The 71,942-nt window shown below is 45.7% G+C and overlaps 1 protein-coding gene across 1 annotated transcript; it reads left to right on the top strand.

Annotated features, from left to right (window-relative positions):
• Window positions 1-28,442: 28,442 nt before the first annotated feature.
• On the top strand, window positions 28,443-50,903 carry LOC307060861 (inactive carboxypeptidase-like protein X2). Its single transcript, XM_079715687.1, has 7 exons — window positions 28,443-28,450; window positions 29,686-29,882; window positions 30,911-31,090; window positions 37,739-38,036; window positions 43,201-43,340; window positions 45,462-45,561; window positions 50,580-50,903. The coding sequence occupies exons 2-7, from the start codon at window positions 29,748-29,750 to the stop codon at window positions 50,831-50,833; spliced, it is 1,107 nt and encodes a 368-aa protein (XP_079571813.1). The 5' UTR covers window positions 28,443-28,450; window positions 29,686-29,747; the 3' UTR covers window positions 50,834-50,903.
• Window positions 50,904-71,942: the final 21,039 nt, after the last annotated feature.

Raw genomic sequence — 71,942 nt, 5'->3', positions numbered from 1 at the left:
AGGGTTAAGCCTGAATATCAGCTGCTCTCTGGAAGTGTCTGAAGGGAGCATGAGAATTATGTTTATAGTTCAACTGGTAATCCTAGATGTTGGTATAGAATTTGACAGTATATTAATTATGATATATTATTCTTATTAAGAGCTCAGATTTATGGAGCAATTATTATATTCCAGGTGCTATGCTCAGACTCTACATGCATTACCTCATTCACTCCCTAATCACTGTGCAAAGACATAGAGTTGTTACCTTACAGTTGTCTTACAGCTGGAGCCCAGAGGTCACATGACTCTCATGCTGGTAAGTGGAAGAACTAGGAGTTTAGTTTGGGCTTCTTGACCTCAAAGCCTGAGGTTGTAACGTTAGTAAACAACAGTGCTGGATTTGAGCTAAAGTGGTTAGCACTCATTTCTCTACTCATACTCTTATTGTACATTTACTTACTAAATGTCACAACAATAGTTTCAAAATGTCTGTGTGTGTGTAAATAAAACAGTGCCTCAGGAGCTAATAAAATCTAACTTTTAAAGTACTGAAAGAAAATAATTGTCAGCCTAGACTTCCCAGAAAAAATATGATTCAAAAATGAAGGTGAAATGAAGCCTATTCAGACAGTAAAAACTGAAAAAAATTATTGCTAACATATCTGCTTTGAAAGAAATAACAAAGGGAGTTCTTCAAGCAGAAAGAAAATGATCTCAGATGGAAATATGAAAATGCAAAAATAAATGAAAAATATCAGAAAGGTTAAATAAGTAGGTTTATAATTATCAACCATACAAAACAATAGTAGTAATGTCTTAGAAAATTTATTTATAGAATTAAAAATAAATTCCAGGGCTTCCCTGGTGGCACAGTGGTTGAGAGTCCGCCTGCCGATGCAGGGGACGCGGGTTCATGCCCCGGTCTGGGAAGATCCCACATGCCGCGGAGCGGCTGGGCCCGTGAGCCATGGCCGCTGAGCCTGCGCATCCGGAGCCTGTGCTCTGCAACGGGAGAGGCCACAACGGTGAGAGGCCCTCGTACCGAAAATAAATAAATAAATAAATAAATAAAATAAATTCCAAAATCATGTAAAAGATAGAGGGACAAATGGACTTAAATTATTGTATGATTCTAGTATTTTCATGGAAGTGGTAGAACTAAAATTTGAATAAGACTAGTAGTTCAAGGGTACGTAGGTAATCTTTAGGGTAATTATGAAAAGAATAGTGTGAATGTATAACTAGTAAGTTAATAAAGAGAAAATAGAATGATAAGAATATTTGATCATAAAATAAAAATTCAAAAAGTAGAAAAAAGGAACATGAAATAGGTGGGTCAAATAGAAAACAAATAGAGTAAATATAAATCCAAATATAGTACTAATTACATTAAATTTAAATGAACTATATTATCCAATAGAAGAAGAATATTATCATACTACACCTAAGAAAAAACACAGAAAAACGAACTATATGCTATTTACAAGAGACACAGTTTAAATTTAAGCAGTCAGAAGTTAAAAGTAAAAGGATGGGAGGAAATATATCATATAAATCTTAACCAAAACAAAGCAAGTTTAGCTATCCTACTATCAGACAAAACTGACTTTAAGGCAAGAGGCATTGATAGAAATAAAAAGGGATATTTCATAATCATAAAAGAGTCAGTCTACCAACAATATATCACAGTCTCAAATTTGTATGTACTCAACAACGTAGCTTCATAATATATATAGAAAACATTGCGAGAACTAGGAGAAACAGACAAATTCACAGGCAGATTGGCATTATTTTTACATCTTTCTATAACTGATAGAATAAGCAGACAAAAAATCATTATGGATGCAGAAGATCTGAACAACACAGTTGATACATTTGTTCAAAATTATATGTGTGGAACATTGCATACAACAATCACAGAATTGCAGTTAGTTTAAGTGCACATGGAATGTTAGAGTTGACTATATGCTGAGTCATAAAGGAAACCTCAACAAGTGCCAAAGGATTGACATGATTTAAAGTATGTTCTCCGTCCACAATGGAATTAAAGTAGAAATCAGTAGTAAATAGATAACTGGAAAATCCCTAGTACCTGGAAATTTAAAATTATACTCCTAAATAGTTCATGATCAAAGAAGAAATCACAACTGGAATTCATATTTTGAACTGAATGATAATGAAGGTATGACATATCAAAATTATAGCATGTGGCTAAAGCAGTGCTGAAAGGGACTTTATAACCTTAAATGCACATATTAGAAGTGCAGAAAGACTGAATATCAGTGATCACAATAAATTGTACAAAAAGAACAGCAAATCAGACCTAAAGAATTACCAAGAAAAAGATAATGAAGATAAGAGTAGAAATTAATAAAATATTACTTTAAGCCTTAGGAAGTTGCTGATATTCAATCATTTTGATCTACAAAAATGGTAGTTTCATATGGTTCCTAATAGGAAACAAATTATAGAGAGAGCAAACAAGGCCAAAAGTTGATTCTTTGAAACGATTAATAAAATGAATAAACTCATGGCAGATCAGGGAAAGAGGAAAAAAATCAACTACCAATGCCAAAATTGGAAAAGGGAGCATTGTTAAAAATCTTACAGACACTAAAAAGACAATAAAATGATACTAAGAACATGTTTGTGCCAATAATATTGAAAATAGCAGAAATGCAATAATTCTTCAAAAGATACAAGTTACTAAAATTGACAGAAACCATATCAGAGTGGTCCAATATCTACTAAAAATGTCAATTCATTATTAAATATTGTCCCACAAAGAAAACTGCCAATTTCAGAATGTTTGAGTTCTTCCAAACATTTGAGCAAGTTATAGCACTTAAAAAAATCCAGAAAATGGAAAAAGGGAAACATTTCCCACCTATGAGTTTGACATAAATTTGATATCAAAATCTGATTAGGACATTACAAAAAGCAAATTTATGAAAAAATTTCTTTCTTGAGCATAGATACAAAAAATCCTAAACAACATATTGCCAAATTGAATCCAGCAATATATGGATCCAGCAATCCATCACCACCAAGTGGGATTTATTCCAGGAATGTAAGTATGGTTTAGCCACAGTTGTAACCAATTGCTTTAATTCACCACATAAACAGAACTAAAGAGGGAAATAATATGATCACTCTGATAGATGCATAAAAGGCATTTGAGAAAATTCTATAGCCATTTGTGTTTAAAAGAAAAAAGATCCCTTTAAACTAGCAATAAAGAGGAACTTTCTTAATCTGAAGAAACATATCTACCAAAAGCCCATGGTGGAGTATGGCCAAGCTCCTTGCAGTGAGGGGCACTGGGGCTCACACTGCAGAATCTGCTTGGAGCTCCTTCTGTGACTCCAAAGCTTGTATATACTGACTCATTTTGAGAACTAAAAGTTTTTTATAATGTGAAAAAAAAAATAGTCCAAAGAGCAGGAATTACATATTCTCCTGTTATAACATTAGAACGTATTTTGATAGAAGCTGAAAGACTCTATTCAGTATTTTTGAACATAACATGATATGGAGCTGCAGCAACCATCTTACAACCCAAAGATAAGAAGTATGATAAATGAACGGGTAAGGATGTCTTCTTAGAACTTGGAGACAATGAGTATGAAAAATGAATGTCCAGTGATGTTGACTCTGGAACAGTCAACCAGCTGCATAAGTGCTAGCAGCTGCAAACATCCAGATTCTCTTGTTATGTGAGAAAGAATGAACTCATACTTGGTTACAATAAAAACAAACTAACACATAAACAAAGGAAAAAAAACCCTACTGGAAACGTAGTGAAATACTCAATAGTGAAATACTTAAACCTTTCCTTCAATCTCAGGAATGAGACAAAGATGTCTATTACTAGCATTTCTTTCAGCATTGAACTGGAGACCCTAGGCAGTATAATAAATAAGGCAAGAAAAAAAATAAATCAAAGCCCTAACAATTGGAAATAAACAGAACTATCATTGTTCTCAGATGACATATCATGTCCTTAACAACATCCAAAGGAATCCCAAACTCTTAGAATTATTAATGAATTAGCAAAGTGGTTGGATACACAGTCAACATTCAAAAAGCATTTATATTTCTACATACCAGCAACAAAAAAGGAGAAAATAAAACTTAAAATATTATTTATAAAATAATCAACATCAACTATCTAGGAATAAATCTAACAAAAGATAAGTACAATAAGACCTAAATAAATAGAGGGATATACCATGTTTATGGATTGGAAGATTTAATATTGGAAATGTTAATTCCTTTAAAACTGACCTATAGATTCAATGCCATCTCAATTAAAATCCAAAAGGCTTTGTTTTGGAAATTGACAAGCAGATTCTAAAATTTATATAGGAATGCAAAGGGCCAAGAACAGTCAAGGAAATTGTGAAAAGCAAAAACAAAATGGGAAAATGTACACTACCAGATACAAAGACCTATTATAAAGCTACAGATATCAAGACAGAGTGGGTTTAGCATAACATAAGGAACAGTGGAACAGAATATAGCATCCCCAAACATACCCACACATGTACAGTCACATGATTTACAGCAGTGGTGTCATTGATGTGCAATAGGAAAGTAATCATATAAATGGTTATGGGTCAATTGACAGCCCATATGGAAAACAATGTATCTTGACCCTTACCTCACACTGTCAATAATCAACTTCAAGTAGATTGCAGAACTAAATGTGAAAGGTAAAGCAATAAAGCTTTTAGAAGAAAGCATAAGAAAATATCTTTATGATCTTGGAGTAAGCAAAAATCTATTGAAAAGGGCACAAATACTGAAAATTGTAAAGAAAAAAAATAGGTAATTGGACTATATAAAGTTTTAAGAAATTCTCTTCATCAAAAAATACTACAAAGTATAAGACACAAACTGGAGAAAATATTAGCAATCCATATATTTAGCAAAAAACCTTATATCTAGAATGTATAAAGAACTCTTACAAATCAATATAAGACAACTTAATTGAAAAAAAGGGGAAAACTTGAATAAGCGTTTCGTCAAAAGATGATATTCAAATGCCCAATAAACATATAAGATGTTGAACTTCATTAGTCATCCAGTAAATTAAAATAAAAAGTACAGTGAGATAATAGGACATACCCATCAGAATGGCTAAAATGAAAAAGAAAGATAATACCAAGTGTTGACAAGAATGTGGAGCAGCTGGAACTCTCATACACTTCTAGTATAAGTGTAAATAGACACAGTTATTTTGGAAAACTACTGCAGATAAACGTATGTATATCCTAGGACCCTGTGATCCAGCAATTCTATTCCTAATTACACACCAAGCAGAATTCTATGTGAATTCACCAAAAGATGCATACATAGAATTTCCATAGAACTACCACTATTCATAATAGCCTAAACTGGAAACTACTCAGGTGCTCATTAGCAATAAAATGGACAAATACTGGGTTGGCAAAAAAAGTTCATTTGGATTTTTCCCTAAGATGTTATGGAAAAACCCAAACGAACGTTTAGACCAACCCAATAAATTGACCATTCTCAGAGTGGAATACCAGAAAGCAATGAGAATGAAAAAATCATAATTATGGGCAATAATATGAATTGTCAAAGACAAAACTTAGCCTGAGACAAAATGAACAAAGGTTGTTTATTCATAAACTCGCAGCAAGAGGACCCTCTGCTGTCTCTTTCAAGAGTCAAATGTGGTAAAAAGGTGAGTCAGTTTCATAGAGTAAACAGGAAACACTTAGATAGTCTCTGATTTCCAAGCATTCTATTAAGATGGAAGTTTTGGTAGTAGAGAAGGCTTTCTAATTAGTCCTAAAGTACTTTTAACCATGGTAGGTGGACAGCAAAGGGGCCAGCTCCCTACTGCCCGGCAGAGGAAGTTCTGCCTCTATCAAATGGCCTGCAGAGCCCATGGAACCACAGTTCTGCTGTCCTGTGCCTTACTCTCCTCCAGGATATCAGCTTCCTTTTGCATCCTCCAAAGTACCACAATCTCATCTTCCTCCATCTATGAGATGCTTATATTCCAGTGGGGGGTAAAGATAATTCTAGAAGGGAGTATAACATTACAAACAGAATTAAAATATGAAAGAAATGAACATACAAGAAAAGAAATTGGCTAGATTGGAGGATTAGGACAGGCTTATCTGATAAAGTTTGAGGTCTGAATAGTTTAGAGCAGGGGTCCCCAACCCCCCGGCGACGGACCAGTACCAGTCCGTGGCCTGTTAGGAACCAGGTGGCACAGCAGGAGGTGAGCTGCGGCGATCGAGCGAAGCTTCATCTGTATTTACAGCCGCTCCCCATCACTCACATTACCGCCTGAGCTCCGCCTCCTGTCAGATCAGGGTGGCGTTAGATTCTCATAGGAACGCGAACCCTGCTGTGAACTGCGCAACTGAGGGATCTAGGTTGCACGCTCCTTATGAGAATCTAATGCCTGATGATCCGAGGTGGAGCTGAGGCAGTGATGCTAGCGCTGGGGAGCAGCTGCAAATACAAATTGTCATCAGCTGAGAGGTTTGACTGCACAGAGACCATAACAAATCAATTGTTTGCAGACTCATATCAAAACCCTATCAGTGAGCGGCATGTGAAAGCAAGCTCAGGGCTCCCACTGATTCTGCATTATGGTGAGTTGTATAATTATTTCATTATCTATTACAAGGTAATAATAATAGAAATAAAGTGCACAATAAATGTAATGCGCTTGAATCATCCCAAAACCATCCCCCTCCCCGGTCCGTGGAAAACTTGTCTCCCACGAAACCAGTCCCTGGTGCCAAAAAGGCTGGGGACCGCTGGTTTAGAGGCAGACAGAGAACAGGAGAAGAGGAGGCCAGACAAATGGAACAGTATGTGCAAAGGCCCTGAAGCAAGAGAGAGTGTAATCAGTATCAGGAATTGAAAGACAGAGCATGGAAAACAGGAGGTAAGCAAGGGTCTTATAGAACGTGATGAGGAATTTGGTCTTAATACTAACATAACTGATATTTTAAGCAGGAGGTGACATATTAGTATTTCATTAGAAAAGTAAACCTCTGACTGCATGACAGATTGGAGGGCAGTTTAAATTTCAGAAGACCAGTGGGAGGCAACTGCAATAGTCCTGGCCAGAGAGAATGGGCTGGATGGTGGGAGTGAAGATGGAGGGAGTGGAGAGATTCTAGAAGGATGTGGAAGGTACAATTGACAGAACTTGGTGATGGTTTCGCTGTAGGGGAGAGAGGGAAAGGGGACCAAGGAGGACTCTGGGATTTTGGTGCCCTGGGTGGATGGCAGTACTTTTCCTGAGGCAGGGGCTCCCGGGTTGGGGTACAGAGTGGACCAAATAAATCAGTTGGTTTGGGCGGCTTCAATTAGAGACATCGCTGAGATGGTAAGTGGAGAGGTAAGATAGGCAGAAGGATGTGATGTAGGTCTGCAGTTCAGAAGAGAAGGCTGAGCCACATAATTAATTACCCTTCAAACGTAAGTGTTGAATTTGTCCATATTTGGTTTTTTTTTAAGAAATTAGTACTTGGTTTGCATTTCCTTTTTTCTCTCTCCCCTTTTCTTTGGGGGACTTGTTTGAATTTTTCTTTCCACCCCTCTCTTATTGTTTGTGTGCTTCTTTTGACTGAGAGGCTTCCTAAATTCATCACTTCCACCCATGCGGGATTCACCCCTCACCTCTGCCACCCCTCACCTCTGCTGACTGCCTCGCTGGGTCACTGTGGGGCGTGATCAGCAGAAAAACAGATGGCAAAGGAACTGCAGATGCCAATCATTTGGAAATGATTTGAATGTTGGAAACAGTTTGCTATTTGGGGTGAGGATCATTTTCCGGTGCAAAGGGCCTGAGCTGCTGCTGAGGGGCCTTTCGAAAGGCATGCTTAGCGCATCTTAATCTGCAGGCGTGGGCTCAAGTCCGTAGCCTCCTGAGGAGGAGCATGTTGCTGGATAGATCCTGGCTTCCAGCAGGTAGTCACACAAAGCTGGTGGACAGGTGAGAGAAGGGAGAAAGTTCAGCAGAGGGCTGGCTTCCAAGCACATATAAAAGCACCTAAGAATAATTTTTGAACGAGTCAGACAATTCAGAATGAATAGAGCCAGCTGCTCTTTCTAAAGAAACTTTACTAGACAGTATTGATTTGGACTAGAAACTGAGAACCTTCTTGGGCTCTATCTGGATCCTGAGTCCAAGGAGATTTCACAGTAGGAAAACAAGGATTCCAAATGCTTCAGCTGGTGGAATGTTCTAAAAGATTAGTACAGGGCTTCCCTGGTGGCGCAGTGGTTGAGAGTCCACCTGTCGATGCTGGGGACACAGGTTCGTGCCCCGGTCTGGGAAGATCCCACATGCCACGGAGCGGCTGGGCCCGTGAGCCATGGCTGCTGAGCCTGCGCGTCCGGAGCCTGTGCTCCACAACGGGAGAGGCCACAACAGTGAGAGGCCCGCGAACAGCAAAAAAAAATAATAATAATAAAAAGATTAGTACATTGGTGCTTAGTTCCAATATTTAAGAAATTTGAAAGGAAGACGCTCAGGAAGACTTGTCTACATTGCTTAACAATTAATGTTATAAAAAACTGAGGCAGAGGGGAAAAATGTGTTTTCCACAGGAAAGTCATTTTTTTTTTTTTTTTTGCTTATCAAATTGACCTCCACTCTGGGAAGTCAAATTTTGGCTCTTTTACCCTCAGTAATTTCTGTGCAGTAGGATGTGATGAAAGGGGTCTGGCCTGGGGCCCAGATATCACTGGATTATTGCTGGCTGCAGAGTGGGGTGGGAGAATTGTCTGCATGGCTGTGACAGCCCAGGAGAAACCTCGTGTGTCTTACAGACTCAGGCTGCTGTTTTTGTGGTTGGTGGGATCTAGTTTGTTATGTTCCCAAACAGTTTTCCAAATGAAATTTCTAGGCCAACTTGCCACTTTTACTGAGATTTCTTTCCCACGTGGAACTCTACTACTGTGTGTGATGTAAATGTTCAGTATAAACAAATATGTAAGTTATTTGTGTATCGCTGTGTGCGTGACCAACATTTAGTTCTTACTGGGGGCCAGGTATTGTCCTAAGTGTTTAAAGGGTATGAGACCATTTAATGTTTACATTAATATTTTAAGCTTGGTGCTTTTATAATTCCCATTTCGTGGATGAATAAACTGAAGCCTAGATGGGTCAGTTACCTGGCCAAGGCCACAAGGAGGGTGAGCAGTGGGGGCCAGGGTGGGACCCAGTGCTGTCCACCTCTGGGACCTGCTTTCTCTATTGCCGCACCTCTGCACGGAAGAGGGAAACATTTTTAAGTGCGTAGTCCCAATGGTGTTTTATTTTTTCTTAGGAGTGACTGGGTAACCTCCTATAAGGTCATGGTGAGCAATGACAGCCATACATGGGTCACTGTTAAGAATGGATCTGGAGCCATGGTGAGTCTCTTTTCCCTCTGACCACGCCCTTGGTGTCTGGCTGTGCAGGGCTTCGCAGAGGCAGTGGACACCCGACCAGTGTTTGCACCCGGATGTTGCCTGGTTCTGTGTCAACCCAGACCAGCCATCCAGTCTGATGGATAATGACCCCCTTTCCATACCCTGAAGCTCGGAACCAAGTGGCCCACATTTAGGGCTCAAATTCAGAGCTGCTGGAATTCAGTCTCTTCCACAAGTCACAACTCAGCCCTGGAAGGTCAGCGGCCCATGGGGAATGTTGGGGCCTGCACAGCTAGTCAATTATAGTAGTTCCTGAACTTTCTTTAACGACCCTGGTCTTTCAGCTCCACGCTTCCCTCCGGGTTAGCCAGTTCCGATCTTATCACCCTCTTCCTCGGGTTCTCAAGTGCAAGTTCCAAACATGGTATCCAGTGCCTTCCAAGATCTGACTGCAGCTTCCATTTCAACCTTCTTTATCATAGTTACCGTGCCCCACACCCCCCCCCAACCCTGCACACACTCGTCTGTGTTCCAGTAACAGGGAGACGGTTGCTCTTCTCTTGAATCCCATCTCTGGGCTTCTCCAGCCATTGCTTCCTTTTCTTTACAATCCCTCCCATCCCTACACATCTAAAGAGTTTTCCTTCAAGGCCAATTCAAATGGCACCTCATCCCTGAAGCTTTGCCTGGTCCTCTCCTTCTTCTGACATCCCAGAGCTTTGTGGATGTCTCTTTGCCATGGCACTAATAGATTTCACCTATGACATCTAAATATAACACCCCTCCTCCTCCCTGCCTCCCCCACTAGACTGGGGCTTCCTGAGGGCAGGGTCCAGGCCTGATCCATTTCTCCTTCCCCCTCGATGCCCAGCTCACATTAGGTGTTGCTCGAGATCTTGTGGAATGAGTGAATTACTGACTCTTCCATGCCCTTATAATCAAGCTCTAAAAGATTCTCTTTTTTTCCCCTTGTGCATAAATAGATATTTGAAGGAAACAGTGAAAAGGAGATCCCTGTCCTCAACGAGCTGCCCGTCCCCATGGTGGCGCGCTACATCCGCATAAACCCACAGTCCTGGTTCGATAATGGGAGCATCTGCATGAGGATGGAGATCCTCGGCTGCCCGTTGCCAGGTGAGTCTTCCCGTGCTTCCTGCAGGGCAGGAGTGCTGACGGAGCACAGGTGCTTAGCCAGCAAGGTGACTAAAAATAAGCCACACGATCTTTTTCTCATGTAAAAAAATACCACATCTATTGCAGGATATTTAGAAAACATAGGTAAACCAAAAGAAAATAAATACAAATCTCCCATAACCCCACTCAGAAACACCATGAACATTGGGTGTATTAAAGTAACATGTCAGCTGTGGTTTTGCCTGCTGGGATTTTAAGATGATATATGTTGCAAGGTTGAAAATTCACTCAAAGCTACTACTCAGAAGCAAGCCAAAAAAAAAATTAGATAACATTTTTTTTTGGTAACGCGTTTAATTGCCCTTGACTGCTCCCGCTACACTGGGTAGAGGAGATGGTAGGAGTTAATTTTAGACTTGACCATGTACACAGACTCTCTGTAAAAGTAACTTCGCTTGGACGCCCGTGTCTTTGGGTAAATGCTTGCTCCTTTAGGCTGTGTTCCCTTTGCCCTGTCTTCACATCATGGTATCTGGGTGCAGCCCCAGAGTGACAGGAAGATGGGGGCTTGAATTCACACGTGGACCCTTGCTGATGTGTGCTCTGGACAGGCTGATCTTGTTTGGCTTGCTGCTCTGTTGGCCTTTCAGAACTTACGAGTTTGTGTGCATACGGAGCCTTATGTGGCAGCCTCTTCATCCTGTCCAGACATCTCCAGGGAAGGAAGCTGGCCTCCAGAACATTCCTAAGGCCCTTCACTAGGGCCTCTAGGAATCTCCACTTTCCTGTCCGCCCACAGTCAGGCCATAGGGAACAAGGAGCACAGCTTCGGGTTATCTCTCCTATCCTTTCTCTCCAGGAAAGCCTCAGCTTTCTTGTCTAGTGAGAGAGTCAGGCCTTGCTACCTCTGGATTCCCCCTGCCAGGGGGAAGGGTACCACCAGCTCTGATGTCTGAGGTGCTGCTATATCCGTCACGCTATTTCTATAGACATCCCACCCCCCACACCGTGAACTTACAGTTACTGAGTTTTTGGAGCATATTTCACGTCATTTATTGCTTTTCCCTCAATCCCGTAATATCCATGATCTTGCTTTGCCAGGTATGAATTTATAGAACACACGCTCTGTATTGGTGAGAAAGATGGGTCTACCTACCTACCTACTTACCCTCACACCAGACAGATTCTTTGTTATATATTTGTGCTTACTAGACGGCAAACTTTTTTCATGTCATTAAAACTATTAGAGACCATCTGTCTTATGGATGCTTTTATCCTAGTTTGTGGACAATATCTCATGTTTTCAAACTGCCTCTTATAGTTAGAAGTTGAGTTTTGTCCAGTGTTTTGATTCTCTACAGAATCCCACAGTGAGTATCTTTGTTTCTGTGTCATTATGCGTGTCCAAAATTATTGTGTAAATTATGGGATTGTTGCTCAAATTAGGTTACGGTGGCTGGGATTGCTGGTGGAAAGGAAGTATGTGTTTCCAAGGATGATCCAGAGAGAATGTTGAAGGCTTCCCAATTTGGGATCTGGGCCTCCTTTTGTGGCTGGTTCAGCCTGGGATGACAGTCACCTGCTGCCGCTCAGGGCCTGCTGTGCTTTCCTGAGTTCACTGCGTCTGCAGGCACAGATGTAGGCGGGGGTCTGGGAGGCCTTGTTTGTGCCAGGTCACTCAGCACAGCCTTGGTCTGCTTGCTTTAAAAAGCAGGGTCACGGTTTCTCTCTGAGGGCGGGAATTCATCTGTTGCTGGTAAAGGGCAAAGGGCAGCCTGTGAGAGGCTCATGAAATAAATATTTTCCTGTTAAGTTATTCTTGGTGTGTGTATGTTTGAAGATAGGTCCTGAGAGCAATTTAAACACAAAGACAGAATTACAGTGTGAAATCTGGATGGGTTTCAAGTATGGACTTGGAATGGTTCTATTTTCCAACCCTGAATACTTAGGGCCATTTTTCTTCTAGAAGTTACTTAGCAGTCTGCCCAGAGGGGAGCTGGCCTTTGTGCATGCCACCCGGTGGTGGTCACATCTGAGGGCCTGGGGTGGCACAGGGTCCCCATGTCGATGTGGGTAATTGAATCTTGCTCAGTTGCCTTGTTGTCGACACAATTCCTTTGTGCAAGTTAACGAGGCCAAAGGCAGGGGTGACCCAAGCAACTCAGCCACTCAAACCCAAGGTGACTTCGTGCTCTACATGCAACCGCCCAGAGTCTCTTCTTCCTGGAACTCGTGTTTATGAAAAATTCATTTACCTTTGCTTCTGCTGCTTCTCTGTTCTGTCCTCCTGGTCTTCCTGTGGACTCTCAGGGGGAAGCAGAGGACGGGGAAGATTCTTTTTAAGTCTTCATGAATAATGTGTCCAGAAATTTTTGAACTAGAAAATGAATTACCCTATACCATGGTCTAGTAATAGGATTTTTAAAGCTCATAATGAATAGAAAAGGGGGAGTGTTGTTTAATGGTTATAGTTTTGGTTTTGTAAGATGAGAATGTTGTAGAGATCTGTTGCTACAACAGTGTGAATATATGTAACACTACTCAACAGTACTCTTGAAAATGGTTAAAATGGTAAATTTTATGTTATGTGTGTTTTACCATGATTAAAATTTTTTTTTAAATTCAAACAAATCTTTTAAATGGTGTTCATCTTTTTAAAAAGTGAAAGGAAGTCCTCTTCCCCAAATTTGAATGGACTTGTCCATTTTGGACTAAGGATCTATGCATGTCGGAAACTCTGGGGAGAGCTTCTTAAGATAAATTTTTAATAATGAAGAATTCAGGTGAAGACACACGCCAGCTGACTTGCAGATCACAGCCTTGGTGGTTTTCAGGTATTTTGCTGTTGCAAACAACACTGCAATATGCTCTCCCTCGTTCAAAAAAGAGCTCCATTGTTCTGCACACGATTTCCCCACAGGGTGACAGGACTGTGCCCAGAGTCCTGAGAAATAACCCTGCAGGGCAGGGGGTGGCAATGCTTGAGCCCCTGGTGCTGGTCTGCAGCTTCTATTATGAATGTGAGACTCTGACCTCTTTGGGGAAAGTCTTCACTCCTCCCACCTCGTCTTCCTGGACACCAGGTCTGAGCAACTGTCCTCTCTCTGCACAGCGCCAAGGGGTCCAGGGTCTTGAATTCAACCCAGAGGACCTTGTGCTGAGCTGTACGAAGATCTGTGGAAAGGAGCTTGTGTCCCTCAAGCATGGAGGAGCTGCTAAAGGGCAGTGCCCCTGAATCCTTCCTTTGGGTGGGCCACGACTGGTTGAGATGCTGTGTCTCCTTTCTCTGAATACACACACCCTCCATTCATAGGCCACTGAGAAAACGTTTTAACTGTAAGACCGCCACCAATCTCGCTGAACTGTAATCATGTTCCAGCCTGCCCCACCCCCTCTCAACAATTTGTATAAATTGGGGGAAGGATGGGCTCTATTGCATGAGCATAGCTGCAAAGACCTTTTAAATCTATTTGCTTTACTACCTTCCACTTTTCTTCACCAAGTCAGGCCACACTTCCCCCAAAATTCATGTCCACGTGGAACCTCAGAATGTAACCTTTTTTTGGAAAGAGGCACTTTGTAGATGTGAGTAGTTAACGATGACATCATACTGGGTTAGGATGGGCCTTAAATCCAATGACTGGTGTCCTTAAGAAGAGAAAACAGAGACACACAGGGAGAAGGCATGTGATGACTGAGCCAGAGATTGGAATCATGAGGCTACAAGCCAAGGATGGCTGTCACCGCCAGAAACTGGGAAGGTACAAGGAAGCATCTTCTCTGAGAGCCTTGAAAGTGCATGGCCCTGCTGACGGCTTCATTTCAGACTCTGTCCTTCAGAACTGTGAGAGAAGAAATTTCTGTTTCAAGTTACCTAGTTTATGACACTTTGTCATGGCAGACCTAGGAAACCAGTACCCTAACAGATCCAAAGACGGCATAATGTTCCATAATTATCCTCAATCCTGAGGATGTGCTTTTCATTTACCACTCGCTCCACCCTACCCTCCATTCTCTGTTCTGCCATAGTGATAGGGTAATAGCATCACAGCCTAAAGTGGGCCTCTTCTCAGAGGTCACCTGGGCCCTAGAAAGTGCTATCTTTTTGTAACTAGCCCTTTCTAAATAACTTGATTGGAGTATCCATCCATCCATCCATCCGTTCATTCCTCACTCATTCATTCATGTATCAAATGCTTCGGGAGCACCCGTTCTGAGTCAGGGCCCAAGGATGCTGAGATACGATGCCACAGTTGCTGCTCCCAGAGCTCTCTCTGTCCAGTGGGGGTGGCGTGGCGGCCTCTTTCCCCCAGTGAATCCCTCTCAATTCAGGGGGCTCCAGGCTTGCTGGCTGCATCCTGTCGCCCCTGTCACAGAAGGCAGCTTGCCCTTCTGAGTTTAAATAAACGTGTGATTTCTCTTCTTGTCCAACTGTCTGACGTTGATTATCTTAGGAAACTGTATAAACAGCAACACTCTTGAAAATCGCCTTTCCTGACAGTTTCTCCTGTCAGTCAGGCCGCAGATTGGCCCTGGGGCTTCCTGGAGAAGGTGCGCCAGCCGAGAAATCAGAGGGTTTCCTGGACTCAGGCGAGCAGCGTGGTGGAGATGCTATGCTGTAGGGTTATGTGAGGTGGGGCGGCACGGAAATACGCATGGATGATGTGCTGCTCCCTCTCTGGAGCCACGTGGAGCTGTGGGTTTGATGCTTGCTCTGACAGTCATGACCTGAGGTCATAATGGGCTCGGCCTGGGGGTCCACGTCTCCCCTTGCCCCGTTTGGAGTGACCTTGTCCTAAGAACAGTCAGATGGCGCTGGACAAGTACGACTCCTTCTCATCAGGGAGCCAGCTCTTTGCAGAAGGGGTTTGGTGCCGTTTGCATATGGTACCAGGTCATCTGTGCTCAGGGCTCTGTGCTGGGGGTGTCGGGGCTTCGGGAGGTCACAAGGCCACAGTGGTGGGCATTTCCTTGGCTGAGGGGCTGGCCTCGTAGCAGGGAAAGAAAGATCTGTGGTGGCTGCGTTTCTGGTATCCTCCTTAGTCCTCAGAGAGCACTTGGAGGCCAGCAATATTTTTTTAAATGAGGTGAAAGTCACATAACATACAATGAAGCTTTTTTGTTTTTGTTTTTTTTTTTTATGTTACGCGAGCCTTTCAACTGTTGTGGCCTCTCCCGTTGCGGAGCACAGGCTCCGGACGTGCAGGCTCAGTGGCCATGGCTCACAGGCCCAGCCGCTCCGCGGCATGTGGGATCTTCCTGGACCGGGGCACGAACCCGTGTTCCCTGCATTGGCAGGCGGACTCTCAACCACTGCGCCACCAGGGAAGCCCCAATTAAGCTTTTTTAAAGCATACAGTTCAGTGCTAGTATACTCACAAGGTTGTATGATCACTGGCTCTTTCTAGTTTCAGAACTCTGTCATGGACGCAAGAACAACCTGGACCCACTGAGTAATCGCTTCCGGATCCCCCTCCACGGGGTAACCTCTAATCTGCAATGTCTCTATGGATTTGCCTGTTCTGGATAAAGCACGTCATGAGACTAGCGATTGTAGATTGCAGTGAGCCCCCTTTCCAGGAAAGACAGCCTTTCCTCTCCCAGCTGAGCACCCGCAAAGCAAGGTCCCAACCCCCAAAGCAGTAAACAGCTGAGCAGAATGGTCCGAGAATGGTGGTGTTCCCTGGGATGTCCAGTCATGGGGTTTGGTCTGCATAGTGTAGTGAGCTGGTGCCGGATTTGGGGTGAGAATGGCGAGTGTCCCCATCAGTGAGGATTTGGGAACGTTCAGGGTGTGGACTCGTTTCCTGGGCTGCCGTAACTAAGTGCCAAAAACCAGGTGGCTTAGGATAACAGAAAGTCATCGTCTCACAGTCCTAGAGGTAGAAGTTTGAGATCAAGGTGTAGCCGCGCTGGTTCCTTCTGACGCCATGAGGGAGAGTCTGCTCCTTGCCTCTCCCCCAGCTGCTGGTGGTTTGCTGTCTAAATTTTGACATTCCTCAGCTTGTTAGATGCATCACCCCCATCTCTGCCTTCACTGTCACCTGGTGTCCCCTGCGTGCTTCTCTCCATGTTCACATTTCCCCTTTGGATAGACGCAGTCATAATGGAATAGGGCCCACCCTAAGGACCTCATGTCAACTTGATTAGCTCTGTAAAAACCCTCTCTCCAAAGAAGGTCACGTTCTAAGGTCCTGGGGATTAGGACTGCAACATATCTTTTTGGAGGGGGGCCATCATTCAACGCAAAAGAGGCTTAAGGAGTAGACCCGTTGGGACGGAACAGGACTTTGAGGCACCGAATAAGAGAAGTCATGTTGGGAAGGCAGTTTTAGACTCCATGTGCCCCATCTGCAGTTTGTCTATTCCCATTACTAAGGTGTTCCAGAAGGAATCAGCTGGTTTTCAGTACGTCTGACATATGAAACCGGCCACATGAAAGGAAGCAGGAGACTGATTCTCCAAAGTTCCATCTGCAAGGATAAAAGCCTTGCAGACTAAATCCGGACTTCTGTTTCAAATGTCGGAGGTCCTACTCAAATTACCTTGGGAGGGGTCGGGGGAGAAGGAAAATTTTAGCTCACAGGAATGAAAATTCCCGGGGTAGATCTGACTCTGGCTTCAGGTAGGAATAGGTCTGCAATCTCAGGGCCTTCTTGGTGCAGTCAGGGCTCCCGTCCTCACCACCGTGCAAGCAGGAAGCTTGGCCACTAACACCCCAAACTCATCCACCATGTGAGTGATGCCAGCAGGAGACCCTCGTGGGGAGGAGCTCTGGGAGGGGTCGTCTTATCAGCCCAGCTTGGATCCTGGGACCATCTCTGAGCCAGTGGCTGTGACCAGAGGACATGTGTTTTCATTGGCTGAACCTGGGTCACACACCCATACCTGTGAGTGCTGGGTAAGGCTATTCCATTGGAAGCATCTAGAATAGATTCCCCACAGGAGACTGGGATTCTTTTGTCCACAGAAGAGAGAAGGGGACAGTGGGTTTGGCTGACTAACGGGGTGGATTTGTAGACTATGGGCCCCAGGGAGGGGCGGGCTTGGTTCTCACTCCTTACCTACAGTGTTGGAGCCCTGATAGGTTCTCAATAAAACTTTATCCAATCAGAATAAGTGGACAAGTTTAGAAGTATTTGTTCGAAAGGTGGAAGACTGAAGGTTGTGAAAATGTTCGCCTGTGGTTCTGAGTCAGTTCTGGAACTTGTACCCATATCCTCAAATTGATTAGTCTCAAGGAAGGAAGGATGTTGCCAAACATGGAGATCTTTCTACTTGAGTTCTGCGTTTTTCTTCAATCCTTTTTAAGAACCTTGAAGGCGTAACTTGCGTTTGAAGACAAAAGGGGCTTTTCAAGAAGAGTCTTGGAAAGAGGCCCCTGGGACTTGGGGGCGGGGTGTTGAATAGCTCTAAGGAATCAGCAGGTGGGTAAATTCAGTGTAAAGTAATGTGAAAATGTGCTTCACCTTGGCTTTGAAATATACAGATTTGGAAATCAAAGGGCAGATGGCTTGCTGGAGGGTGCGGTCAGCCTGCACTCCCCAAAGGAGAGAGCTTGGAACATAACTGGGGGCCTTTGCTGAACCTGAACTACTTTTGCTTTCTTTCTGGAACAGAATGCCAGTTTTCCCCCTACCCACATTATTTCTTTTTCAATGGTGATTATTTGTTTCTAATAGTGTTACTGGAAAACCTTCTGTGAATATTAAACACCGAGTCGTTTTTGGTGCGTGGGTCTATATGTGATTTTCAACGTGCCACATGTGGCCGCAGTTCTCAAGGGTGAAGCCAGTCTTTAAGGGGCCCTTGGCAGGTAGGTTCCAGGTGGTCGTCACGCCAGGTGGCTGTGGATTGCAGACAGGCAGACAGCTCACGTGATCGCAGATGTGTGTAATGTGCACCGCGGACCTCAGCCCTGCTGGCAGTGCGCTCAGTACTTTAACACGGTGCTTCTCAAACTTCTGGATTTTTTAAAATGTGTATTCGGATTCAGTAGGCGTAGGGTGCGTCTTACAAGGAGCCAGTGATGCTGGTCTGCGGCCTTGTTTGGTATGAGTGAGGACTCCCCGCTCCTGACACCAGTGGGAGCTGGTGTTCGTCTTCCCATCACCCGCCACCACCATCACCTCCAGAATTATCCCTTGAGCCACTTGGATCAAAGAGCTGCTATGGTTCCAGCTTTGCTCGCGTGGTTCCGGAGTTAGTAGGTTAACTTGTCTGAAGCCCCGTGTGCTCTCTGCCTTGGGGAGGGGTCTGAGCTGACCGGGATTTCCGGCTGCACGGAGCTGGAGCTGGAGATGGCGAGCCTGGCTGAGGCTCTGTAAGCCTCCGACTTTTTGTCAGGTCAGGAGAGGGCCCACTGAACGGTCCCTCCCCCCTCAGCCTCCTTCCAGCTCTTCCTGTTCCCTTGCCCCTCCTTTCTTCTCAGTGCTCTTTGTCTCTGTAGTTATATAAACGACATCGGCTTATAGGAATGAAAGAAAAAAGCCAATTTATCTGGAAGAGAATTAAGTCAAGAGCGGACATCTCCTCCCCAGTCCTCAGGGGTCACCACTGCTAATGCATCCTGATTATGCCTGTTAGGGTGCTTCCGCTCCAACAACAGAAACCCCAGCTCCCACTGGCTTAGCAGTTCAGGGAATTCTTTATCTCAGGTGATTGGAAGTCCCAAGGGAGGTTGATGGGGATCTAGGGTTGGTTCACTCAGTAACTATTGAGGTTCTCTCTGTCGTCTACTCTGGAGAGATTCCCACTCACTCCTCTGTGCCATTAAAGTCCTTCCCTTCAACCTGGACCAATAAGAGTGGCCAGGAGTGCTATGTTCTGATTGGCTTAGACCAGTCATGTAGGACCCCTGGAGCTTAAGGCATGAGGTCAGTTTCCTAGAAGTGGAGAAGTGGGGATTCCCAGACAACACAGGGCTTCTGTTAGGAAGGATGAAAGTGGACTGCATGCTGGGCAAGCAACTGATAGCGTCCACCACACTTCTGAAAATTTCCATGCAATTGTGATATTCATTCATTCACTTATTCCTTCCTTCATTTAGTGTGACTGTTTGCCAGGCACTAATACTAACAATAAACCAGTGAGGGAGGTACCAGTGTTCCCCTGTTTATGGGTGAAGACACTAAGGAAAAACTGCTCCAGTGACTTATCCAAGGTCACACAGCACACAAGTAGAAGGGATTGGAACCCAGGCATTCTGGCTCCAGGCCCATGCTCTCCCCACTGGGTAGTTCTGACTCTTAAGATGCTTCTTGAAAGTTCGCTCTCACCTCTGTGTGAAAGTTAGAAGCTGGAGGTTGAGCTGTGTTCCCACACAAATCAGGCACCTAACACAGCCACCGCAAGTAACAGAATAATGTGAATGAACTCAAAACCATATTTCTGTCCCTAGATCCAAATAACTATTATCACCGACGGAATGAAATGACCACCACCGATGACCTGGATTTTAAGCACCACAACTACAAGGAAATGCGTCAGGTAAGATCCAGGTTTGTCAAAGAGAAATCTCCCCTGTGCCCAGAAGCACATCGCTGTTTGTTTTTGTGCTTTTATGGTTTCTTGAAGCCACAGCAAATGCTTGTAGTTTCGAGGCTGAGAATGCCTTGGGGTTCAGGTGACCAAAGGAAACCTCCCTGGCCAGCAAGTGATTGAAGCAGAATTCGAAGCCAAGCTTTCTGATTTAATACTATACTTCTTCCACCTACACTATTGGTGGAAATGTAAATCGGTGACAGCCACTATGGAAAACAGTATGGAGGTTCCTTAAAAAACTAAAAATAGAGCTACCATATGATCCAGCGATCCCACTCCTGGGTATATATTCAGAAAAAAATGAAGGCTCTAGTTTGAAAAGATTCGTGCACCCAAATGTTCATAGCCAAGACATGGAAACAACCTAAGTGCCCATCAACAGACGATTGGCTTAAGAAGATGTGGTATATGTATATACAAAGAAATATTAGCCATAAAAAAGAATGAAATAATGCCATTTGCAGCCACATGGGTGGATCAAGAGAATATTATACTTACTGAAGTAGGTCAGAGAAAGACAAATATCATATGACATCACTTATGTGTGGAATCTAAAAAATAATACAAATGAATCTATATATAAAATGGAAACAGACTCACAGACGTAGAAAACAAACTTATGGTTACCAAAGTGGAAAGGGGGAGAGGGAGGGATAACTTAGGAGCTTGGGATTAACAGATACAAACTGCTATAAATAAAATAGATCAGCAACAAGGATGTACTGGATGGCACAGGGAATTATAGTCAATATTTTGTAGTAGCCTATAATGGAAAATAATGTTCCATATATATATATATATATATATATATATATATATATATATATATATATATATATATATATATAAAACTGAATCACTTTGCTGTACTCCTGAAACTAACACAATATTGTAAATCAACTATACTTCAACTTTAAAAAATACATCGCTGTGTGTTTGAGTGGTATCACTGATTTAAGGACAATAGTCATGTGCAGAGTCGAAGAAGAAAAAGAATCCAGAATAACACGGGTAATAGTAATAGCAGGAAGCTCTCACATACGACCTACGTCAATTTCCCTGCATTAGGCATTTACCTATGTTAACATGGTCAGTCTCTCTAACCACCCTAGAAGTGCAGGACTGTTGTTGGCCTTGTCTTACTGATGGCGAAACTGAGTCACCGAGGGAATAGGTAACACTCCCCTTGTTATTCTGATTCTCGGTATTAGAATCACTGGGGGAAATTTGGAAAAATACCTATACTTGAAACCTGCCTCTGGCCAATTAAAGCAGAATCCTGAGGAAAAGGGACTGGGGAATCTAAATTATTTAAAGCTCTCCTTGTGATTCTAATATACAGGCAGGTTTCAGAACAGCTGGTTGATACCTTATGGCTCTCAGTGCTTTTAGACTGTTAGGAGGAGAAGACGTCCCAGATGAGATTGTCCCCAGATTTAATGACAGAAACCAAGTAATCCTGAGCTATTGAAGCATCTGTCTAGTGGGTGCAGAAGGGAGAAGAGACCAAGAGTTTTTTAGGACAGGCTAAAAAAGCAGCCCTATGCTGAGTGCTTTGCCTGTATAATCCTGTGCAGTGTTACCCCCCAAGCCTTGTGCTAGAAAGCGCGGGGAAGTGTTGGCAAATGAGAAACCCTTAGACATGTAAGAATCTGTTGGAGGAGGAGGAACAGAGAAATGTACTCACAAATATGTTTAATGAACAAGCATTCACCAAAGGCCAAAGTAACATGGCTCAAAGCGAGGGCTCATAGGTGCTGAGGGAGCGGCACCAGCCACACGGTACAAGGGCAGGAGACTTTCCTGAGGTCGGAGCAATGAGGCTTTGCCACGAGGGCTCTCTGCTTCATCCCAGGGAGTCAACAAACCCAGTTAGTCACCATGTCATTTAATTTGAGACACACACAACTGCTTCCAGGCACCTATCGGCACAGACTTAGAGGTGGGATGTGCTAAAGAAATTGTCTTGTGGTCTTGCTCTGCAGAAGTCAGGATAATGTGTTTGGACTTGAGGTCTGTGAGTCATCCCTGCTGCACTCCATTTTCGGGTGTTTATGTGACTGCTCACCGTTCCATTTTATGAAGCACTCGTGTCTTAACACAGCTTTGCTCAGTGGGCATCTCGGGACATCTTTTTGCCCAGAAATTAGGCAAATAGCAACTTAGTTGGTGCAGTTAATGTCAAAAGCAATCTATCTAAATGCATTTAAAATGAGCTCACTGCACAGAGAGTGTGGCATCTTTAACTAGTTGTCCCGCATGGAGAATGGAGGTCCTTCTCATATGAGGAGAGCTAATGGATGTGCTTCATTACCCTGGGGGACTCTGGTCCCCATCACTTGGTAGATGTTAGAGCTAAGAGGAGCCCGAGAAAGCAATGCAGCCCCTGCAGGGGACACTGGGGGACCACTCCGATCTCTCAGGACCCTGCAGCACTCAACTGGAAACTGTCTGAGGTTGGGCGCTGGGGGCATCTATCAATCCTGAAGAGTGTTCAAGCCACAAGTGATTTGCCATTTGGACTCCTGGCTCCTGGGGATGGGAAAGAAGCCAGCACTTTTTAGCAATTCCCTGTATGGAGTCTGCTAGATTGTTGTAGAAATCTTTCTACTTCAGGGGGAAAAAAAAAATGTTAGTTAACCCTAGTATATTGCGAGAGACATTTACAAACAACACAGAAATGAGAAGCAGAGGCAGGAACAGGAAGAGAAAACAGAAGAGCTGTTGCCTGGAGGGAAAATCATGAGAATGTGAGCGACCAGCGTGTGTGAGAATTATTTCTGGAGCACTGACTTATCAACCACCGTTCTTGCGCAAATGCTGATATTATGATGCAGATTGAGTTAATTGTTCTGAGCTCTGAGGGCCTTCCCAGCATGAGTCACCATTCATAATTGCTCAGTCATCTCTGTGTCTACATGTACGTTACCTTTCTCCGTCATTTGGGACCACGAGGGCAGAGACTCTGTCATTTTATCTTAAATCCATAAAGTGTACTGGATAACTGTACTTTGTTTGTTTGTTTGTTTTGCTTTGTTTTTGCGGTACGCGGGCCTCTCACTGCTGCGGCCTCTCCCGTCGCGGAGCACAGGCTCCGGACGCGCAGGCTCGGCGGCCATGGCTCACGGGCCCAGCCGCTCCGCGGCATGTGGGATCCTCCCGGACCGGGGCACGAACCCGCGTCCCCTGCATCGGCAGGTGGAATCTCAACCACTGCGCCCCCAGGGAAGCCCGAGGCTTCAGTCTTGAGTCTGAGAATCGGGAGGTCTTTTCCAGGAGCAGAGCTGTGTTTGGGGAGATCCTTCTGGCAGTTGTATGGACAGTAGACTGGTGAGCTCTGTCCCTGTCCCAGGAGAGGGACCTGCCGGGTCTGAAGAAGGATAGGGGGAGGGGTTTCTGAGGGCAACTGACCAGTCCTAGGATTCCCCAATAAGTTGGAGAGAGAGAGGGTTCCGGTGTGCTTCCCAGGGCCTGCGATACCGTCCACAGCGGGAGAAAAAGAAGTGGTTTTGGGGAGAGGTTAAAAAGATCGGACTTTAGTTGGGGACTTGCTGTTGTCAGGTGCCAAATGCTCAGGAAATTCTGGCTGGTTGGCTGATACGGAGCGTGTGGCCTGAGGCAGTAGAAAGGAGTCCAGGAGAGAAGTGGGTTGGAAGGCAGCCGGCTAGTGGTTTTGATTTCCGGGGCAGCTGAGGATGGTCGTGGGCAGCAGGCGGTGGGGTCGCTGAGCTCCTGACCCTGGGGGTGGATGACGGTGGCAGGAAGCCCGGGCAGGACAGCAAGCTTGCGGATCCAGACAAGCCCAGCTCCGCCCACCACGGGATGCCTCCTGCCCTGGCTCTCTTCCTTCCCCCTCCCTCTGGAATTCCTTTTCACTTGATCAGATGCAGTGTCTGTTTCTCAGACAAATGAGTAAAGATGATGGAAGAGGACTTTTTCTCCTTTCTTTCTTTTTTTTTTTAACATTTTAATTCATTGGATAAACAATATTGTAACCATATCAAATGCAAAGTAAAAGTCTCAAGGCTAATCCTCCATGAGTCCAGTACCCTAAAGAATCAGTGGTTTTCATTTTCCCCCATTTCTATCCAGGGTTTGCATTTCTTTCTTTCTTTCTTTTTTTTTTTTTTTAATGTTGAGCCTTCTTTTAATTTATTTATTTGTATTTTTGGCTGTGTTGGGTCTTCATTTCTGTGCGAGGGCTTTCTCTAGTTGTGGCAAGTGGGGGCCACTCTTCATCGCGGTGCACGGGCCTCTCACTATCACGGCCTCTCTTGTTGCGGAGCACAGGCTCCAGACGCGCAGGCTCAGTAGTTGTGGCTCACGGGCCTAGTTGCTCCGCGGCATGCGGGATCGTCCCGGACCAGGGCTCGAATCCGTGTCCCCTGCATCAGCAGGCAGATTCTCAACCACTGCGCCACCAGGGAAGCCCCAGGGTTTGCATTTCTATGTTCACAGAATTCATATGATTTTGATCAGAGGATGGTTACAACTTTGCCCAGATTTTCTCACTTAATATTGGATCATTAGCCATGTGTCATTGCTGTCTTCATAATTGTCGTTGGATGCTGTGGAATGTTCCAGTGAGTGGATGCATCCGTTTTCTCAGCTACCTTTCTGCCCTGGAGCCTTTGGATAGCTCCCCACTTGCAGCGACTTTGTGAGAGGATGAAACCTGCTCCAGCAAGTGTCATTGTGCACGTAATTTACCTCTGATGTACCGCTCTGATCCTCTGATGTATTGCTCGAAACTGAATTACTAGGAAAGGGGGCTCTTTCTTCTGTCTCCTTCAGGAGGGAGGAAAGCAACAGAGCCAGGAGTTCAGTAGGTCCCAGGATGTGATTTATTCCCACCTCCGAGATGAGGAGATAGAGTCTTGAGGATGCTGAGCATCTTACAAAACCCACTACTCTCGAGGGCAGTGTGTCTCAACCATGTCTCCTGACTGGCCCTTTCTAGACACTTTTCTTAATTACCCATTACATTAAAAACGAAGGAATAAAATTTTGTTGGGTAGGGTTGCACTTTGGAGGGCCACAATGCATGTAATATTTAAGATTTTTAGCCCCTGGAAAACCAATTTTCACCTCCTTTGGGTGATGGCATCCTTGGAGAGGATGAATGCTTCCTCAACAAGGCAGTGAAGAAAATTCTGTCCCTTTCTCTTACTTTAGACATCAAGACTCAAACATTTACCATTAAGACTCAAACTCCGAAAACTCCTCTGACTCTTTTTGGGAATAAGCAAGGTGGCTCACCAGCCGGGTTTTTGAGGGTGCCCATGGTCCCTGGAGAAATCCTTCCCAGCATTGCAGAGGGCCACGGTGCGGAGGGAATTGTCAAGAACCTTCCTAAAGGGAGTCTTCAAATGCCCGTGTTCTCGTTCCTGTGCGTGGAAAAGATACTTGTGATACCACCACACCAAGAAGGAAAATGTGACTGGTATAAAAATACTGCAATGGTGGGTAGAAGATAAAGAGGCGACTCCAATGAGTTATGGCTAAGAATCACCCCACCCTGAGAGGCTGTATCCCTGGCTAAGTGTGCATCCAAGGGAAGATGCTCTTTGGCTTTTTCCAGTGTCAAGGTCATGATCCCACCACAGGGGGCACATTCCTCTGGCAGCTCATCAAAAGGGGAAGGAGGGGGCTTCCCTGGTGGCGCAGTGGTTGAGAGTCCGCCTGCCGATGCAGGGGACATGGGTTCGTGCCCCGGTCTGGGAAGATCCCACATGCCGCGGAGTGGCTGGGCCATGAGCCATGGCCACTGAGCCTGCGCGTCCGGAGCCCGTGCTTCGCAACAGGAGAGGCCACAACAGTGAGAGGACCTCGTACCAAAAAAAAAAGGGGAAGGAGGATAGGCATTAAATGACAACCAGACTCTGTACTGAATGCTTGTGTTGGTCACCTAGTTCAGGATGAGCCGAGTGGCTCTGTGTCTGCAGAACTGGTCCTTGATCTGAACGCAGGACAGTGGGTCACCTGCTGATCAGGATTTGCTGAGGTCCACTCTGGTAGTGGAGCGTGTGTGGTCAGCAGGGACGGGTATGAGAGGCCCAAATCAGATGGTGCTTGTGCTGTGGCCGTCTACCGGAACGATCCCGTGTACAGCAGACAAAAGAGGCGGCCTTGCTTGTTTCAGTTGCTCTGCTGCACCTTCATGGACAGATAAGAACTCAAGAGTCCAAAGCCCTGGCTCCACCTGGTTCCAGCTGGGTGACCCTGGGCAAATCCCTCAATGTCTTTCTGAGCCTCAGTCTCCATAGCTGTAGAATGGGGACAGGCCTCCTTGCTTATCTACTTCACTGGTGGTCGTCGCGATGAGATTCAGTAGAGAAATAGAACTCACTATGACCGCGGTGGTGAACGTTCCTAGTGACATTATCACCATGTCTCTTGTTAAAGCTTGGCCTGCTCCTGTGTGGCTCCGCTTCAGCCCCTCGGTGTGTATCCCTCATGGTGAGAGGTGTGAAGCTCCATTAACCTTGCTGGCATGTGGTTTCTCCAGTGATGGTGGGTTTCTCCCTCTTCCCTCTTTGAACAAGAGCCCTTTATAGTCAGCGTTCTCTTTCTCTCACCTAGATATTATAACACAAAGTGAGTTATCATAAAGTAAAGCATGTTCCCCCCTCCCAGGAGTGATGAGAGAATAGACCCTGAATGCCTGACCAGGGCTGTGGCTGTAACACCTCATAGGTGTGTCGTAAAAGCAAAGCACCAGCAGCAAAAGCTCCATTCCTTTAGAGATGCGCACCGAGGCCCAGGGATCGCCCTCCACCCAGCAGTGCAGAATGCTGTGTTACGAAAGGCAAACCAAGTGCAATGTCACTCCACTCCATCAGAAATGCTGCAATACCGATTTACCAGTTCCATAGCCTTTTGTGTGTGTGTGTGTGTGGTACGCGGGCCTCTCACTACTGTGGCCTCTCCCGTTGTGGAGCACAGCCTCCAGACGCGCAGGCTCAGCGGCCATGGCTCATGGGCCCAGCCGCTCCGCGGCATGTGGGATCTTCCCGGACCGGGGCACGAACCCGTGTCCCCTGCATCGGCAGGTGGACTCTCAGCCACTGCACCACCAGGGAAGCCCCACCAGTTCCATAGATTTTAACCTACCATAACGTTTGAGACAGAGTTGTTTGTTTACACTTTACAAGGACATTTTATGGATCACTTGGTTGACGAGGAATGTTTTGAAAGATGCTTAGAGCATGCCCAGGCCCATGCCACCCCTTCCTTCATCCCCACCAGCCCAGCTCCTGCTCATCTTGTAAAAGGATGAAGCCCTCCCTGGTGGGCGCCCGCCCACCCCCCCGGCTGGGATGTCCTCCCTTGCTGCTTCCACAGCACCCAAGCTTCCCTCCTGGTCTCTAACACCCTGTCAGAAGTTATCTCATGAATGCACCTGTCTCTACCATGGGGAAGCGTGGCTAGTCTGGTGCCTGGCAGAGACATCCTTTGAATCAGAGCTTCTTTCATTTGGGGATGGCTAAACAGTTTCCCCCAGAAAGTCAAGGCCACTTACCAGCTCACTCACAGGTACCCGTTCAGAGATGGGAGGCATGGCAGCCTCTGGCGGGGGTGTCTCTGTCCTTTGCCCCAGGGCTCCTGTGATGAGCAGACCCTCTTCCCTTCCTTTGACAGCTGTCTGACAAGCTCGACTGTCCAAGCAAAATTCAGGAAACCACCCGTATATATTTCACTTTCTCGTGGAAGCCTGCATCCCTCACCCTTTCACTGCATGGCTCCCGTCACCCTGGCCTCCGCGCACCCCTTACTTGGCACCAATGAAGTGGCGATGGCACTCCATCTGTTACCTCACTTTGAGTTCCAGGAGGGCGAAGCCGTGTGTGTTCCTTCAGCCTGCCATCATAGATTGCTCATTACAGTGTAAGAAAAAAATGATATTCAGTAATAAATATTTATTTAGGCAAGGGTATAGAGAGAAAAGGCTCAGTCTGTCTAATGAGGGCACAATAAGAAAACAGGAAACCAAAGGGAAAAGGTAATATCTCATCACCCAGGGAGGTGACACTACAGCCCAGGGAGGTGAGAAACACAAGCACGAGGTGCTGGAAGACAGGGCAGAGGGGCCACGAGGAGAACATTCCAGGCAGGGAGATAGCACTGGTGTGCAGGAGGGTGGGCGTGTGCAGGGGGCCGTGGGAGAGGGCTGTCTTCTTGAGAGGTCTGCCCTCCGTGCAGCGTGGCCATCCTTGTGTAGGGCCGTAAACCCATCTTGTTTCTCAGTTGATGAAGGTCGTGAATGAAATGTGCTCCAACATCACCAGGATTTACAACATTGGCAAGAGCCACCAGGGCCTGAAGCTGTACGCTGTGGAGATCTCCGACCACCCTGGGGAGCACGAAGTCGGTGAGGCTGCCCCTCTGTAGTGCCCCTGGCCCTTCGAGTCTGCTGCTTTCTTAAAGAGCGAGGCGATGGTCACCCTGTGAGAACATTCACGAAACAGGGCGGGAGCCGTCCATGCGCTCACTCTCACATAGATTCTGCAGATCTTGGTTCTGGGAACCCGTCATTTTATGATGTGGGCTGTCAAATTACTTAAGAAATACCCTCCTTTTCTCCAAATGGACCATATTTAATTCTGTTCCCCATCTCTGAGACCGGTCACGCTAACCAAAGAGGAAAATGTCTGGAGATGGTTAGGACAGGGTTTTTTTCCCAGAGAAAATTCTGGACTCCCTGGTCATTAAGGGCTCTAGTTAGAGGTGGTTCCCTTAATTTCCTTTTAAATTTCCATCCTATTTTCAAGCATTTCCTGTTTTCAGCCATTTCTCATTCAATCACTCCCCAAACTATGTTCTCCTACAAGTCAGCGGGCTGAGGAGTGGGAGTGGGGTCAGAGATTTTTCTTTTTGGTAAAATTGTGAGCCCTTTAGAAATCCACTGCAAGTTAAATGCAAAGATTTGTCTGATTCTCTCGACTTGAATGTTCATCGGTATTCCAGGAGTTTCTCTCAGGAGTGCCTTTCAAAGGGTAAGGGCTTTATCTGTGGGTGAAATCACATTTCCGCAAAAGCAGTAGCTTGGCCAACAAAAGAGGCAGAAGTGCTGTCAGCTCGCGCCCGTACTCACAGATCCGATGCTGGAAAAGCTGAGCTTTGAAGAGAGCAAGCTCAAAGACAGGCCCCCTTTACAAAATGGTGTCCCTGCTGACTTGCCCTGACGCTATTTTCTGCTTGCATTTATTCATCTCTGTATCTTTATAAAATTGAATACAAAGTTCTTTTAAGAAAAATAATTGCCTCCCCTAAGAGAAAAATAATTGCCTTGGCTTGTGGTTAACTTGTAACTTTTAAACTCTAAACACTGTGTTATTGTATTTGTTCTTGCCAAATAAGGCTAAACATTCCTACCCCGTGGCTGGTATCATTTGAGATTTTTCTACTCATTTTCTTATATATCTGACTCTCTGGGAATCAATAAAAATCGTACTGGTATAACTGTGGTTGATTTGAAAGAACAGAGAGGGCTAAAATTGTAAGTTTCTATTATTCAGAGATTTCTTTCCTAATACAATGTGATGAGGACTGTTTTGCTGGAAGCATCCGATATGATCCTCTATTTTTTCCCATCTTTGAGTAAAGGTGAGCCCGAGTTCCACTACATCGCCGGGGCCCATGGCAACGAGGTGCTGGGCCGGGAGCTGATGCTTCTGCTGATGCAGTTTCTGTGCCAGGAGTACTTGGCCCGGAACTCACGCATCGTCCGCCTGGTGGAGGAGACCCGGATCCACATCATCCCCTCCCTCAACCCCGACGGCTACGAGAAGGCCTACGAGGGGGTAATGGACTGTTTCTCTCGCCCAGCACAACAGCTAGCCACCCCCCTCCCCCCTGCACAATGTGCTGAGCCATGAGTTGATCTGAATTCCACATTACCAGCTTTCTTCTTAAGTGTCTTTCTGCTGAGACAAGGAAACCCGGAAGGCTTATGAAAGATGCACAGCAGTAATTGAGAATCATGGGGAGACACTAACAGACTGAAGAAAATGAACAGGAATAATAATATTGTTATATATAGAGTGGGAACAATAGGATAGAATAATAATAACACCTAGCATTGATTGAGCACTTAAGGCACGTTCTAACCTTGATTATTACCTACAGTCCTCTCATCAGTTCTCTGAGGACAGGTATTTTTATTATTCTGATATATTGCTTATATGTCATGTTCCAATTATGATATAGAATTTATATAGGTTATAGTTATATAGAGAGTTATGTATAGATTACAGTTAGTATAATGTTGTATTGTGTATTTATAATTATATATCATAGTATCTGGGAGTAAAATGGAAAACTATACTTAAAACAATGGTACCTATCAAATGCAAGTTTTACAGTGCAGAGTTTTGGTTGTATTTATTGGTGCAAATGGTTGGTTAGGGATTTGCAGTGCGAAATAGTGAGCCAGAATTGCAGGGAGAAAGCATTAATATGGTGGCGTTTGATTTTTGCACTGACAGAGTCTTAGACTCATTACTATTTGGAGTTTCATTCAACCTGTATAGAAGAGGTGAAGGAGGAGGAGGCAGGGGAGACCTCATACTTTTCTGAGCACTGCCATGTGGCAGGAATGATTCTGTGCATTCCCTCTTTAGAGTTGCTTGGCTATATTATCCATCACCCACCAAATATGAACAGATTATTAACCAAATATTCTCCTTTGGATGTCATCTTTGGGTCAGAGGGTGCATAGAGGCTTAGAGACACACCCCAAATGGAGATGGAGACGGAGGTGCCTCATGTATGTGAGAGACAGAATGGTCCAGAAGTCTGTGGGTTCCTCATATTCTGAATTTTCTCCCAGGGCTCGGAGCTGGGAGGCTGGTCCCTGGGACGCTGGACCCATGACGGAATTGACATCAACAACAACTTTCCTGACTTAAACACACTGCTCTGGGGTGCAGAGGACCGACAGAACGTCCCACGGAAAGTTCCCAATCACTATATTGCAATCCCTGAGTGGTTTCTGTCTGAAAATGCCACGGTGAGTAAAAAGACCCCATAATCTCTAGAGCAGCGGAGGCCAAAGTTAAACCCACCGGTATCTGCAGAGGATATAACATTTAAGAACAAGACAAAATCATTTTTTCCTTTCATGTTTTCTCCAAAAGTAGGGAAGTGTGCTAGATAATAACTACCTTTTAAATTGAAATTTGAGGAGATTCTTCTTAGAAGAGAAATCATTTACTTAGATGTCTTTGCAGTGCTTCCCGAAAAAACTTTGCCTGAATTGTGAGTGTTTGTACAGTCATAATAACCTTCATCTTTGGCAGTGCAATGAAATTGCAGTGAAATTTGTCCTTAGACCTCACTGATTACTTGAGATATCTTACTTTTATTTTCACAAGTCCCCATGGATTTATTACATGTGGTGCTTCTTCGGAAAGAAAAATGCAATTGGATGAGAAATGTCTCCCCCCAATTTCTTAGGTCTCGTTTTGCAAAAAGTATCTCGTGGAAGAAATAATTTTCGCAGAATTTCCCATGCCTTTTATTGCCTCCTCTGCCCACTGTAAATGCTCTTTCCCCTTAGTCTTTTGTCTTATATGTCCTTCAAAAGGTCTGCCTTGATTACTATATGAGTGTTAGGTTTGGGTACACCAACAGAAAAAAACCAAAATAACAGCGGCTTAACAAGGTAAAAGGTTTTTTTTTCTTTTTTCACATAAGAGAACCCTGGAGGCAGATGGTTCAGGGCCAGCCAAATAGAAGCCCATGATCATCAGGAACCCAAAAGTCATCTTTCTGCCTCCATATGTTAGCATGTGGACTTTGATTTTCAAGGTCATAATTCAAGATGGCAGTTCCATCTTGGTGCTCCAGCTATCATGTCTTTGAAGGGAAAGGAGAGAAAAGGTTAAAAAAAAGTCTTCCTCTCAGATAAGTCAGTTAACTTTCTAGGCATTCCTAGAATTCCTGCATAATACTTTTGTTTAAATCTTGCCAGAATTTAGTCAAAACTCGGTATCAACCCACCAAAGGGAAGGCTGGGAAATGCTATATTTTAGGCAAGCACATTGCAAGATCAAAAAGAAATTAATAATAATCATTGGCTTCTCTTCTTGAGGAATCAAGGGGAAAAAGATGGATGGGTAGAGGACAGCTCTCCAGAGCTCCAGCTCACAGCACATGTGGGTGCCACTTACTGGAGGAGGGCCAGCGTGGTTGCCTCATTTAGTGATGCACAGGATGGTGTTATCCAGGACCTCATGAAGCAACCGGTCAAATGATGGAGACAGACAGTGACAATACCATGTGGTTTAGTTGGGATGCCCAAGGGCGCCTTATGGGGGTGGAGAAGTAAAGAATTCAGGGCCTCTGGGTCTTCTGAATCCTTTCTCACATTTCCTAATTCCACCCTACATAATCCCTGTTTTTTTTCCAAGCTAACATACTAGTGACATCTGGCAAAGCTGAGGATTCAAGTGATGTTATAATTTGGAAAACCTTGGACCAAAATTGGAATATGGTTGCCAGCTTTCTTAGCCTTGAGTCTCTGAGAGATAAGTAATTATTTTAGCACAATTATAGAAAGGCCTTGGATTTCAGTCTTTGCTTTAAGTCCAGAATTTAGTTTTTTGAGCTTGTTCTTTAAAAACACAGGGAGAATTACACAAACCTGCCATCACCAATATCTTTCTCAGTTATGGACAGGTTAGATAGATAAGAAATCAGCAAAGACAGAGATGTGAATAACAATTAACAGCCTTGACATAGGGATCTGTAAGAGTTCTACAACCAACAAGTAGAGAATACATATTCTTCTGAGTAATCCCTGGAGAATTTTCAAAAATTGATGGTGTTCTTGTCTGTAAAGGAAATCTCAACAAATTTCAGAAAATAGGAGTCAGGCAGACCATGAGTCTCTCACCACCATACAATTAAACTAGCAGACAGTAATAAGGCTAATGAAAACATCACCATGTATTTAGAAAATTTAAAAAAAAAAATAAGTAATGGGTCAAAGAAAAAGTTCATACTGGCATCTAAAAAATAAATCAAAGATAATGAGAACACTAAATGTCAAAATTTGTGGAGTATAGCAAAAAAATAGTGCTTTCAGGTATTTATACCTTTGAATGATTATATTCCAAAATAAGAAAAGCTGAACATCAACTAACTTAAGAAGCTAGCAAAAGAATAACAGAAGAAACCCCCAAAATGTAGAAAGACTGTGATTAGAAAGAGCAAAAATCAATGAAATGATAGAAAAAACAAAAGAAAACAAAATAAATAATTTGTCTGCAGAAAGAAGTATCTGGTAAAATTTAACAATCATTTACAATGATTTTTCATGGCGAGGAAAATGATTTTAAATGGTATTAATTATAAAATAAAAGATTTTAAAATTAATTTTTATTGGAGTATAGTTGCTTTACAGTGTTGTGTTAGCTTCTGCTGTACAGCAAAGTGAATCAGCTATACATATACATACATCCCCTCTTTTTTGAATTTCCATTGAAATCCAAAGCAGAACATTGAAAGCGTTCCCTGTGCTATACAGTATGTTCTCATTAGTCATCTATTTTATACATAGTATCAATAGTGTATGTATGTCAATCCCAATCTCCCAATTCATCTCACCCCCCCTCCAGTTCTTATAACTATGCTATAATGCCTCATTAATTTATGGAAACATAGTGGATGTGACTACATAAAGATTCTTTTTTTTTTTTTTTTTTGCGTTACGGGGGCCTCTCACTGTTGTGGCCTCTCCCATTGCGGAGCACAGGCTCCGGACGCGCAGGCTCAGCGGCCATGGCCCACGGGCCCAGCCGCTCCGCGGCATGTGGGATCCTCCCAGACCGGGGCACGAACCCGCGTCCCCTGCATCGGCAGGCAGACTCGCAACCACTGCGCCACCAGGGAAGCCCCCCATAAAGATTCTTATGGAGGTGATTATTCCCTTTCCTGAACCACCATGCCATTTTAGCCATGTCTTCTTTATGAGTTTTTGGCACTTTTAAACTTGTAAAAGAGATATCTATGATTAGTTTTATCTCCCTTGCTAAATGGTAGGCTGCTTGAGAGCACATTATATATTTTTGAAACATTTTTTCTATCCCTAACTCCATCTAATGTACTTACCATGGAATTCAGTAGATATCTAATTTTTAAAAAATTCTTGTAGCATAAAAAAAATGAACTCAATATCTTTGTAACAATCAAAGTAAGATACATATTTGGTAGAATGTCTTTAGTTCACCTGAGTTCAATCAGGTACTAGATAGACTGGATACTAATTGAGGAGATTAATCACAAGCAATATATATCCCAATACTAAAAAACAGAGTAAATATTTGATGAGTGAGTTGACAAATATTTTTTCCCTTACACATATCCCTTTGATATTTGTGCATGTGTATCTGTCTATCTATCCATCTATCATTATTATTAAAAAAATTTTTTTATTGTGGTAAAAGTGGTAAAATAATATAAAACATCCTATTTTACCCATATTTAACTGTATAGTTCAGTGGCAGTAAGTACATTCAGATTGTTGTGCAACCCTCACCATCATCCATCCAGGAGAGAAGGAATGTGCACCTTGGCTACCAATCTTCATGGCAGTACCATAAATATTAGGGTTCTGTGTCAAATATCAAGAGCAAAAGTGTATTATTTCTCAATCCTCAAAACTGCAGGAGCAAGACAAACTGCAGGAGGGCACTGATCATAGCAACAGATGAGGCCTCACACTCAGGAAAGTGGAGGTGGTATTTATCTCTGCTGCTGCTTTCTTCTTTCCAGTCATTTTATGTGTGGGACACATTCCTCCTAAGGCTGCATTTCACGCCTGTGGGTCTAGTTACTTACTGTCACCTGGGACAAAGCATAATAAAAGATTAATAAATTAGCTACATCAAAATTAAAAAGCCCGTTTGTCAAAAGATTTTAAAAACTATAATGAGAGAAGGTTAAAAACTGAGAGATGTTATTTGAAAATTATATAATGGGAAAAGAATTAGAATTTTTGAAAAGATAATAACAAATGAAAAAAAATAGAAACAACTCAGTAGAAAAATGGGTAAAGATACAAAGAGGCAATTCATGGAGGAGGGAACATATGGTTAATAAACAAGAAAAAATGTTCAGCATTACTAGTACTAAGGAAATGCAGAGAAGAGAACACTTTACACCCATTGATTTGGCAAAATCAACAGTAGCCGAGCTCTGCAGAGGATATGGGTCAGTGGGTCTCTTATTCGTCGTGGGTGAGAGTGTAAATTAGCACAGTGACATGGGAAAATAATTTGATTATCTTGTAAAGTGGAATATGTATATACCTATGACTGCAGCTACACTTCTAGTGATTTATGCAAGATAAATTTCAGCACAGGTATACCAGAAGCCAGCACAAGTTAAAAGCAACACTATTCATTATAGCAACAAATGGAAAATTTCCTATATGCCCATCATCATGAGAACAGATACATGGAATGATGAGATCTTCATATTGAAGTGAACTCTATAGCTTTACGCAACACAGATTAGTCTTAGAAACATAAACTAAGACGAAAAAATTACCGAAGACAGTAATCAGTATGGTTACTCTGCCTTTTTTCATATTAAAAGAAGGTAAAACCAAGCAGTATATCTTTAGGCATACACATGTGGAGTTAAACAAAAGAGAATCAGAATCATATCGTTTAGGGTATAGTGGTTACCTCCGAGTGAGAAGCAGGAAGATGGAACAGAGGAAATCACATGTGTATGCAGAAATTGTCAATAAAAGCTGATTCTTCGGTTCACTGGTGTTTATTATATCAAAATAGAAGATGTCCAAGTGTGGGTCAATAATGATACTGTATCATGAGCTGAATTCTATGATTCATCCAATCCAGGGCCCCTGATGTGTTTAGGAACAAAAACAAAGCTTAATGAATCCTTCAAGTCATTTTCATTCCTTAATCAGTTTTCCATACAGCATAGTTAAACCATTTCCAGTGTTTAGTTCTTTTCCATTATCATTTTTTCCTACTGGAATTATCTTCAGAAGGATCAGTAACATGATAAATATTTGATTACCGATCAGTATTTGATCATATCAAGCTTCCCAATTTTAGCTTCTAATACTGTCAGTTCCTTTTCTTTCTTCCCTCCTTCCTTCCTTTCTTTTTTTCTCTTAACTTTTTATCATAAAAAAAGTTAAGCATACAAAATTAGAGAGGAAGCTGTAAAGGACCCCCTGCCCCATGTACTCATCTCAGCTTCAACACATCAATTCATGTTTCATTACATCTTCAGCCACTTCCTCCTCCTCCCCAAGATTATTGAAGCAAATCCCAGGTATGATATCATTTCATTTGTAAATATTTCAGGAAGTATCTTTAAAAGATCAGACTCTCTTTTAAAGCCATAAATTATTACCATTATCATATCAAAATAAATCATTTCATAATATTATAAAATATCCAATCAGTGTTCACATTTCTCCATAATCATTCTCTCTCCCTCCCTCTCTCTCTCTCTCTCTCTCTCTCCCTCTCCCAGTTTGTTTTAATTGGGATCCAACTAGAGCCCATTCATTTTGATTGGTTTATAAGCCTTTCAAGTCTCCTTTAAACTGTACATTTCTCCTGTACACTTTCTCCATTTTTTCTTGCAATTTTATTGTTGCTTATCTTGTAACAACTAGGTTATAAACAACTAGATTGTCTTCTAACGTTTCCCACTGTCTACGTGCTACTGACTGTATTCTTGTGATGTTATGTAACATATTCCTCTATGTTTCTTGTAAATCGGCAGTGAGATTCAGACCACTAGGCTAGGTAGAACAAGAAGGGGTTGGTAAACTACAGCCCGTGGGCCACGTCCCACTCAGGCCTGTTTTTGTAAATGGTGTTTTACTGGAACACAGCCACGTTCATTCATCTGCGTATTGGCCGTGGTGCTGCCCTGCTACAATGGCAGAGTTGAGTAGTTGCCACAGGGACCGCATGGCCCTCAAAGCTTAAAATATTTCCTATCTGGCCCTTAATAGAAAAAGTCTGCCGACCCCTGGACTAGAGGCTCGGTCACGTACAGGGTTGATGGTCTTGTTAGGTGTGTGTTCTGTCATCAAGAGACACGTTACGTTTGGTTCTCTCTGTAACTATTGGTGAGCATTAATCCATTGACTGAGCCATTAATTCAGGGGAGTTGCAGAATGTTGATACTCTAATTCTGTCTTTCCCTCTTGGTGCGTTAACTGGAATGTTCCTAGGAAATGAAACTTCTCTGGGTCTCTCTTTTTTTTTTTTGCGGTACGCGGGCCTCTCACTGTTGTGGCCTCTCCCATTGCGGAGCACAGGCTCTGGACGTGCAGGCTCAGTGGCCATGGCTCACGGGCCCAGCTGCTCTGCGGCATGTGGGATCTTCCTGGACCGGGGCGCGAACCCATGTCCCCTGCATCAGCAGGCAGACTCTCAACCACTGCGCCACCAAGGAAGCCCGGTTTCTCTTTTTTTTATCCATTATTTCCACAGTGGCCAGTTTTCCCAGGACAGATTTTGAAACTCTAAATTTTGCTCAGGTGATTCCATAAAATGATTGCTTTTTCAACTATGTCCCTGTTTGGAAAGCTAGGGAGAGAAAGCAGTTTCCTTCTTATTTTATTTCTCAAATGTGTTCAAATTTGGAACCTTCACAGGTGGCAGTGGAGACCAGGGCCGTCATAGCCTGGATGGAAAAGATCCCCTTTGTGCTGGGTGGCAACCTACAGGGCGGGGAGCTGGTGGTGGCCTACCCTTACGACATGGCGAGGTCCACGTGGCAGATGCAGGAGCACACTCCCACACCCGACGACCACGTGTTCCGCTGGCTGGCCTACGCCTACGCCTCCACTCACCGCCTCATGACGGATGCCAGGAGGAGGGTGTGCCACACGGAAGACTTCCAGAAAGAGGATGGGACTGTCAACGGGGCTTCCTGGCACACTGTGGCCGGAAGTAAGTATGACGGTCCTGCTGTCATCATGCGGCCCGATGACAGTGGACTGACTGCTGGACCGGGAGGGAGGACCACCTCCTGCCCAGCCGCCTTTTATCATTGTTACCAGCATGATAGCTTCTGTAGTTAACCATATACAAGGTGCCAGAACTCTCTGTAGACTCCTCTTTCATCCTCACAATAGTCTTTGAGGGGGTGTGGCTTACTCCCTGTTTTATGAATGAGGTAACTGGGGCTTGGGGACGGGGAGGGGTCCGTCCAGGCTCCCAAGGAGCAGAGCTGGGGTCTGTTTGACTCCGTGGTCTGCGCAGAGCCACTGAGCTACTTGGCTGTGACAGGGTCAGAGACGGTAAACATTCGGTCAGCCCTGGAGGAGGCGGGGCATTGATCCCACACTCGAGACTCTTTCCACATCTCCTGTTTCCTGGAGGTCTTCCAGCCACGTCAGGGCATCTGGCCAAAGTCCCGTTGTTGTGATTCGGGGAATACGAGGTGCTGCTCCCAGCATCCGCTTAGGACACAGAGGCTTCCAGCAGAGATTTCAGGAGTTCCTTTGCAGCAGCCAGATGACCCCGTGGTCCAAGTTTCAGGATAAGCCCTTTGTTTCCTGTGTCAGGGCTCCTCCTGGCCTAGGGCTCCAGAATGAGGATGGTTGAGGATGTCACATTCCCTTCGGTCCCTCTGCATTGGGATGGTAAGACCCCAAACATAATGTTCATTGCTTATTTTCTTGACTTTGTGAAGGTGGGTCAAACCGCTGATGAATTTGAAAAATATCCCATGTCAGATAGACCTGGGATCAAATTCTAGTTCATCACTTAAATGCTGTGTGACTCTGGGCAAGTTACTTTACCTCTCTGCACCCCCATATTTTCCATTAGTAAAATGGGCTTGAGGATGGTTATGATGATGATGATGATGATGATGACGACAATGATCCCTCTAGGACTGTTGTGAGGATTACATAGATGGTGGATGTGTGTGTTCTGTGTTTTGCTTGTCAGAAACGCTCAGTTATAAGTTCCCACCCTCTACCCTCTCCCCTCTTCCAGTAGCATGCTCACCATGAAACATCTTTTATGAGCATATCCTTAATCTCTATTTTACTGTACTAATTAACTTTAATATTATTTTCCTTTGCTAGAGATTCAGCCTTCACATACCTTAGAGGTATGTGACACTCTGGGGAAAAAACATTAAAAAGGAGTAGACATATTTGTTCCCATGGCCAGTTTTAAACATATGCAGAAAGCTTGCCATTTCTTTCTTAGTTACACACCAAGCGAAGGTGTTTTATTTCTCTCCATCAGGGTTTTGCTCTGTTCAAAGTAAAAAAAATAAATGCAAATCCCTATCAAGAAAATTTCCTATAGCCAAAAGCAATTTGGCTACAGGATTATATATAGCAATTTCAATTCTAGTCCTAAAAACATACAATAATCTTTATGTGAAGAGTCTGTTTAGGTTTTTTTTTTTGCGGTACGCGGGCCTCTCACTGTTGTGGCCTCTCCCGTTGCGGAGCACAGGCTCTGGACGCACAGGCCCAGCGGCCATGGCTCACAGGCCCATCCGCTCCGTGGCATGTGGGATCTTCCTGGACCGGGGCACGAACCTGCGTCCCCTGCATTGGCAGGCGGACTCCCAACCACTGCGCCATCAGGGAAGCCCCTTTTTAGGTTTTATGGCTTCTGTGACTAAATTGGGTTCGGACACTGCGGGATTTGTCAGCAGTGGGTCAATAGCAACGTTTTGAAAAGTCAGCTGCCACTTAATCACATCAGCAGCATTTGATTTGTTTCTATCAATTGTATTTTCCATTATTTCGGGGACTTTTGTGGCAGAGCCATGTGGTGGCTTAAGCCTTTTTAATCATTCTTCCTGCAGGCGGTGTCACGAAGTCTGCAGATTCATTTCTTTGTAGATTAATGAGATGGGATTTCTAATTTCCTTCCCTCCTCTCCTCCCCCTCCACTCCTTCTTTGTGTTTGGGTCTTGCTCACTCGTTAGCGGTGCACCGACAGGCCTTCGTTAGTGGAGAGTGGGTAGCTGGGAGCAGGGTCCAGTCCAGCTCAAAAGGCATATCGTTTGCAGTGTGTGCATTTCAACTCCAAAGGGATGTGAGACCTTCTTTGTGTCGGCAGCTGTCTGGCATCTTCTCCCGCACAAGGAAGGCAGATGTTGTGACAGCATCGGGCCCACAGAGCTTTAAGGGTTGCGTAGCCCCGTGTTCCACACTGAAGCCGTGACAAGCGCAGGATTCCAGGCCCAGAGAGAACACAAAGGAAGAAGCCTCAGCCGGGAAGCGCTATCTGGATCACCCCACACCTCCTGCCCACACGTTTCACTTTTGAAGCCATTTCTTACGGAGGATTCTCAGCTGCATGACTTTTGCTGAAGGGCTGGAATTCAGCGTTAACGATAGCCTGGCGCAAGTTTTCCACCAGTCTCCTGGTGTCTCATTTTGCCAATTCTTCTAGCGCTTCTAGCACTTATTGCAAAATGGCAGACCCACTCCAGAGTTTTAAATATCACATTTATTTATTTCAGTACTAACAAGGCCTGGAGGTTGGGATAACGAGAATCGTGTGTCTGTGCGGAGGGGTCCAGCCCTCCCGGGAGGGCCTGTCCATTCTGATCCATGGGCGCTGCCTGAGGTTCCACGCCTCGGGTTCCACTGAATGAGCTGACCTGGCATTTCTGACCAACCTTCTTCAGCCAGACAAGGCCCTGTGAGGGATTTTTCCATTAACTTGACACCGTCCCACTCCTTTTATCCCACTGCTGTCACTGTCCTTATTTGATCACAGATGTGATCAAAGGCCCATGGCTGGTGACCTGTGAATGGTTCGAATCTGGAATCTGGTAGAGAGAGTGGCTGTGTATTTTGTACCCTTTTGTCTGTGACTTTATCGATTAGGCAGCAGATCAATACAGAATTGCTCTTGACAACCAAAGCTCTGATTTTTAAACAGACATTTGTACAGAGGGATGTATCACTGAACGCTCCGAGGAAGGAGGGAAGAGAGGACGGGTGAGGACCGAGGCTGAAGCGCAGGAGGACTTGCTTTTTGTCCCCAGTCAACAGAGAGACCAGCCCAGCCAACTTCCTCTCTCTGTGGCCTTGACTCTCAGAAGCCAGGGCGGGCTTGTTGGTGGCGCCTTCTGCTGGGGGAGTCCTCTTGGCCTCACACATAACATAGTAGCACTGTGTTCTTGTTATTTCAAATGGTTTCCAAAAATAAAATGTTGGGAAGAGAGCCCCTGGACTTTATGCCATCTGACATTCATTTATGCATTTTGGGTACTGTCGTGGGTTGAATGGGACCCCCCAAATATACATCTACTTCCTAATCTTTGGAACCTGTGAGGGTGACCTTATTTGGAAAATGGGTCTTTGTAGGTGTCATTACGATAACGGTTTCAAGGGCTTCCCTGGTGGCGCAGTGGTTGAGAGTCTGCCTGCCGATGCAGGGGACGCGGCTTCGTGCCCCGGTCTGGGAAGATCCCACATGCCACGGAGCGGCTGGGCCCGTGAGCCATGGCCGCTGAGCCTGCGCGTCCGGAGCCTGTGCTCTGCAACGGGAGAGGCCACAACAGTGAGAGGCCTGTGTACTGCAAAAAAAAAAAAAAAAAAAAAAGATAAGGGTTTCAAGATGAGGTCATCTTGTGTTACCCAGATGGGCCCTAAAATCAGTGACAAATGTCCTTATAAGGGACCGAAGAGGAAGACACACACTGAGGAGACGGCCCTGTGAAGACAGAGGCAGAGATGGGAGTGATGCAGCCACAAGCCAAGGAGTGCCAGGGGCCACCAGGAACTGAAAGAAACAAGAAAGAGCCTTTGGAGGGGGTGTGGCCTTGCCAACACCTTGATTGTGGACTCCTGGCCTCTAGAACTATGAGAGGATAATTTTCTGTTGTTTTAGACCACCCAGTTGGTGGTCCTTTGTAACAGCAGCCCTAAGAAACTAATACAGGGACCAAGTCCTGTTGTAGCCATGTCAGGATGCACGAGACTGTCTGCTTTCCAGCTGGGTGGTGAGGACATTTGCCCTTCAGTCCCGCAGCGGTGACAAGCAAGGGCTGGGCAGACATTACACACACCTGGGTTCAAACCCTGACTGTCCAGACGCGCTATTCTGGATACATTCCTTAATGCAGTCCTTAACCATTCTCCACCTCAATTCTCTTATTTGTAAAACTGGGCTATGCTACCTACCTCTCTGCTGGATTTGTGATGAAGACTAAATGAGCTTGGATGCAGAGCGCTAAGGACGGCTTCTGGCTTATGTAAAACACTCGGTAAATGGAGGGATGGATAGTTATGCTTATGAATTAGAATAGACAGCTGCAGTTTTTATTCTACAGTTATAGAGCTGTAGCTGAGAGCAGCATAACTATTGAGCTAAATTTAATTAAACACTAAAAATCCATACTATTAGTTAATGATACCTTTCCAAAAATAAAAAAACAACAAAAAGAAAACAAAAGAGAGGGACTTCCCTGGTGGTGCAGTGGTTAAGAATCCACCTGCCAATGCAGGGGACATGGGTTTGAGCCCTGGTCCGGGAAGATCCCACATGCCGCGGAGCAACTAAGCCCGCGAGCCGCAACTACTGAAGCCTGTGTGCCTCAACTACTGAAGCCCTCACACCTGGAGCCCGTGCTCCGCAACAAGAGAAGCCACTGTGATGAGAAGCCTGTGCACCACAACAAAGAATAGCCCCTGCTCACTGCAACTAGAGAAAGCCCGCACACAGCAACAAGGACCCAACACCGCCAATAAATAAATAAATTAATTTTTAAAAAAAAGAAAAATTTTTTAAAGAAAAAAGAAATGATACCTTTATCCTAAAAATAGTATTAATCTGAGTTTAATAAAATGAAAAATTTATCTAAAAAACATTTCAGTCCTCCTTTTGTCAAAGATGTCCTACATATGCCTGTCTTCCCCGCAGACTGTTCCGGCTGCATCGTCTCTCTATCTCAACCCCCCATTCTGTCCCCCATCAGTTGTTCTAATTAATTTTTTGTGTAGAGTAGACACTTGATACCTCCTTGTTCAAATGAAGTCCTCTGAATCACATTCTTGAACGATCTTGCTGTCTCCCAGGGCCACTTTGAGCACTGTTCAGTTAAAACGTTGTCTGGTTGGCTCGGCAGGTCTCAACGATTTCAGCTACCTGCATACAAACTGCTTCGAGCTGTCCATCTACGTGGGCTGTGATAAATATCCGCATGAGAGCGAGCTGCCTGAGGAGTGGGAGAATAATCGGGAATCCTTAATCGTGTTCATGGAGCAGGTATGACGTGGGCACACGGCTGTGATGGGGTGTAGCTAGGGATCCCACGAAGCCCTTGAGATGGCCAAAAGCCTGAGATCAAATTAGCGCCTCCTACGGTGGCCATCACCCTGGGCTAGCGACTACAGTGTCAGAAGGAACTGTTGTCTGTGAGCTCTAAGTCAACGTCAGTTGCTCCCACTGGTTCATGGTGAGTGAGACTACTTCCGGGGTTCTAGGATGCTGCTCCGTGGGGAAGGGGTGTTTGTCCAGCCAGCATACTCAGGCTCCTTGTATTAGTCTGCTAGGGCTGCATAACAAAATATGCAGGCTGGGGAACTTAAGCAACAGAAATTATGGTTCTGGAGGCTAGAAGTGCAAAATTAAAGTGTCAGCAGGTTGGTTTCATCCTGCAGCCTCTCTCCTTGGCTTGCAGACAGCCACCTCCCCACTGTGTCCGCACGTGGTTTTACTCAGTGTGCATACACTCCCAGTGTCCCTGCGTGTCCAAATGTCCTCTTCTTACAAGGACACCAGTCAGATTTATAAGGCCCCCTCTTAGGGCTTCATCAGCTCTTTAAAGACGCTATCTCCAAATACAGTCACATTCTAAGATACTGGGGGTAAGGACTTCAACATATGGATTTGTGGGGGACACAGTTCAGCCCATAACAGCTCAGAGGCTGAGGAGTCACTGCTGCAGGTGTCGGTGTCACCTGGGAACAGCTGTAACAAGTGCCTGCTGAGCTTCTGCTTGTAGCTGGTGAGGAAGTCCTGCCATGTATGCTAGGACTCTCGCATGCCTTCTTTTCCTCCTGCTCTCAAGGATACGCCTGTCTTGTAGCATTGAGCAAGCCGGTTCTAGTTTGGTACTAAAACTAACCAAATAACATCCATGCCCCTACAAGGAATAGACTCACAGGAACCAGAGAAATAAAAAGAATGTGGAACTTCATATGACTACCGTGACTCACATTCATTAGGAAGTAAGATGCTGAGGCTGTATTGGGAGGTTGTGCTTCTTCCATGGGTTCTCATAGGTGAGTCAGAAGAAGCATTCAGCCAAGGGCTCGGGCTGCCAGCTTCCTGGTACCTGCACCTCCCCATGGTGGCAGAGGTTGGCACTGCGATTTAGCATCCAAGTCTGATCCATGAGGATCCTGAGAGGGTCAGTGCAGCCCACAGCCCACAGCCCACTTACCTGGCACAGAAGGGTGTGAACCTGTTCTGCCCTCCTGGGAAGCCATGAGCACACTCTCCATCCCCACTCTGGAATTTTGTAAGGGAAGGCTCTTTTTTCATTTCATATATGAACAAAGAGAGAGAAGGCCTTAGTCATTCTAACGTGATGATCCCCGTCTAGCCAAAGAGCCTCCTATGGATAAAATGCCCAGGCATAGCAATATGCATAAAGAATGTCACTGGAAATGATGATATGTCATCTTGGATCTTCGGATGGGGGAACCTGAGGCATGAGGTTCAGAGTTGGTGTGTGTCATGTGACACAGATCATCAGTGGAAGGGCCCTGCGGATGAACTGTACTTTACAGGGATGCCTTTGAGTCTTTTGTCTCCTCTTTGACTCTTTTTTTTTTTTTTTTTGCGTTACGCGCGCCTCTCACTGTTGTGGCCTCTCCCGCTGCGGAGCACAGGCTCCAGACGCGCAGGCTCAGCGGCCATGGCTCACGGGCCCAGCCGCTCCGCGGCATGTGGGATCTTCCCGGACTGTGGCATGAACCCGCGTCCCCTGCATCGGCAGGCGGACTCTCAACCACTGCGCCACCAGGGAAGCCCCTCTTTGACTCTTAAAGTCTATGTGTAGAGTCCAGGAAATTCAAAATAAATATGCCTATAAAAATTAAATTCCATTTTTAACACATGTGTCTTTTATGAACCATCTCAGATCCTAATATTTTCTAAACCTCTGGAATATTTTAACTCCAGTGGAAGACTTTCCAGTAGATGGACCCAAAAGGAATACAGAAATTTACACACCAAATCCATGCAGAGCCGGGGAGCTTTTGAGCCAGACGTAGCTTTGTGGGGGGCTCTTGGCAGCTCTGGGCTGGCGTTAGGTTTCTGGCCTTCTTCGCTGTGCCGGTTGATCGGTGAGCTCATCTCCTTCTCCTGTTTGTCGAGCAGGTTCATCGGGGCATCAAAGGCCTGGTGAGGGATTCGCATGGAAAAGGAATTCCAAATGCTGTTATCTCCGTAGAGGGCGTTAACCATGACATCCGAACAGGTAACTACAAATAATGTGTGTGAACTGTTTCTCAAGAGGAAATGTCCATTTTCTTGAAGTGTCTTACTTGAGTTAAAACCACAGGTTGAGGCCCAGAAACTTCTTCCTCTGACCTGGCTTATTATCTCTTTTCTCCAACTTTCCATGGAGCCCCTGGAAAGCAAGGTGTTCAGCCTCTGCTTTCTGGCTTCTCTCTGTCCCTTATTCAGGTGAAAACCAGAAGCTCAAAGAGGTTGAAGGACCCACTGAAGGTTCAGGAGGCGGGTGGGGCTTGGGTCCAGGTGTTGGAGCAGCTGCGTGCTGTTTCCCTGCTTGCTCCAGAGCTCCAGCGCTGGCTGGGAAGCAGCCCGCAGACACCGAACATCTGCACAAGGGCTGCCTTATTCTTTGCCGATTAGAAAATGATATGAAAACAAGCCCAGGCTTACCCTTGTGCCCCAGGACTCTCATCACCTGGGATGGCACTTGGCGTGTTCAGGGGGAAATGAGAAATGGCCAGTTTGACTTTGATGGCTGATGTTTGCAGCATGATGCGGGGACAGATGCACGTTGATCTGAACAGATCTGAACAGAATTGGTTGGATGCTTAAGTCAGATTGTCAGCGAGCGTTCTGTTGGAGATGGCATGCCCATAGGCATGTTTAAACCTACACGCAGAGGTTTTCCTACGTGGCGGGGGGGGCGACGTTGGGGAGCACTGCGTCAGATACTGCTTTGCTGTCAGCTGCAGTGAGCAGGGCACTGGGTCCTGCATTGGTTTCCAGTGGTTGCCATGACAAATGACCACAGACTGTGTGGTTTAAAGAAACAGAAATGTATTCCCTCACGATTATAGAGGCCGGGAGTCTGAAATCAAGGTGTCAGCAGGGCCATGCTCCCCCTGGAGCCCCTGAGGAGGATCCCCCTTTGGCTCTTCCAGCTCCTGGTGGCTTCAGGCATTCCTGAGGTTCCTTGGCTGCATCACTCCAGTCTCTGCCTCCGTTTCCTCCTGGCTCCTGCTCTTCTGTCTCTTATGAGGACACTTGTCATTGGATTTAGGACCCATCCACATAATCTAGGATGATCTTGAGATCCTTAATTACATCTGCAAAGACCCTTTTTCCAAAGAGGGTCAATTCGTAGGTCCTGGGTAGCAGGATGTGGGCCATTGGAGGGTGTAGGGGGCAGGGCATCATTCAACCCAGGGCAGGTCCCGCCCAGGTGTGGCAAACAGAGTCATCATCAGCAAGAGGAAGGAAACCATGATTTCCATAAAAGAGACCTCTTCAGCCTGCAGACACACTTGAACTGGGAGAAACAAGACTTGACACTAACTTGGCCTGACCTGCACCTGGGGATCTAAGAGCTTACCTTGTGCCGGGCTGGCCAGTCGCACTGGACGTTAGGTGGCGTTTCCCAGATGCACAGCGAGAGGCTGATCTGGGATTGAGCCAAGAGCTTGAGACTCTCAGTGTGGTCCCCCTTGCCTTGTCCCACGCTGTTCCCCCTGAACAAGAGAAGGGTCCCTCTCCCCGCTAGCTGGTCGCATGCATGAAGACACCCTGTCCTCCCCCAAGTGATCCCATTTGACCTGTGAGGAAGCAGAAGCTCTAGGACATTAGGATGGGGGAGGCTGGGGTTCAGACCTGGCCCAGGTGCTCTTCAATACCAGGCTACCTGCTCACGTGCCTGGCAGAGAAGGACAGTTATTCTGTAAATGGGTGAAATGCCACAAAACAGTAGACTGTGGTGTGATGCCTTGAATCGCCTTCTTTCAAGGTAGTTGCCTGTTTCTTCACGCAGCCATATTTCCCGAGCATCCACTTGTCCTCCAGGGTCTTATAGCCACCGACCACAAGGCTGCACACTGGGTAGCATGGCATTTGGTACATAGTTGCCCCGCATAGGCAGGCATACACTGATCCATTCATTCATTCACTTATTCATTTATTCATTCATTAATTCAACAAATGCAGATTGTAAACTTGTCACGGACCAGACATGCAAGGTGCAGGTGATCACTGTGGATGAAAGGGGCTATTTGATCTGGTTCTGCATAGGCCTTGTATTTTAAACATTATTAATGAGTGCCTGTAAAAGAGCCTGAAACATTCCTTGCACTGTTAGTCTTTTGTAGGCAATGTGAGAAAGTAAGAGTTTTAAACAGAGTGGGAGATAAAATGTCCCCAGGGGCCCACAAGCCAGCAGAGAGAGCTTTGCCTAATGAGCTCGGAATTTCAAAGCCCTTGTCATCAAGGAGACAGTTTTGATGAGCTAATGGAAAATGCAGCTCCATCTCCCTTCGTTCCCCACAAAATAATCTCCCAGCACGTTCGCATCACCGAGGAATCCCGTGTGTCACGGATGGTTCTTTATTGCGTTGGTTTCGGGGTCCTTCATGGCTCCACATAAGCTCTGAATTTACCTTGATTTCTGTCTGAGGCTTATGTGATCTGACAAGTTTTATTCCAGGAGGGATTTTGCATAAAATAAACGGGTATTAAGTGGAATTCCACAGGGAGAGAAGCTAGTAAGGATGCTTTCTAAATGCATGTAAATATGTTGGCCCAAAACCTGGCTCAGAATGCCACGTGACTGTCCTTTGTTTGGGAACACTAACCCGACCTGCTAATGAATGGCCGTTCGTTAGGGCCTGGGTTGTTCCTTTTGTCCACCGATGCTGGGCGATGCCAGCTGGGTGCCAACCTCCCCCTGCAGCTCCACAGAGCGCCCACCCCCGAAACATGCCCCTGACAGGGCACCATGATGTAATAAGAAGGAGGCCAGCCCAGCAAAGGTGGGCAGACTGGGGAGAGGATGAGGAGGGAGACTTCTGCTATTTTGGGGAGAAAAAGAATTACAAAGCCGTCTTATCAATTTGAATCAGTAGAGCTGACAAGCACGTGTTCATTATGGATTTCTTTCACTCCTGGCTTCCTGAGCATCTCCCTTGGTGAGAACCTGGGTTGCCCCTTCCCTGGGGTGTTTCAGACTGACCTCAATGTGTTCTCGAGGTGGGCACTGCCACCGAAAGGTCTGGCCCCCAGCGGCCTCTATCAAGTTAGTTGGCAGGTGGCCAGTTCTTGGCCTTAACGAATCCACTCCGGTGTTGGTGGGGAGAAAGTACCTACAGTGGCTGAGGCTTAATATGTACAACTTCTCCCCTTAATAGGACATTTGTATTCATGTTTGTTTGTCTTCATCCCACTTAATCCAGCTGGCATTCATCAAGGACACGCGACTGAAACACACAGTCAAGTGGCGAAGAATAAGCCACAGGTCTTACGGAGCCCACAGCTTAACGCGGGGCCAAGACGGGACAGGGAGGTCTGGAGGGTGCAGGGCCGGCTCTGGCAGGTGTGCCTGGGAGCTGGGAGCCCGGAGAGACGTCTCAGCTCGTGCCTGCCCAGGAGGCTCGGGCCTGTCTGATAGCAAGACAAAGACGGCTGGGCGTGGCTCTCGGCTTCGGAAAAGCCACCAAGTGGCATTTTATTCAGTTGAGAACCTTGCATTTTCACTGCAGAAAGACACAGGGTGCAGTGCTGAGAAAGTCAGGGAGCCGTCTGCCTGCATTGCGTGCCTGGGACTCTCACACTGAGGCCTGTTTACCCGGCAGTAGACTGTGCAAACGTGTGGCGAACAACTGCCTGCGAATTTCATTTTTCATGACATCTTGTGCTCTCATGAGCTCACCACATTGCAGGGGGCGTCTCAGATGAATAAAGATTGTGATGTGAATTTAAACATGGTGCTTCAGAGTGTTATATGCGTGTATGTGGGAGATAAATATTCTCACACCGAGTTCTCTTCCATTCATTTTTTTTTTTAATCTTGATATAGTTTTTATTTTATTTTTTTAATCTTTTTAAAAATTTATTTATTTAATGTTTTTCTTGTTGGCTGCATTGGGTCTTTGTTGCTACATGCAGGCTTTCTCTAGTTGTGGCGAACTCTTCCATTCTTTAGAGGACATCAGGGTTCATTCAAATGAGTAAAACTTGCCCGGGTCTACGTAGCACTTCACCAAACCCAGCCTTTTCTCTTTAGACCGGGCAGGACAGATCATCATAAGACAGAAAACAAACCTGGCCCGGGAAGACCAGCTAATCACTAGCTGTGTGACCTTGTGCAGGACGTGACACTTCCCTGGGCATCCAATTACTCATGTAGAAAAGGGGATCATTATACAACCTACATCAGAACTTGGCTTGGAGGGTTCAGTGGATTGGTTCCTGCTTCGTCCTTCCATGGGCTACATGGGAGTTGACGTCTCCTTTTCTGTCTCGAAGCCTCTTTAATGTCAGGGATCCAAGTGATCTCAGCAGGTGTAGGCCCCCTGGGGAAGAGTGGCCTTGGCCTAGAACCCCACTTTATGCAACAAGGATCTAGCGTTGAGTTAAGGATGGACCCGGGTCCAGTTAGGTGCCTGTTGGGTGCCTGACCAATGGTGTAACCGGGGCAGGGGACTCTGCCTGCAACGTCCACGTGTACCTGCTCCTGTAGTTCCATTTCTTCATAGAGGACCATGGAAGGAGATGTGGACCTTGGGGCCTCCCCCCAGGTCGTTTGTAGCCCTTTCCTTCTCTTTTTCAGACGTGAAGAGCCCCACCTCTATACTACTATTCTATATTTATAGCCATGCTAAGGGAAGCCAGGAAGCCAGGCACAGATGGCTTTTCAAGATGGCGTTCTGTGGCGAGGGCATACCATTCAGACATTCAAGTTCATAATGAATGGTGTGTATTGTCACAGATAAAGGAATGTTAGCGATTGTTTCTCCATCTCTGCTCATGCGTATTAACACTGCAGGAAGCCTGCACCCCAGTCCCCTTCCTGTTAAAACCATTAAGGTGGTTTCCAAAAAGGAAAACATCTTGGCTTCCAAAATGCATTAAGAATTTGCATCTGCTGGGGCTCAAATTCCACACTGCTTGCCCGTGAGTCTCTCTCTGGCCAGGAGGCTGGTCTTGGAATAACAGAGCTGGTGATATCTCTGTTATAAAAGAGCTGCTCTGAATTCCCCTGCTTTCTTTTCACAGCCAGTGATGGGGATTACTGGCGCCTTCTGAACCCCGGAGAGTACATGGTCACGGCCAAGGCAGAAGGTTTCACCTCGTCCACCAAGAACTGCATAGTCGGCTATGACATGGGGGCCACACAGTGCGACTTCACACTCAGCAAAACCAACCTGGCCAGGATCAGAGAGATCATGGAGAAGTTCGGGAAGCAGCCCGTCAGCCTGCCAGCCAGGCGGCTGAAGCTGCGGGGGCGGAAAAGACGACAGCGCGGGTGACCTCCCAACTCTTGAGTCGTGTCCTGGACCCCTGCAAATTAAACCACCCTGGTTGTAGCTCCATAGAGAACTCACTCCTCATTGTTTTCTCTGTAATTCAAGAAGGCCTGGGAGTATATGTACGTTGCAAGGCTGGTCCCGAGGGGAGGCTTAGGATAGTTTCTTTGTTCCCATTTATCCAAATAACTTGGGCAGGGCAGCAGAGGAAGGCTGGTGGGAGGATTCAGCAAGTCATCCTGGGAGTCTGAGCGAGAGAGAGGAGCTTGCCTGTTGAGGGCCTCCTGGCTGTACAGGAAGGGAAACTGGTGCTTTTCCTGTTTGCGTGACAGCAAGAGTTCCCCATGCATTTGCAATTTGCATGGCTAAAGTGGCAGCATTCCCAGGGCTCTGCTGTCCCAAATGTGACCATTCGAGATGCTCATGGGCATTCTAAGAGAATCTACCCTCTCTGGCCCCAGGACCTTCCAAGCTGCTGCACATAAATCCTTCACTCTGTTGACAATAGAGACATTACCAAGTGAGCATCAGTCAGCCTCTTGAATCAGCTTAGTTTCCCTTTCAACAAAGGATCACGCACATAAAGGGAGAGAAAGGCTGAAATAATTCAAGAGTGAGTGTGGGCAGCAGACATGCTTTGGGGCTCATGGCGTGCAGTGGGGTCCACAGAGAACCCCCCAAGCTTCCCGCTGCTGCAGTAGCTCTGGGGGCTCCCTGGCTGGGGAGAGCAGGAGGTGCCCACCTCCCTGAGGAACCAGAGCAGTTAGCCTGGCCCTCCTCTTTGACCTGCTAGGACTTGAAAAGAGCTGGAAGGAGGCTGACTGTCAGCCTCTCTGTTCAATGTAGTCCTTTCCCGGAAGCGAGCACTCCTGAGCTGGCCGACATCACTCCGGGAGTTATTTTTGGTGTGTGAGATGCCAGACCATCCAGATTAGACTGAGTTTGATGAAGAGCTCTTAGAATCATCTGTGAGCGTCGGTGTGAGAGGGGTTATTGAATTGCCATGCAAGAAAACAGTTCTTCTCACTTTTTATTAGTGTTGCTGCCTCACTGACCTGGGAAGAATAGAAAAATAAAGAAAGCAAATGGAGAGCTCCTTCTCGTGTGTGGTTTTCCTGGGTAGACTCGCAGCCACCCAAACACCACGTCCCACCCCCTGTCTCTGCGGTGGGTCACCCTAGAGAAGGTCGGTCAGTCACCCTGGAGAAGGTCAGTCACCCTGGAGGAGGTCAGTCACCCTGGAGAAGGCGCCTGCTTGGGGAGGGGCATCCTGCACCCCCATCAAGCTCCGTAGCGATGCTGCCAGCGTTATGTTCCCTACCTCCTTCCCCAGGGGGGCCTGTGGTGGGGTGAAGTCATCCTGACACTTGGGACCCACTAGTAATTCCTGGGTCTGCCAGTGAGCCTCTTTCCAGAAAAGATCCTCATGTCACTTTTTGACAGTCTACACTAGAGATCAGCAAACTTTTCGTATAAAGGATCAGATCGTAAGTATTTTAGGCTTTACAGGCCGTAAAGACTGTGTCACCAGGACTCAACTCTGCTATTGCAGCACAAAAGCAGACCTACACCATACATAAGTGAATGGGCATGGCTGTGTTCCAGTAAGACTTTATTAAAACATGTGGCAGGGAATGCCCTGGTGGTCCAGTGGTTAGGACTTGGCGCTTTCACTGCTGGGGCCCGGTTGGGGAACTAAGATCCCACAAGTCAGTCAGCTCGGCCAAAGACAAAAACAAAAACACATGGCAGCTGGATTTGGGCCCCAGGCTGGGGCATAGTTAGCTGACCGCTGCTATAAACCAGCAGTGCCCAATAGAACTTTCTGCAGTGATGGAGATGTTCAATTCTGTAGTATCTAACACAATAGCCACTCACCACATTGAGCACTTGAAATGTGACTCATGCAACTTGGGAAAAGCATTTCTAGTTACATAAGTTTAATTAGTATAAATTTAACTTTCAGTATTCATATAGCTATTCGCCATATAGCTCTCCATGAAGCCCATTGTAGGAAAACCTTCCTCTTGCAGCATTAGATATGACAGGTGACAATATAAAGCCCTTGAAATGATCAGTCAGCCCTGCAGTTCAGAGCGGTTAACCATTCCAACTGCATCAGCAGACGGTAGATCGTCAGGTTCCAGCCACGTCCTACTGGGAGGCCAGGTCCCCACACTTGGTACCAAGGTGATTGTCTCATTGCCACCATCTAGCAATGGGGCTGTAGCCCTTGTAGCCCTTGGGGCTGCAGTATGCCATCTGCCGCGTTCAGCGATGCTTGGTCCTCTGCAAGGCCTGTCTTCAGACTTAGCCCATTAACAGGTATCTCGGGCTTGCAGGATGGAGCTGTGGCTTCCAGACCTGGCACCACCCTTTGGTGTGTGGTCTCGACCAGGCAGCCTCTCTGGTCTCTTATCTGCTCCTGCAAAGTAAGCCCGTGGGCTCGATGGACTGTCAGAGCCTGTCTGGCTGTGGCGTCCCCTGATTTCTGGTGGAGACTTGACCTTCCAGATCCGTAAGGCTCTGTTCTGTTGGAACCGGTCCTCTACTCAGCCCCTTCGGTGGGCTCCCCGTTGGCTCCATAATAATTCAGCGGCTCCTCCTCGCTGGGCCTTCAAGCCCAGACTGTCTTCGTCACCTTCTTCTTCTTTCTGAAGAAGGACTGCTCTGCACCTGGACTTCTCCCCTGCTTTTCAGCCAGAATTACCCCTCCCGGATCTTGCCGAGGGGCGGCCTTGGGCCTCTGCATCTCCTGTCTCTCCCCACAGCTGAAGACCTTCCTGCTCCTCTCAAGGCCTTTCTCAAATGCCTCCTCCTGCAGGAAGCTTTCCTTCCTCCTTCTGGTTCAGAATTGGCCCTGGCGATCACCACCCTGCCTGGAGAAGCTCAAATTCCCATGCCACTTCATGTTGGCATCCCCATACCCAGCTCCAAGTTCCCAGTCAAGACATAAGGAGTCCAGAAAAAATTAGAAAAATGAAATCAGAGAGCTGGAGCCCATGGGATAGAGTCTTCCAGTGCCTTCTGGTATGTACAGAGGAGAACGACATGTCTTTAGAGCCGAGGGCACCTCGAGATCAATGTGTCCAAGGATGGAAACCAGGTTCCCTCTTGCAGAGGCCAATTCTGATTTATCGGTAGTAGTTGCTTGGAGCCCTGTGTTAAGAAAGATTCTGAGGCAAAGTCCTGGCTCAGTGGGAAAGAATGCTGCAGTTGATTAGCTGTGTCTGCTATGGGTATGGGAAGGGGTGACAGCAGTGATTCCTCATGTTTCCATCCCTTGAACTAGCCCAATCCCCCTGAGTTTAGAGATGGAAAAACCAAGGCCTATGGAGAGGCACAAAGTATCCAAAGTTGTGTCTCAGCCCATGGCAGAGGCAGGACTCTCAGAGTAATGCTCTTTTCACTGCCCTCCTGAAACACTGTAATTAGGTCCTGGAGCAGCCTTACGGTCTGTGCCTCTTGGCCTGACTTTCTTAGGAGCAAAGAAGGTGATGGAAGCCTTGGGAGTCGGGGTGTATTTGGGAAATCAGAGGATGAAAGATGGTAACCCTTATTTGATCAGCTTGTCTGGGGGAACTGTTAGTGAGGAACTGATGGAATGTGCAATAGAGCCCTGAAGAAGCTATTGGGCCTGATTCTGGACGCTTTTTTGCCATCATAGTTCTCTGTCCACTTCAGACGACCTCACAGGTGGGTGCTGCCCTGACTTCTGGCCCCATTTTGATTTTCAGTGAACAATGCTCATCACAGGTGCAGCTCCATGTCCTTCACAGCCTGGTCAGCTTTCTGAGTTCAGCACCACGCTGGCGTTTCTTGTTACCTAATTTACCGTAAGAGCAAACCTGACGGAGGAACGGGGACAATGGCTCCACTCATGCTCATTAGTGCCTTGTTAGTGGACTGTGTCTACATCTGGTCCATTTGTCAGCATCCGTGGGAGGACCTCTTTCTGGAGCCCCCTTCAAGCCTCTCTCACTCACCTCTGGCTCATTTTAGAGCAAAGTATTTAGGAGCCTGGTCCTTGGAGCCGGGAGATCTGGGTTGTAGTGCCAGCCCTGCCTCTTAGTCCCTGTACAACCTTGGATAAATTATATAACCTCTGTGACTCAGTCTTCTCATCTGTAGAATGGGAATACAAGTAAGTCCCCTACATACAAACCTTCAAGTTTCGAACTTCCAAAGATGCGAACATGCGTTCGCATGTCTAGTCACGTAAGTTAGTTCAAGTGTCTGGCGTATGCTCTCATGTGCGTGCATCCTCTACAAGAGGTTGTGCTTTTGTGTACTTTACTGTACTGTATAGAGTACAGTAGTACAGTATCTTTATTTCAAGCTAGATCTGCAAGAGGATGACTTTATTGAACTCCTTGCTGTGCAACATGAGGAGCTTACTAATGAAGACCTGATGGAATTGGAGGCCCAGAGAAAGGACGAAGAGAGACAAGAGGAAGAAGAAGTAACTGAAGAACCGAAGAGATTCACGATGCAGGAAATGGCAAGGGGATTGTCTTTATTTGAGGAGGCACTGTTAGTTTTTGAGGCACAGGACCTGAACGTAGAACGGTACACGAAGGTTGCAGCAGCCGTTCAGAATGCATCCAGTGCTTCCATGTCATCTATGACGAGAAAAAAGAGCTACTACCCAGACATCACTGGATCGTTTTTTCAAGAGGGTAGATAGAACTGAATCCAGCAAGGAACCGGAACCTGTGCCATCAACGTCAGATGTAAGTGACATTGCAGCTGGCCCTCCATCTCCTATTGCTGATGACCCTTCAGTTCTACCATCTGCCACCTCCTCTCCCTCCTCCACGGAGTAACTCTTCTCGCCTGTTCACTCGATGCCAGACCCTGTATGCCAGCTGTTGTACTGTACTACTGTACTTTTCAAGGTACTGTACTGTTAAGATTAAAAATGTTGTCTTTATTTTTTGTGTTTGTTTTTTCTGTATTATTTGTGTGAAAAGTATCATAAACTTATTACAGTACAGTACTATATAGCCAATTGTGTTAGTTGGGTACCTAGACTAACTTCGTTGGACTTACGAACAAATTGGACTTACGAATGCACTCCTCAGAATAGAACTCGTCCATATGTAGGGGACTTGTGCAGTAACAGGACCTACCTCATGTGCTTTTCGTGAGGATCCACGCTGGGGGACATTTAGGCTGGTACCCAGCACGCTGCCAACACTAAGAGACAGAGAATAAGCTAAATGTTTTTCTTCAGGCACTGTGTCCCCAGCAACGTGCTACATAACTTTTCATCTGCAGGGTTGCTGATATCATTAGAGGTAAATACCATTATTTCTATTTTTTCAAATGAGGAAACCGAGGCTTGGAGCACGCATCAATACATGTAGCCAGACCATCTACTTTGATTGTTTTAGGTTAATTACTACGATGGAAGCGACCATCTTGATCCACACCCTCATTTGCTCTGGAAACCTGCCTTAGCGGAGTGGGCGAGGGAAGTAAGAGCTGAGCTGGGGAGACAAACAACCTCGGAGCTACAGAAGTAGATCTCCAGGCTGTGAAGGATACTTAGTGCACCGGGTTGGCCTTTAATGAATTTTCACTGAGAGTCACGGCTTCCTGTGTGACTCTCCCTCGCCCCTCATTCCCTCTAGACATGTGCTCTAGCTGTCAGCCTCCCCACATGGGCCAAGGGGACACAGAAAAGGCCATTGTCCTCTGGGTGTTGTCCCCATCAGCCCTAGGAAGTGCAGAGACTCCAGAACATCAGGATCTGGTTCTGGGCCTTCGGCAGATTCCATCAGAACACACTGCACAGGGCCAGGGGGATTCTTTAGGGCAAGAAGAAGAGGGGGACCTTCGAACGCCATGGAGAAATTTTCCCTGGTGCCCGCAGGTCTGCAGAGGAAGGAAAGAGCCCGTGGGTCACTGCATCTCCTGGGTGGAGTGGGGAGCAGTGGGATAGAGAGGGAGGGGGTGGAGCTTTGGGGGATGGGCTTAAGTGTGATGCCTGCTCTTACCATCTGAGGGGTGTTGAACAAGTTGCCTTATCTCTCTGAAATCTCACATCTCTAAAATGGGTTTAGTAGTCCCTGCCTCTTAGAGTTGCTGTGGAGATTCAGGCATTGTGAATGTGTTTAAAATATTTGGAACCTTCAGCATCCAAAAGATCTAGAAACAAAAATGGACTATTTTTAGAGAAAAGTGCAGCCACTTTAGAAAACAGTCTGGCAGGATTCTTAAAATGTTAAACATGGAGTTACCATATGATGCAGCATTCCACTCCTAGGTGCATACTCAAGAGAGATGAAATATATGTCAACATAAAACTTGTGTGGGAATGTTCACAGCAGCATAATTCATAGTAGCCAAAAAGTGGAGACAAGCCAAATGTCCATCAACTGCTAAATGAATAAATGAAATGTGATCTAGCCATACAGTGGAATGTTATTCAGCCATAAAAAGGAAAGAAATACTGATGCATGCTACAGCATGGATGAACATGGAAAACATGATGCTGAGTGAAAAGAGTTAGTCACAAAAGACCACACATTGTATGATTATATTTATGTGAACTGTCTGGAATAGGCAAATCCGTAGAGACAAAGCAGATTACTGGTTGCCCAGGGCTGTGGGGATCGGGAGATTGGGTGCAGGTAATAGCTGAGGGGTATGGAGTTTCTCTGGGGGGTAGTGAACATGTTCTAAAATTGATCGTGGTGATGGTTGGTTGCACATCTCTGAAAAACCATTGAATTGTACACTTTAACTGAGTGTATTGTATGGTATAGACTATATTCAATAAAGCTGTTTTCAAAAACACATGGTCTTAGGGCTTCCCTAGTGGCGCAGTGGTTGAGAGTCTGCCTGCCGATGCAGGGGACATGGGTTCGTGCCCCGGTCGGGGAATATCCCACATGCCACGGAGCGGCTGGGCCCGTGAGCCATGGCCGCTGAGCCTGCGTGTCCGGAGCCTGTGCTCCGCAACGGGAGAGGCCACAACAGTGAGAGGTCCGTGTACTGCAAAAAAAAAAAAAAAAGGTCTTACCAGATCAAATAAGCAGCATTTTCAAATATGACATTCCAGTCAAGACCTTGGTTGCATAAGTAATTTTTCCACTTATATTCTAGTAGAAAGGAGGCCAGTTTCCTAGTGAACCCATGCAGACAACCATAGAGCCATTCGGAATAGGGAGAAGAGTGAGAGTTTCTGAATTCAGCTATTAAAAATGAAGGCATTTAAATCTTTAATCCATTTGGAGTTTATTTTTGTGTATCGTGTTAGGTAGTGTTCTAATGGTACTGAGGTACCTAGTTGCAGGGCAGGAATAAAGAGGTAGACACAGAGAATGGACTTGAGGACTTGGGGTGGGAGGGGGAAGCTGGGGCGAAGTGAGAGTAGCATCGACATATATACACTATGGAATGTAAAATAGTTGGCTGGTGGGAGCAGCAGCATAGCACAGGGAGATCAGCTCGGTGCTTTGTGACCGCCTAGAGGGGTGGGATAGGGAGGGTGGGAGGGAGACCCAAGAGGGAGGGGATATGGGGACATACGCATATGTATACTTTGTTGTGCAACAGAAACCAACACAGTATTGTGAAGCTATTATACTCCAATAAAGATCTGTTAAAAAAAAAAACCAAGGCAAATAAAATTCACTTTGTAAGTTTATTCTTAGCTCCCTCATGTTCTGGAATAAACTGACACTGTACTTCAGGACAGGTCTCAGGGGTCTGTGAGGACAGGACTCTTTTAAATATAATACTAAGATGCTATTAACATGCCATGCATTCATTGGTCTCTTCAAATGTGTCCATAAATAAGCATTTAAATAACTCTCAGTTTCAGACTCACAGACACAGAGAACAGACTCGTGGTTTCCAAGGTGGGAGGAGGGGTTGAGGAGGGATGGATTGGGAGTCTGGGGTGAGCAGATGCAAACTAGTATACAGAGGATGGATAAACAACAAGGTCCTACTGTATGGCACAGGGAACTGTATTCAATATCCTGTGATAAACTGTAACGGAAAAGAATATGAAAGAGAATGTATATATACGTATAACTTAATCACTTTGCTGTACAGTAGAAATTAACACAACATTGTACATCAACTATACTTCAATAAAATAAATGTTTAAAAATTCTCAGTTTCAATTTCCGATTCAGAAAATATTGATAGTTAAAACTCTAAAGTCAAAAGCGCTTTGGGGACCTCTGTCACTTTTATGAGGATAAAGATACTCAGAGACAAGAAAAATTGAGACGTTGCTTTAGGGCAAAACTACTCTTTTCCTTGAAAAATAGGAGCATGTACTCAGTTGTATTTCCCTTCACTGTTGCTTCTGGTATAGTCTTAACTGATTGTCGCAATTATAATTTTTAACCAAAGTAAGTAACTTCTCTTTCATCCAGCAAACAACGGGTTGGTTAATTGAGAACCAGGTCACACACCAGCATTTTAGCAGCTAGCAGAGCTTGCGAATTGACATAACAAATTTCTAAGCCACATGCCTCCCTTAAGGAACCTCTAAAAGTAGTAAAAATGTACATGTTAATATGGCCCAATGAATGTAAAAATAAGAAGCAGAGGTCTATAGATGCAAAACTGCTTAGTAATCAACGTTTCAGCATTCATCTTGCTTAGAAATGATCTAGGCATCCAATGATTATCCTTTAGTTAATGAAATTTAATGTCAGTCCAAGGGTTTAAATTACTTTAAAAGCTTGGAAATTATCTTCAAGCTGACATACTACAAAACATAATTACTGGGCTTCCCTGGTGGCGCAGTGGTTGAGAGTCCGCCTGCCGATGCAGGGGACACGGGTTCGTGCCCCGGTCTGGGAGGATCCCACGTGCCGCGGAGCGGCTGGGCCCGTGAGCCATGGCCGCTGAGCCTGCGCGTCCGGAGCCTGTGCTCCGCGATGGGAGAGGCCACGGCAGTGAGAGGCCCGCGTGCCGCAAAAAAAAAAAAAAAAAAAAAAAAACAAAAAAAAACATAATTACTGTTGAAATATAGAGATTGTCAGAATAATGATTCAATTTAGTTGAACACAAATTTACATTTTTCAGAGCCTTAAACATTAACTAGGAATAATGTTAGCTTCTTTGATAAGTAAAAGGGAGTAAGTCTAAGAAAAAACACCTTTCGAATAAAAGTCCCCTATTATACATAGCATTAATCAATTAGAGAAGACATAGTGATTTTCAGGAAATCAAAATTATTAAACTCGTCTCATCTGCCAAAGATTTGCCTTAATTATATGGATTCCTAAACTGCTTCTAAGTTAGCTTCAGCTAACATATTTAAAGTTTTAGAAGTTTAAGGTCCTTATTTTCTGATAATTATAGGAAATAATTTCTATAAGAGTTTTTCTCTATAAACCAATCAGATCCTTGCACCTTTAATTTTAGAGACTTTGTAATTTTATTAACAGCCTCTGAAGATAGGAAAACATCAAATACACAATGAAAGGTAAAGTTCTTTCTGAGCTACAGATACACAAACATAGGTATCAGCAGAGGACTTACAGCTTTGACGCTACCATCTTAGCCACTGTTCGCAAAAACTCACAGGTCCGAATAGCAAATTGCTGTTCTCTTTCCTGGTAGGCACGCAATTCTTATTTGATTTGAGTTCAAAATATACAAATGGCCAGACAAAAGACTGTGTATAAGGTGAGCTCTTACTTCTAACAGCCAGCAATGGTCTTTCTAGGTATGGGGCTGACCTCTAGCTTTGGGGTTCACTTCGCTTGTATGTGCAGAGCCAGAATGGCCGGGGACACATGCTCCCCTGGGCATCCCCTCCCCAGTGAGTGATGGATGTGAGTGTGCAAATACTCTGACTCCCTGATCCCTGAGCAGGACACTTCTGAGTTGACCGTACACTCTCCCCAGAAGTCCAAGCGGGGTGGGTCAAGGTCACCCTTGATGGGACTTGGCTTACATCATGTCCTTACTTAGACTCCTTCATTCATGATCCAAGGTTTCCACACGCTTACCTCATTTTCCAGGACTTCCCAATAAATCCCTTCCACATCTCTAAGCTGCTTCTGGAGAACCCAACCTAAGGGTTTGCTTAATATCCCCTTCATGTTTAGTGACGGAACCCTGGGTATAGTCAAGGGTCATTTTCAAGGGTTAATAATATGGACAGGAAAAGGCTGCATTTCTAAATCGTCTTTGTATGTAGGGGTGGCACCACGTTTATAAGCTCTGGATGATGAGATGTAAGTGAGAATTCCAGGATGTGAGATTAAAAGGAGAGCCTGCCTTTTTGTTCTTTCTCCTTCCTCCTTCTGTCAGCCTGGAACAGAGACCTGAAGGCTGGCACTCCAGCAACCATTTAGGATATGGGCCTCGAAGGTGGAAACCAAGCATTGAGGATGGCACAGCTGGGCCCCGGAGATACCAAAGTGCCACCATATCAGTCCCCAGCTGTCTTCCTCTGGATGTTTCCCACCTACCTCGTTTCAGCCTCAGTTTTAGTTATGTGCAGCAGATCTTTAGCCTAACTGATGCAAGCTTCAAATTCAGGTCCCTCTGATGCAAAAGTTAGCATCTTCAACCCATCAGCAACACTGAAGTCAGGAACATTTTTGCATATATTTTTCTAATTTAGTCTGCCTAGGAACTTGAGAAACCAAAAGCCAAAATGCTGAACGGTGACTAAAAAGAATAACCGTGTTGCTGGGGGTATTTTCAGCTCCTGTGTTCAGATGTTCCCTTCTGCACAGAGGCCCTTTGTGGACAACCTCACCAAATCGCCTGCTGTTTCTAAATGTTTCTCAAGCTGTCGCTGGGTACCACCTCCTAACTCAGCAGCCATTGGTAAGGATTCTGGAGTGGAAAAATGCTTCAGTATGCTGACCTTGATGGAGCCATGGACGCGGCTGTGGTCACACTTCTGAGTGGGAACTTTCAGCCTGGTGCATCCATATCAGTGATCTTGGCTAATTTTGCCTTTGCAGAGAATAGAAGCATACTATTTCAAAACATGGCTTCATACTTTCTAGCTGACCCATAAATAAAGAACTTTTCAAAATACTTCTTTTGGTTAGCAGAAAAGTAAGGAATACCTAAGGGTGTTTGCTTGCGTGTTCAGTTACTTCATAGGGGATTAAATGATCTGTGTTCTCCTAAAACCCTAGTAAGGCAATGTGTCCTGTTGCGAAGGGTTGGGCTTTGAGTCAGGTGGTAGAGGGAAGTGAGAAACTGAATAGACAAATCGATGGCAGCCGGAGCATATATAAAAATAGGATTCTGACCCACAGTCGGCGACAACCAGCCCAGGAAACCAGCCTGCGCTCTCTAAGTCGGACTTGCAGGAAGTCAGAAAGCATTCTGACTTTCATATCTCTTGTAATAATTCAGGAAGCCAAACAATAACCCTGGTAACAATCAACCTCAAATGGCCAGGACTTGATCAATAACTGACACCTTCCCTAATTTCTGTCCCTGCTTCCAAGTTGGAACTAACCAGAGACAGTTCAGTATGTTCCCTAACCAGTCGCATACGAGGCTCAGCTTCTAATTAGTCCGCCTCCAGCCTCCCCAGGGCTACAGCCTCCAATCAGGGTGCACCTGGAGCCTTCCCTGTTTCCCCTAGAAAGCTTTCTGCTCCTCTGCCTGCCTTTGAATCTCTGCCAAAATGCAAGAGACAGCGGCTGCCTCCCTCCTATAACCACCTCTCAATAAATAGCCCCTGCTTGTTCTCCTGTGGGGCGTCTTCACTGATTCCACAGGAGAGAGCCTGGGCATTAGAAGGAGAGAGAGAAGATTTGATTTTAGACTGTCACTCGCTGCCTCATTGACTCCAAGCAAGTCACTTGATTCTGCTTAGACTCAGTGTCCTCACCTCCGTAATGAGCCAGCAACGATGAGCACGCAGGGGCCCTTCAGTGATCCGAAAGGAGGTGGTGAAACAGACATCCTGCCTGCGGCTGACTCGGGTGGAGCAAGCTCCCAGAAAATAAGGGACATTTCTGCTTTATGAAAATCACTTCCTAGGGATCAATTCTATTAACTTTGGGGTTTTTTTTTTCTTATTTTTAAGGGAATACTGGATAAAAAAATTTTTCATTTACACGCCATTTTGTAGTTTACCAAGGACTTGCACAGCCATTATTTTATTTGTACCTCCCAGCAATACCTTGGGGGAAGTTCTTACCAGCTCCATTATGCAAATGAGGGAGTGAGGTCAGAGCACGTTAGGGTTAACCGGGGTGGTTGACCCACTGGTAAGGGCTGTACAGGGGAAGCTGTGCGAGGCTCTTACCCATCCTACACCCTTGTAGTACAAAAAGGCAAACCAAAAATGTTTGCTTGGCTTGTGGGACTGTTTGCTTAGGATTTACAGCCTTTGGACAATGGTATGTGGACTCCCACTCAGATCAGAGCTTCCCTCCACCGTGCTGTCAACTACTGGGCTTCCTCCACATGCAGACCCTTGGTTTGGTTCTTAGGGCCACTTTCTAGTTTATTCTCTGTGCCTGTTGTGCTGACAGTGTTATCAATGCAACAGGGGTCATTTGGGATCAAGATGGGATGTGTGTGCTTTTGAGGGTTGTAAGGCCAGAGGTGCAGAAATACCCAGGTCCTTTCGTGTCAGTCACCTCACCTCCCCCTCCCTAGAGGCCCCAAGAGGCTCCACGCAAGGGAGAATGAAGGTGGAGAAGGAGTCAAGGCCAGTCTATAAAGAGCTGAGCCCATGAAGCGTTCTCTGGTCAAAAAACAATCCCTGGCCCACCCCCAGCGGTAATGCTGGACCCAGGAATTTCACAAGGACTCACCCTCCTGTACAATGAAAAGGGAATCCACGTGAGGGCCTGCCTGTCTCCACGCGCTGGGCCTACTTAGGTCTGAGTAAGGGCTCAAGAGGGAGAGAGAACGAGGGTTCCTGCCCCAAAGACGGTTCCCTACCCAGTGGGAAAACACAGACCAATGATTGTTGTGAGTTCTGGCCAATCAGGTGCCAGCCCAGGGGGATCTGGAAAGAGAGGTTTGGGGTAGGCCTTGAGTTGGGTGAGATGAAGGTACCCACCGTACCTCCTGGGATTTTACCATGTAAAGGCATCCTATACAGAAATGAAACACAACCATTCCAGTGACCATGTGGCATGATCATACCTTCTCCCATGAAGGAAATCTTGTTTCTTGCCCTGAGCAGTGTATTGTGGATTCCCTTGAAATGAAGGTTTGTCATAAGAGAAGCTTTGTTGTCCAAAGCCTTTATTGAGTGTCTGCTGTGGTCCAATCCTGATAGGCACTAGGACTGCAGCCTCATGGTCAGAACAGCGGCAGAAAAAGAGAGGCAAGCCAGAAAAAAAAAAAAAAAATGTACTTTGATGGCAGTTTTCTTTTACTTTTTTTTTTTTTTTTTTTTTTTTTTTTTGCGGTACTCGGGCCTCTCACTGTTGTGGCCTCTCCCGTTGCGGAGCACAGGCTCTGGACACGCAGGCCCAGCGGCCATGGCTCACGGGCCCAGCCGCTCCGTGGCATGTGGGATCTTCCCGGACCGGGGCACAAACCCGTGTCCCCTGCATCGGCAGGCGGACTCTCAACCACTGCGCCACCAGGGAAGGCCTATTTTACTTTTTTAAAATCAATTTTTATTAGAGTATAGATGCTTTACAATGTTGCTTTAGTTTCAGGTGTACAGCAAAGTGAATCAGCTATACATATACATATGTCCTCTCCGTCTGGGGTTTCCTTCGTATTTAGGTCACCACAGTGCATTAAGTAGAGTTCCCTGTGCTCTACAGTATGTTCTCATTAGTTGTCTGTTTTATAAAACATAGTATCAATGGTGTATGTGTGCAATCCCAATCTCCCAATCACTACCCCCCTTTTCCCCTTGGTATCCATACATTTGTTCTCTTTGTCTGTGTCTCTATTTTTGCTTTGCAAATAAGATCATCCATACCATTTTTCTAGATTCCACATATATGCATTAATATACTATATTTGTTTTTCTCTTTCTGACTTACTTCACTCTGTATGACACTCTCTAGGTCCATCCACATCTCTACAAATGACCCAATTTTGTTCCTTTTTATGGCTGAGTAATATTCCATTGTATATATGTACCACATCTTCTTTATCCATTCGTCCGTCGATGGGCATTTAGGTTGCTTCCATGTCCTGGCTATTGTAAATAGAGCTGCAGTGAACATTGTGGTACATGACTCTTTTTGAATTATGGTGTTCTCAGGGTATATGCTGGGTCGTATGGTAGTTCTACTTTTAGTTTTTGGAGGAACCTCCATACTGCTCCCCATAGTGGCTGTATCAATTTACATTCCCACCAACAGTGCAAGAGGGTTCCCTTTTCTCCACACCGTCTCCAGCATTTATTGTTTGTAGAATTTTTTGATGATGGCCATTCTGACCGGTGTGAGGTGATATCTCATTGTAGTTTTGATTTGCATTTCTCTGATAATTAATGATGTTGAGCATCTTTTCATGTGCCTCTAGGCCATCTGTATGTCTTCTTTGGAGAAATGTCTCTTTAAGTCTTCTGCCCATTTTTTGATTGGGTTGTTTGTTTTTTTGATATTGAGCTGCATGAGCTGCTTGTGTATTTTGAAGATTAATCCTTTGTCAGTTGCTTCATTTGCAAATATTTTCTCCCATTCTGAGGGTTGTCTTTTCATCTTATTTATGGTTGATAGCAGTTTTAGAGGCAGCTCAATTCTCTTTGATGACTTGGGGTGGTGTAGGGCAGGAAAGGTGACCTTCAGCTGGATTTGGAAGGTGAACTAGTCCACCCCACAGACCAAGAGAGGAAGAGGAAGAACAGGCCTCTCCGGGGAGGGGGAACAGTTTGTACAACGACACAGACAGACACAAGGTGTTTTGTGTTTGAGGAGCTAGAAAAGGATCCCCCGTTAGAGAGGGAAAACAATCAGGTGAGGAGAGACAGATGATGGCAAAGAGAAAAGCAGAGCAGGATCATGCCAGGCCTCACGTGCCGGATTCAGTTTTGAGCAGAACCCTGTGGGTGCTCCAGGCCCATGGAGAGCTCAGCAGAGGCCACATATACAATTCCAAGAAATATAAGAGAGCGGGAGCATGGCTTCTTGCTGAGAAGTAGTGGAAACATTTCAGAGAGTGGTTCCTTTTGTCTAAAAATGTGCATGTTAGGGCTTCCCTGGTGGCGCAGTGGTTGAGAATCTGCCTGCTAATGCAGGGACACGGGTTCAAGCCCTGTTCTGGGAGGATCCCACATGCTGCGGAGCAACTGGGCCCGTGAGCCACAACTACTGAGCCTGCGCATCTGGAGCCTGTGCTCTACAACAAGAGAGGCCGCAATAGTGAGAGGCCCGCGCACCGCGATGAAGAGTGGCCCCCGCTTGCCACAACTAGAGGAAGCCCTCGCACAGAAACGAAGACCCAACACAGCAAAAATAAATAAATTAATTAATAAACTCCTACCCCCAACATCTTCCAAAAAAAAATAATAAATAAATTAATTAATTAAAATGTGCATGTTAAAAACGTTTTTTTAATAAATGGAGTGGAAAAACTCTTTAGTTCTTAGGAAAGGAAGATAAATAGGCCTTTTCTTTAAAAAATCAAGAAACTGCAGGACACACTTTAGGATTTAATTGTAAACCTAAGTTTGGTGATTCTGGTCCCTTTGAAAGCATTTCTCAAGCATCAGCTTGCCCAGCGCTGTCCCCCAAGACAGCAATGAAATGGGAAGATTGGTGTAATTTTTCCATTTTACTGAGGGGCAAATGAGGCCTGGGAATTGTCAGTAACTTGCCTAAGCTCTTTTCAGTGTATCGAGAAGCAGAAATTTTGAGAGAATAGCATTTAGTAAAAGGATAGATAATTAAAAGTTTTGCAAGATGGGAATTTGGAGCAGAAAAGGGTCCACAATGGGATATTTTGTCTAACTGTATGCCTTGGTTTGGGGTTCCCTGAAAGTAATGTCTGAGTCAAGAACTTGGGTGCAGGGAGTTTATTAGGGGGGTGATCCCAGGAAACAGGAGTGAGGAAGCTGGGTAAACGATGCAGGAAGGAAAGGCCAAGATAAGGTTGCTGCTGTTGTCAGTGGCAGTTCATGCCCCCAGCATCTTTGAGAAGCAGGTGGATGCCTCCCGCTGTTATCCACATGAGGGACAGGAAGCTGAAGCGGGTGTGAGGGCCGGTGGGCTCCTGGGTGTCAGAGAAGGGCCCGAGTGTGAGATGCAAGCAACACAGAGCCTTGAGGTGGACACTGCCCACAGGAAGTCAGTGTGAAGCTCAGATGACAGGTGGACCCAGGGGCACTGGCGCTGGTCGCCAAACGCACCTGCAACCCGGAGAAAGGCAACCCCGGGAAACTGACTCGTGCGTGTGAGGACTGAGTGGAAGATGCTCTGAACTCACCACCTTGATGCCCTGCACCAGTGAAGACCCCAGTGGTCTCTGCCCCCTCACCTCCCTGATACGCTGTTGGTTACAAGGAATCCTAGACCACAGGTAGCTGGAGGACAGCAAGTGAACTGAAGTTGGGCTGAACGTTTCTATTCATTGACTCATTTACTTAACAGATTGACTGAAGCCTACTGTTCCCCAAGCACTGGGCTGAGGCCAGGGGTACAGCAGGGGAGGAAATGTTACCAAATCAGGCCCAGCTGCTTGTCACTCGAAAATCAGAGAGAGAGAGAGAGAGAGAGAGAGAGAGAGAGAGAGAGAGGTTGGTAGGAAGTTGCTTTTATTTTATTTTTTTAATTTTATTTTGTTTGCATTGCCTTTTTTTTTTTTTTTTTCCTGCGGTACGCGGACCTCTCACTGTTGTGGCCTCTCCCGTTGTGGAGCACAGGCTCCGGATGCGCAGGCCCAGCGGCCATGGCTCACGGGCCCAGCTGCTCTGTGGCATGTGGGATCTTCCCGGACCGGGGCACGAACCCGTGTCCCCTGCATCGGCAGGTGGACTCTCAACCACTGCGCCACCAGGGAAGCCCCTCCATCTTTTTTTTTAATAAATTTATTTATTTTATATAGTTATTTATGGCTCATTGGGTCTTCAATACTGTGCATGGGCTTTCTCTAGTTGCGGCGAGCGGGGGCTATTCTTCCTCGCGGTGCGCGGGCTTCTCATTACGGTGGCCTCTCTTGTTGCGGAGCACAGGCTCTAGGCGCACGGGCTTCAGTAGTTGTGGCTCGGGGGCTCAGTAGTTGTGGCCTGCAAGCTCTAGAGCTCAGGCTCAGTAGTTGTGGCGCATAGGCTTAGTTGCTCCGCGGCATGTGGGATCTTCCCGGACCAGGGCTCCAAACCATGTCCCTTGCATTGGCAGGCGGATTCTTAACCACTGCCCCACCAGGGAAGCCTGGAAAGTTGCTTTTAATTAGAATGCTGGCAATCTGGGGGAGATGGTGGACTCGGTGTCCCCCAAAAACCACCTCTGAAGATCTTGCTCGGCCATGACAGTTTTGAAAAGGAAAAAGGGAAGTAATCTCAGTTAATCATTGAGATGGGGGGTCAGAGTCGTGGCCATCCCCCACTGCATGCAGGCTTGTGTGCAGGCTTGTCGATTCCTTGTGATCTTTCTTTAGATGCTGTCTCGTTCACACAGTTTGTTCACGAGATTACTGAAGGGGAAGCTAGGGAAGAGACCTTGTCATCTGTTAATTACTTAGTCTTCATTTCTACTTCTTTGATCTATGGAAAGAACCAACAGATTAGGCAAGGTGTACTGTGTGATCAAAAGATTTGAGTAGGGGCTTCCCTGGTGGTGCAGTGGTTGAGAGTCCGCCTGCCAATGCAGGAGACGCGGGTTCGTGCCCCGGTCCGGGAAGATCCCATGTGCCGTGGAGCGGCTGGGCCCGTGAGCCGTGGCCGCTGAGCCTGCAGGTCCGGAGCCTGTGCTCCACAACGGGAGAGGCCACAACAGTGAGAGGCCCGTGTACCGCAGGAAAAAAAAAAAAAAGATTTGAGTGGTGTGCTAGGGCCGGAGACGAGTATAGCATGGGGCTGCCTGGTTTAAAGTTAGTGACAGGACAAAGGGGAGGCCCCTGTAGAGAGCTCTTTCCTGCCAAGAGCTGCTTTCTGTCCTTATGGAAATGGCGCTTTCTGGGTGTTCTTAGTGGTGCCCTAGTGGGTTTGCTGTGGTTTATAGTCCATCCATGAGCTCACAGGTGCAGGAAATCAGGTGAGGTAATTCCTTGTCAAATGTACTGATGTGCTCAGCTAATTTGCAGGTTAAAGTCACCCAGGAAGGACACGTGGAAAAAGGCCTACAGGATGTAAACATCTTGGTCCAAGTAAGTGGATTTCTGGAGGGAGAGAGGAGGCCAGTAAATCTCAAGCCTTCCTGAAGGGATAAGGGAGTGGTGAGATTAGGAGATGGGTGTCCTCTAACTGCAGAGGAATAAGATGTTCTGGGAAAAACATACACCCCACCCCTATGAGGTCCAGCTAAGCTGGTGGTGTCAGGGAGGGGGAAATTTCCCTCTGCTGTACTAGGTCCTCCTGGTGGGTCTAAGAATTAAATTGCCAGGAGACGGATTAACAGGAGAAAATCACACCAAAGTTTAATAACACATGTACGTGGGAGAGGCCCAGGAAAGCTAAGTCACCGAAATGGCTGAAACCCTCACCTTGGATATCATCTTCAGCTAAAAACAAAAGAGGATGTTAGGAGTAGTCGTTTGTGACTTCAAAAAGGAGGAAGGCAATACACATGCAGACAGAAAAGCAAATATTTGGTGAATAAATGTTTGCTGGCCCTGCAGAGACAATGTACACAGAGGGGATGCTGATCTCTAGGCCGTGTTCTCCCACCACACCCAGCCCGTGTTCTTTGCAGACATCTCTGGTGATTGCTCTATCCTGGAAACAGGCCCTCTGGTGCTTCCAAGCCAATCCTTCCTTTCCGCTCGTTAGATAGGACTAAAGTCAAGGCCATGACGCATCAAGGCTGCCATGGATTTTCCCCATCTAGCCCACCCATTTTCAGGCCATGTCTCTTTGAACTGAGCTGATTAAATCCATTAGCTTTAGCCAAAAAACAAAAACAAAAAACCCAGGTGCTGTTACAACATTTTAAAAGCTTGTCTTCAGGCAGGAGTCTCTTGTACTCTTAGGAGTCTTCACAAAAAAAACCCTCTGTTTCCCCTTTCTGCTAGTGGGAAGAAAACATAAGTCATCATTTTCTCAGGAGCGGAGCCTATGCTACCATTTATTAATTGGTTATACTTTTAGGGGCTAAGCATGGCATTTTTCTGTACATTGGAAATGGATTCAAAGATGTGACAGTTGTCCCAACTGATGCCTGTCAGGCGTACAGAGGATTTGTCCAGCGTGGTTTAACCAACCAAAGGCTACAATTAGCTAAGTCTTAGTCCTTGCCTGTTTACGTATCTTTACAATATATGTAAACAGGCAAGTATCCCATGCGTCATGCAACGTTTATATCCTAATATCCTTATGAAAAAGAAATGTACCTTCTGTGGGAAGAAAAATGTGGTCGACAGTAGCTGTGTCCTGAAAAGAAACTGTGCGTTCTCCTGGGGATGCGTCAATCTACTGAAAAATTAATGCTATCAGCTTACGCACTTAAGTTACTGACTGTCAATCATTCCACTCAGCATAAATGCCAGAGGCTGATTTACATTCTTGTTCCTGACTTGAGTTCTGGATGTAACATTTATCAGGCAATAGAAAATAACTGTAGGCGAGAGAAATGGGAGTTTCTTCTAGGGGTGTCCTTTAGTTGTCACCACTTGCCAATTTCCAGCCTCCACACGACGAGGAGTTGCCCCCCTGAACCCCAGAGCCCCTGGAGAACTAGGTATTAGTGCAAGGCCAGGTCAGAGAGTCATTTCTACAAATCCTCATGCACTCCCTGAAAGACGAATCCCTTGCCCATCTTAGCAGGGTTCCTGGGGCCAGGCAGCAGTTTGTGAGAGGAGGCACCATCTTTCTCTTCTTCAAGCTGAGACTCAGGCACAGGGGCATAAAAAGGGTGTGCCAGCCCAGGAATGGCATCCTTCACGCCCAGCCCCTGGGGACAACCAGCATCACCTGCAGAAATGCAGCCCTCCCATTTTCTGATTATAGGCTGTTTCACAGGGTCATGGGGCTTCCTTTCCTTAAGATTTTTTAAAGAAAGATTTGAATTAGGACTTCCCAATTTCCATCTTCTATTTAAAGTCCTTCTTTAGGAAAAGTGGTCTCTGAGCCAGTCTCAGACCCTCTTCCTCATGGTCTGGGGTTAATCGGGCCCACGCAGGCCTACCTTTTCAAGCCTGAGAGTGTGGCTGCACCAGCCCGTGTTGGGGGTAGGGTGGGGTGGAGGAGACAGGCCTAGAGGGAGGCTGGGGGGACCCTCAAGGCAGAAGCAGGTTTGGGGGGAGGCAGGGCCTTGCTGTAACAGCTGCCATCCTTCTCCTACCAGCAGAAAGGCTGTGGTCACTGCTCATGGGACCCGTGTGCCCTAACTGGCTGGCTTCCCAGGCCCGGCGGTGATTTGTGAGAGGAGGTGCCATCTTGCTTTCATTCAAGCTGAGATGCAGGACAGGGGTAGCGGCTGGGTGTGCCAGGCCAGGAACAGGGCATCTGTAGCGTGTACTCCCAGCCCGGAATTACCGAGCACCATACCAAGAGGTGGCCCAGAGTTACTAGCTCTGCTAGGTTTTCAAGAAAAGCCAGAAATTGGGATTGTTATGGGAGTTACATGTTGGTCACTAATTCAAATAAAAAGAATGGCTGGGGATTGTAGGCACGAGTTTGTAACTTCTGGTTTGACCTATAGCTCTGCTACAGTTTCCTTTCCTTTCCTTTACCCTATCCCACCCCACCTCCAAACAACCAGTGCATAGAACCTCTACGATCCTATCGATAACTCTGGAAAACAAGGAGTATCTTTATTTGAACTTTTAGAGTCTGATTCAACCTCTTCAAAGCACTTAACTCAATTACAGCTTAAGCCCGTCCCCAAAACTGGCTGTCAGTGGGGAACATGAGCTCCGAGAAGAGGTGAGGTTACCAAGATCTCATTTTGGGTGACTTTTTATTAACCTATTGGGAGAACAAGTAATATTGTCTCTAAGCAATTCAAATAAAGGAACTTCTGTCTTCGAAACTTGTCTGTAACTGCCACTGTCTACCAGTCCTCCAAAGAAAAAGCTG

Source organism: Hyperoodon ampullatus (assembly GCF_949752795.1).
Source record: "Hyperoodon ampullatus genome assembly, chromosome: 1".
Lineage (NCBI taxonomy): Eukaryota > Metazoa > Chordata > Mammalia > Artiodactyla > Ziphiidae > Hyperoodon > Hyperoodon ampullatus.
This window is presented reverse-complemented; position numbering and strand designations above follow the sequence as displayed.

Coding starts and splice junctions, on each gene's coding strand:
- LOC307060861 (XM_079715687.1), top strand. CDS start 29,748: ATGCTTCTGCTGATGCAGTTTCTGTGCCAGGAGTACTTGGCCCGGAAC. Junction 29,883..30,910: donor ACGAGAAGGCCTACGAGGGG/GTAATGGACTGT, acceptor ATTTTCTCCCAG/GGCTCGGAGCTGGGAGGCTG. Junction 45,562..50,579: donor TAACCATGACATCCGAACAG/GTAACTACAAAT, acceptor TTCTTTTCACAG/CCAGTGATGGGGATTACTGG.